The sequence below is a fragment of the Alosa alosa genome, chromosome 4 (genome assembly GCF_017589495.1).
Source record: "Alosa alosa isolate M-15738 ecotype Scorff River chromosome 4, AALO_Geno_1.1, whole genome shotgun sequence".
Lineage (NCBI taxonomy): Eukaryota > Metazoa > Chordata > Actinopteri > Clupeiformes > Clupeidae > Alosa > Alosa alosa.
In genome coordinates, this window is record NC_063192.1 from 20,522,127 (window position 1) to 20,594,215 (window position 72,089).

At 42.2% G+C, this 72,089-nt stretch overlaps 3 protein-coding genes across 3 annotated transcripts in view; 2 read left to right on the forward strand and 1 right to left on the reverse strand.

Moving 5' to 3' along the window:
• taf11 (TAF11 RNA polymerase II, TATA box binding protein (TBP)-associated factor) overlaps positions 1–233 on the forward strand; it is a 2,138-nt gene extending 1,905 nt beyond the window's left edge. The window contains exon 6 of the mRNA XM_048240377.1: positions 1–233. This exon is cut by the window's left edge and continues 178 nt beyond it. The gene's annotated coding sequence lies outside the window, so the exon portion shown is untranslated.
• A 1,310-nt stretch (positions 234–1,543) lies between these two features.
• Positions 1,544–35,614, reverse strand: uhrf1bp1 (UHRF1 binding protein 1). The gene is made up of 21 exons (XM_048240381.1): positions 35,415–35,614; positions 29,491–29,653; positions 25,870–25,908; positions 25,467–25,558; positions 24,877–25,066; positions 24,173–24,313; positions 22,513–22,683; positions 21,894–22,080; positions 21,554–21,646; positions 20,506–20,682; positions 19,989–20,160; positions 18,741–18,877; positions 17,994–18,187; positions 16,294–17,726; positions 14,647–14,828; positions 10,441–10,586; positions 9,613–9,763; positions 8,823–9,106; positions 7,841–7,949; positions 7,095–7,192; positions 1,544–6,026 (listed from the first exon to the last, which is right to left on the reverse strand). Exons 1-21 carry the CDS (start codon positions 35,456–35,458, stop codon positions 5,916–5,918), a joined length of 4,314 nt encoding a protein of 1,437 aa, XP_048096338.1. The 5' UTR covers positions 35,459–35,614; the 3' UTR covers positions 1,544–5,915.
• Positions 35,615–36,828: 1,214 nt separating this feature from the next.
• On the forward strand, positions 36,829–48,310 carry ilrun (inflammation and lipid regulator with UBA-like and NBR1-like domains). The gene is made up of 6 exons (XM_048240382.1): positions 36,829–37,135; positions 38,673–38,827; positions 38,955–39,152; positions 41,247–41,460; positions 41,519–41,633; positions 46,201–48,310. The coding sequence occupies exons 1-6, from the start codon at positions 36,978–36,980 to the stop codon at positions 46,234–46,236; spliced, it is 876 nt and encodes a 291-aa protein (XP_048096339.1). The 5' UTR covers positions 36,829–36,977; the 3' UTR covers positions 46,237–48,310.
• The last annotated feature ends 23,779 nt before the right edge of the window (positions 48,311–72,089 follow it).

Here is a 72,089-nt window from a genome sequence, read left to right on the forward strand (position 1 = left end):
GTTAAGGAAGATGAGTGACGTGATCTTCAGGCTAGGAACTATAATGAGGTTGGAGATGGGGAACGTTTTCAGTGCTGCCTCCGCAATGTTTTTGTAGATAGATGTGTAACAACAATGCTCATCTAAAGCATTATCACATTCTTATATACAGACCTTTTTTGTTGTATCTACTTTTTTTTTTATTATTAAAGAATTTAATAACAGGGTCACATTAAAGAATTTAATAACATCTATCAAACGTATCAGTCATTACAATCCTGATCATAAAATCTTGTTAATAATAAATGTGTACCGGTAGTTTAATCATTTTGGTAAGGGACATTGGTTCTACAGTATATTGTAAATTCAAGTGAGTAATCATTCACCTGTAAGTAAGTCCCTTAAAGGCACACTATGCAGGTTTTTAAGCTTAATATGCAAGTTTTTTTTTAGCTTAATTTACCTTCATTTAACAGCTTCAGAATCATTGGAATGGTTATATGACTTTTTTCGGGTTGAATGGTGGCCGTCTCGCTTCCCCCTAACGCAGGGGTGGGCAAACTGCGGCCCGCGGGCCGGATCCGGCCCGCCAAGCACTTTCATCCGGCCCGCCGAGCATTTCATTTGGTTATCAGGCTGCTCGCTATTTTTTTTCCCCTGCGATAGTTGGTTAGCTTTACTGCAAACTGCTTTTCACTCTCCTTAGAGAACGTTTACAATGTCAAAACATCATGTTAAATAGAGATAACATCATGTTAAACTAAGTTAACTCTTAGTTATCTCCTTTGCAGCAGATCTAACGTGAACATTATGCGATCCATTTAATTGGGAACGCGTCTGCACTCCAATGAGGGAGAGAGCCGCAGGTTCTGGCTTGTCATTGTTGATAAGTGATATGTCCTTCTTATAAAAAACTTTTAAAAGGAAATCATGAAGGTAACAGTACTTCCCACTACTGACCATTTAAGGCCGTAGGTACAGCACTAGCCATAGCGGAACAGGCAGAAGATCATTGAGAAATAAACGTGAATTAAAGCGACTGTCTTAAAGCAACAGTGCACAATTTATACATTTGTTAAACAGCATAAAATTAGCAGTATTTTTAAGCAATTCACATTTTAAAACAAATACTTTTCATACTAAATTATAGGCTATAAAAAATGTATTTTTTGTGTTGTGCAGCCCGCCGGGCAATTTTCAAAACCCAATGTGGCCCTTGAGCCAAAAAGTTTGCCCGCCCCTGCCCTAGCGCCTGTGAGCGAAAAAAATCACCCTTGCAACTGTGGGCCGGCGGGCCGACGGCCTCAGTGTCAGGAAGTATAACTAGTGTAACAAATTGCTTTACTGCATTCAAATACACATACACGCCAGGCACCGGCTAGAAAAAGGTAGTGATGGAGTTTCTCAGACATTCGTCATGACAGAGCCAGCGAAAAAGAAGCAAAAACCGAGAAAACAGTAAGGAAAATGGCAATAATGCATAGTTTACCTTTAATGCATATATGCCGCCATGGTCATTTGTGATGCAAGGATAAAGGAAGGAGACCACTAGACCCAGTTTTGTGTGAGGATAAGTAGTTAAACTTTTTTTAATTAATTTAGCTTTGTCATATCTTTCACACAAAGCGATGGTTCACAGAACCAATCTGACATACAGTATAAGGTGTGATGATGGTACAAAGTCTTAAACCTCAGAGAACAATGGAGATTTACACACACACACATACATACATACATACATACATACATACATACATACATACATACACACACACACAAAACACTCTAGGGGGAAGGAGTTCCATTATAAACATGGCTCACCTGCATGCAATTATAATGAAGAAACACATTAAGGAGATCTCAAGTTCTCAACCCCAAGTAGTGCAGTCTAAAAGGAAGTATCATAGCAACTAGTGAACACAGTGTGACAGTGGAGTAAAATGGACAATGAGTTGTCTCCATACTAAAGGATCAAGACCCTCTTTGAATTGCGGTCAACAACTGATATGCTCTACTTTTTTTTTTTTTCTTTCCTACATAACACATTTCTGTTTACACAAGGGGGTCCAGTCCAGAAAATCTTAATTTCACACACAACATTCTTTCCAGTTGTAATATTGGGTGTCAATATAACTGAAACCCATAAAGTTAACACCATCATTATCATAATACAAGAGAATCATTAAAAAATGGAAGTATAATGATTTTGGAAACATTTTTTTGTGTGGAACAAAGAATACCCCTAACATATAATTGAGGCACAACTGAGTTATGGGTAATTTTTGTCTATAGGAGATAAGTCAGATGAAACATGGCTGTTTGCCGGCTCAGGCTGTAAATTGTGTTGTGGAAAAAGTCCATGGCAACGAGATGCACCTGTGAGAAGATTAAATGTTCCGTGCTATCACCTCCAGTATACATGCTTAATGGCCTACTGAACTATGTATTTGACAACCTTGACTACTTACTACTATACTACTCTATAATACTGCTGCGTGTACTCATTCAAAAACCTCTGGCCTGTGAAGGCAAAGGACGAAAGCCATTCTTGCTAAAATACAGAGTTTGAAATGTGAACGGGCAGGGTACCACAGACCCTCTCTATCTTTGATTTCCAATGGAAAGGGGGAATCTATATTCCACACTAGGGATGTTAACAACCAAGGCCACTAGATGAACATGTTCACAATGGAAATTCAGAAGCAAATGATTCATAGGCAAATACAGACACAACAAAAAATTAACACTGTTAGATCTGTACCTGTGTGTTATAAAAAATAAAATTAAAATAAACAGGAGACAAAAGAAGAACTTGCAAACAAAATCTGGACAGGACTGGACTGGAATTAGTCTAGTCCACATCGCAGTATCTGGAGCAGAGAGGTTCATTCTCTGAGGATAAACCATGTCCATGTCCAAATCTGACCCATTCCATTCAACACCCTCCAACAGAGGAGCCACTGCTGCTTAGAAAGGAAATGACTACTTCAACAATCATTTACCAGTCCACTGACCAATGCCCAGCACACACCACTGAAGCAACATCTCTGAAATCCCGTCACCAACAATGACCCTTCCTTGAAAGACGTTTACAAACCTGTCTGCCTGGCTGGGAGAGAAGGTGTCTACTCTATGTAATTATCAGTGCTGTGACTACAGAAAAACACTGTCAAAATGCTGCCCCAGAGTGCTGCTTACTTCAGAGCACTGAATCTAATGGCTGAAATAAGAGACAACAAATTTCTGCTTCAGCACACACTCACATCCACTGTGACCTTGATCTGCACGACTGAAACACAAATCATGCAGAATGAGAAGACAAATAATAATTTAAAAAAAAACAGCTCTAGTCTGGATGGCAACAGCCATTTCTAATCATCGTTGCCCTAATGTGTTAAACTCCCAACTTAATTTATGAAAAGAGGTCAGCACAAATCCAAAAAGTGAATGAAACTAGCATGCTAGAGAGATCGGAATTCCCTAAACAAATGAGCACAAATAACTCGAGAAAAATACAGTTAACTTAGAGATAGTGTTTTTTAAACAACAATCTAGGAAATTACACTGTCAACTCACTGACACAAAACCAGAAAAAAAACTAAATAAAACACTGGATCTTCATGGCATGCATGTTTTGTGTCTTTTTCCATATACATCTGTTATGTATATAATTGTTACATATTGCTCTTTATACAATACCTACAGTTTGCTGATAGCAGTAGTCAGGCATGATGCTGGAAGGGCTACAGTACTTGAATAACCACCATGCACTGATGCCACCTCACCCTTCCCTCCCCACCCATCCTTCCTCCACTGGGGCTTGGTTGTTGCCCTGGGAGGGTTGAAAGGCACTGGTACGGATCAATGTAAAGCAGTGTGCCCAATGAAAAGGCATCCACACAGAGGTGAACTGTGGGTAAGCAAGCAAGGGACTTGGGCATTTGGCAAGGGACTTGTGTAGAACTGTAAACTTTGCATTAAACCTGTAAGCCATATATGCATAAGGCCTCCACCTATAGTTACCCACGATCAATCTGTTTTAGTTGTTTAAAAATGGTGCGCTCGTCTTGTTTACATTGAACCATATTAATACCTTCACAACACTGAGACTTTGCAGAACCCTTGTTGACCTTGGGAAGACTCCTGTATAAGGAGGAAATATTTCTCTCAGGAAATCACTAGCTCGCAATAAATTTGAGTTGAAAAAATATGCATGTCCAACATTTGTCCAATCAGGGAAACACATTGTGCGAAATTAACCCAAAAAAGTATTGACTAATTTGTTTATCATCTGCCTCAGGTATCTATATTACACAAGTTTTTTTTTTTGTAGAACATTTCATATGCAACATGACCAAACATTCTAAACAAGGAATTTTACAGAAATTGAAATCCAAAATATATAAAAGTAAAAATATTTGGCATTGAGTATGTTCAGAGTGCTTTTGCTGTATCCAATATGGCACCCATATTTTACAGAGGGCTATTATTTTTCTTTGTCCTTGAGACTAGGCATTTCATGTGCAAAGAAGCACACAGAAAACAGACAATCTATACAGCCAGCAACTGGCAAGAACATTTTGATAGATGTCTGTCTTGCTACATCTGACAACTATAAATTAATATTTTTAAATGTACAAGAAGAAAGGAAGATGTTACTAGCTTGTCTAGACAGCAGTTCATAAATCAAACCAAATCACTTTAGCAGAATGACGCACAAACTGAGGAACTCTGCTATGTGGGGGCTAACGTGATCAGAGACTCCAAAAACTAGGAGCATGTTTCAGAGTTACCCTTCATCCTTCATCCACTGAAACAAGACACTATGCAAGGCATTGCGATCTATGTTGACACTAACTTGACCTTTACCAAACACTACATTTAATCTATGGACAAAAAACTAAATGACTAGCTTCCCCTACTAACTATAGAAATTAACAAGGCAAGTAGTCATTAGTTACCCGTGTACATCTTAAACGCATATTTATCTCTCTGTGTGCTTGACTGTAACAGATTGTTTTCAAGTACTTTTTGCAGTGACTTGAATGAGCTCAAATCGGTTAAGAATACTGAAGGCTTGGAGTAAAGCTTTTCTAAATCTACAAATAACACTGTAAACTAATACAACAGTAATGTGATGTACCCGTCACTCAAAACAGGATAGAGGTCTGCTTCAAAGTGCTTATTATTTTTCTTGACTCCTTATCTCCTTAATACCATAGTGGTCCTTCCTACATAGAATTGCATTGATGCATCTAAATAGCAGCCTATGATAACATATATATACACAACTAATATACCAAGGCAAGTAAATTCTATGGATATACCCACTACATCCAGCTATTCTGTACCCACTATATGACCTACGGGAGATGTTAGCAGGCCCACACTAGGCCAAATTTGTAATACTAATGGAATTAGTCCGGCACACCGGACACTAGTGAAGATTACACACACAGGCGCACACACTGAAACACAAATTACAGGAAAGTGGGAAGGGAACATAACGAGTTCTTCGGCAGTGAAACAGTGCATGTGCAATTGATTTCAACCATATTCTAAAATGACTAGGAAATTAAGAGAACATGTCTTGTCTGTCCACCATGTACCGTGAGAAGACACCGCCAACATAAGGTCATCAAGGTTAAGATGAAAAATGGTTAGATGTCAACACATTCTTCACACAAGCTCCCAGAATCTTTCCATACAAAACAAAAACACAACCCTAACAGAATTATAAGCCACAGTCATCCCCATGCTCTATTTGCTGATAAAATATACATATTTTTAAATTTAGTTTGTTTTTCTTGTCTGTCATTGTCTTCTCTTTTCCCCTAACACCCATTAGAAAGAGTTTGTTCTGTGGCACTTCAGCGGATTCTCAATAACTTCAGCAGTTGTATATCACCCCCTGCTGGCCTGTTCTGTGAGGGAGCTCAGAGGGTGAACGTAGGGTCATACTTCTGGACTTCCAGCAGGAGGCGCTCTCGGTCCAGCAGAGCTTGAGCGAGGGCAACCTGGGCCTCAGAGAGCTCTGACTCATGGGGCTGCATCAGCACAAGAAAAATATATTATACGGTGTGACATGGAAAACATAAGGTACATACAAACAACAGTAATATTTCCATATGATATTAAATGTAACTTAATCTGAAACATTATTAATTTATACAAGAAGAAGACTTTAAAACAACTTGCAAATTAAAGAAAAGAAATTGAAAGTCTAACACTGAGACTGCTATATATTATTGTGACCTAGCAACACTATACCACATATTCTCTTTTGTCCCAGTGACTTTGAACTTAAACCACCAGAGAGAGAGAGAGAGAGAGAGAGAGAGAGAGAGAGAAAAATATGCACACACACACCTACACATTACATCAGTTGGTACATCTTTAATGTTACAGGTTGAGGCTAACAGGCTATGCTATGCTATATGCTAACAGGGTGAGGCAGTACTAGGGTGAGGTGTGGCGAAAGAGGCAGGTTACACTAGCTTTGGCCAGAGTTCAATAAACACTCCAAGGTAATTAAGTTCCTCAGAGAGACAGTCCAACCACAGAGGTGCAATCTACTCCATTCTTAACTACACCACAGTTTGCTGAGGGATTATTATTACATCTCGAACAGCAAGGACCTCTCATGTTGTAGTAGGACTTCTGCTGGCTACTAATGCAAGTAGAGGAGGTAATTAAAGCAGTCTACAAACTAGTTCAACCATGCTGTTTGGTTCACTTAGTAACCTAATGACCAGAAAAAAGGGGGTATCTTACCACAGCAGTCAATGGAAAGTGATATTCCTAATATCTATTCAATGGGTAAATTAGCCATGACGGGTCAGTAAGTTTGGTCTACATAATTTCCTAAAGGAGTCTGTGACCGCCTGAGTTAATCCTCACTGAATCAGGAGTCAGGACACCACACTGTCATGGTGGATAAGCCCTGCTCCCCATGTCTAATGTCTCTTTAGCTCAACAGACTGCTATCGGTACTTGGAGACTTTCTCCCCATGTATCTGTGTGTGTGTGTGTGTGTGTGTATCCCTTGTTATGCTGTGGGCTGCCAGGGTGAAGTGTTCTAGAATGTGAATTCATAGCAACAGCTCACGGGATACCTTGTTGTGTTCTGTGGCATCACTGCAGTGTCGCTGTCCATTCTCCCGACACGCTGCCGTGGAAACAGTCCCCTCGGCCTCAGACTGGTTATCACCCGCTGGGGAAGAGCAGATATACTAATCATGTCAAGTCATTACCATTACCATCCCTGTTTTACTTCAATTTATCTTTTTTATATCTTTTTACTTGAGCTTATGTTCTCATCTTTTATGTATTTTATCTTATGTCATCCCTCCTTCAATCCTTGTAACTCTAAGCTCCGTTTCCAGGTTTGTATGCCCAGTACATTACCTCTCTGCCTTACTTGTGAAGTCAACTTTGGGTCAACTGTTGTTTAAGTGCTATATAAATAAAGTGACTTGACTTGACAAGAGAGGACAGCTGCAGATTCATAATGTGCTGCAACACAATTTTCCAAAGTAACACAGAAATCAATAACAATCTTGAGTGCAACATGGTTGTCCCTGTGCAGTAAATGATGTTCTAGGGGGGCTGGCACAACTGGCTACAGCATCCATACCATGTTCGGGTCCAAGTGTCCACAGAAACCCAGGTTTGAGTCCGACCTGTGGCCATTTCCAGATCCCACCCCATCTCTCTCTCCCACTTACTTCCTATCAAACTTCAATGTCCTATCCAAATAAAGCATAAAAGCCCAAAAAATAAACTTTAAAAAAAAATGTTCTAGATGTTTCTGTAGGTCTGGCGTTTGTTCTGGTTGTGTTCCGGATCCCACCCCACTCACGTCTCAGGCTGAAGACGCCGTCGTCCGAGCGCTCCAGGACCACTCCATCCAAACTGAAGACCACAGGCACAGGCTGGGGGGCCGTGGGGTATACCCGGGGACCGTTATCCTGAGAGGAGAGAGGATGGAGAGGATAGTGGGGGAGGAAGATGAAAGGATGGAGACAACAATTATATGCCAACCATACCAAGCTTTTTATATGCCAACCATACCAAGCTTTTTATTTGCCAACCATACCAAGCCTTTTATATGCCAACCATACTAAGCCTTTTTATATACCAACCATACCAAGACTTTTCAGTGTTACTTGAGTAGTTTCCCTGTTTATGAGACACATGATCCATGACATATTGTCTTATTTGGAATATACAATAATGAATCAGATCCATGAAGCCTGCTGTCTGTACCATCATCCACACATAGTTAATGTGGTGGCATTAAGAGTGGCATTAACCCACATGACCCCCGCACCCCCTCCTTTACTACAGCAGAAATTAACTTTATACAGAATCATAATACAGAATCACCACTGGCATCCTCCTCTATCCGGTTGTTAAATCGTGATGCAATGACATCAACAATTCTTTTTCCAGATCCAGTTACTGGGCCCGGCTCATTTTTTTCCATAGACAGTAAAAGAAACTTTTTTTTTTTCGCTATTTAGAATAGCCTACAATAAAATTGTCATTTTCCTGCTCACTCACTGCCTCAACCTAATAAAATCCTATTTTTCACAGAGGCCTGGATGTTACCCTTGATTATATCATCTGGCTGCACAGCTACACTAATTACTCTGTTAGAGTCAAGCAATTTTTTACCCTCACTAAAATGGGAGAAGATTGTGACAAGGTTTACAGGTTGTTAAAACAGGCTGGCTACACTAGTAAACTTTTTTGGACGAAAGAGCTGTTGGCCCCGGAAACGATATGTGACATAGGACTTTGGAGCGTTTGTGTTACACTAACAACCAAATTGGCTCTACCTTGAGCTTGAGGACGGTATCTCGGAGTCGGATCTTCATGGGCTGCACGTCAGCGGCCAGCTCGTCTTCCAGGAAGGGCCCGAGGCCCCCGAGAGAGGAGGCCAGCAGCTCGGCCCGGCAGCCCACCACCTGCAGCTCCAGGAAGCCCGCGCTCTCCGACAGGGGGCTGTGGCGAGCGGCGGCGGGCCCCATCTCCATGCGCAGTGCCACTACTGGAGGGGAGGAGGAACTGCGGGTGGGACGGTGGGCAGGGGACAGGGGCCTTATAGGAGATGACACACCACCTGAGGGAGAGAGGAGGGGAAAAGACAGCTTAGACCGCTTACGACAGCTTTTGACAGCTTAACATCTGTGGAGGATGTAAACAGTGTGTGCCGACTAATAGACGATTAATCAATAATGGGGTTCATTGTAGATTAGTGGTTTGAACGGTGGGACAAGAAGTCCATTGCTTAGAGAGGGATGAGAAGGGAAACCCACAATGGTTATATAAGCACTAACGACCCATAGAAAGTCCTACACCCTCTCTGACAAAATGGGAAATGTAATTCATGACATGGATATAACAAAATTATATTAAAAACAAGAAATATCCACTAACAATAGATTTCCTTAGGTCTTGAATTCTGGGCCTTCAGAGATTAAAAATTGTGGTTCATTATAAATAATTAATAAATAAATAAAACTCAACCCAGATGAGGCAGATGAGGAAAAGTACAGTAAGAGTGACATTTATGATTGTCATTTGCATCACTGAGGGCATTCAGGTCATTCTGCTGGCTTGGCTCACCCTGAGTCATGCCCGACAGGAGCACTGAGACCCTCTGGTTGCCCAGTGTCCTGGGCGTCATCTCCTGGGCCTCCAAGGCCACCACCACGTCCTCCCCCTTCAGCTCCGACACGCTGCCCACCCCGCTCAGGCACAGCAGCAGCACGGAGGCCTGGAACCAACCACAGCACAGGGACTCAATAATGTTACACAGCGCTGCTCACACAGGGGCACACACACACACAGCAGTCACAGGGGCCCTCACACACGGTGGCTTAAGAATTCAGTCGTGTGCCATAAGGCTTAACGCCTACATGTATAAAACACCACTTTAAGCAGTCAAAGAATGTGTATCAGCCATAGAGTAAGACAACTCAAGAGCATAATCTGCACCAGAGCACAATTTCATATTCAAAGTAAAGTTGCACATGTGATTGCTTTGGAATGACATGTGCCACTGCATTTGATTTTCAGTTGTGCTGTTATGACCTGACACCGGTAAGAATCCTGTCAATATGCTAAACAAATGCATATAGTCTAGTAACATACAGTAATGGCAGCATTGTGTATAAATCACAGGACAGTGTTTTATGCCAACAATACTAAAAATAAAACAGTGTATTGACAGCACCTGTGTATTAACCACAGTTTATGAAGGATTCAGAATTAGATTGCGATTTATTAAAAAAGAACAATGCCCCTGTGTATTAACCTCATAAGAATTTTTTTTTAGCAAAATCAATGTATAAACCTCGGTTAATAGTCAGAAAATTACAGTGTAGGGGTCAGGCAAACATGTTTATATGAGCGGGTCAGTGTCTGTCCTCTAGGTGGATGCGTGGAGCTCACCATGTCCTGACTGATGTCCTCTATGCTCTGAGACAGAGAGCTGCTGAGGTCAGCGGAGGAGCCGGCCTCCGTGCCTGGTGCAGGGCTGCCCCGACTGAGCAGCACACCCACTATGCTCTCAGGCCGCATGGACTCCACACCGGACTCTACAAAAAACACCAAACGCACAAGGATGAGTCTGATGCCTACGACCAGGCTCGCCCAACGCACAAGGATGAGTCTGATGTCCACGACCAGGCTCGCCCAACGCACAAGGATGAGTCTGATGCCCACGACCAGGTTCGCCCAACGCACAATGATGAGTCTAATGCCCACGACCAGGCTCGCCCAACGCACAAGGATGAGTCTGATGCCCACGACCAGGCTCGCCCAACGCACAAGGATGAGTCTGATGCCCACGACCAGGCTCGCCCAATGCACAAGGATGAGTCTGATGCCCACGACCTGTCTGATTCCAAGTAGGTGATGTAGTGGCACACCTAGATAAGATATTCCAGAAAAGGTAGTAACGTTACCACTTCCGTTGGGTTTTAACTTACCCAGATCTGCCACTTAACCACCTACTTGGAATACCAACCAGGCTCAACACACAAGGATTAGGTCAGGCTGGAGCCTGACGGAGTGAATCTGTGTCCATGGCAACGCTAAACATGTACCTGTCAAGCATCATTCACACCTGTGAACACTCAAACCATTGCGGAAGAAGAGGGAGCTCTGTGTAGCTATTTTGGCTGAGCGGCTACATTTCAACACTCTACCTGTAACACACTTAAACGTCCCACATACTGGCCACTCCCGACCGGTAGCGACAATGTGACGTCACGGGAGCGCCATAAACCATTTATACTCGCGCGTGGTGGTCGCGACACTAGTTGCAATATTCTCCTGAATTGGCATTGGCCTCAATGGCAGTAAAAACGACCCTTTGTGATGATACTTCCGACTTCGGTTGCTGCTATTCACAACTACCATCATTACCATCTAGTTTCCAACAGATAGATAGATAGATAGATAGATAGATAGATACCGTATTTTCCGGACTATAAGTCGCTCCTGAGTATAAGTCGCATTAGTCAAAAAATGCGTCATGAACAGGAAAAAAACATACATAAGTCGCACTGGACTATAAGTCGCATTTATTTAGAAATGTATTTCACAAAATCCAAAAATAGAGACTATGTAACTGGACTATTGAGGCCAAAAAGATTAATGTTAATGAAGACGAAGAAGGAGTGAAGGCAGCCAAGAAGAGGGCCGGATAGGCCTAATTGTAAAGCAAAAGATTCACTGAAAGAAAATGCCATGTGGTACACCAAAATTTAGCTAAAATGTGGAGAATAAAATGCAATCAAGCATTTTGGGCGATGTGGAGTCACAAGCTGGCAGCAGATTAAATGCTCACGAGAGAGAAAAAGATGGTTTTAAAAAGACGTGACCGAAGCAAGCCAGGCATAGATCTATAGGTCCGGTTAATTGTAAAGCAATTTACAAAAGATTCACTGAAACGAAAAATGCTGATATGGTACATGAAAATTTAGCTAAAAATGTGGAGAATGCAATGCAATCAAGCATTTTGGGCAATGTGGAGTCACAAGCTGGCAGCAGATTAAATGCTTAGGAGAGAGAAAAAGATGCGTTTTAAAAAGACTGCACAGACCGGTTTTAATAGGACGTGCAGACCAAAGCTGCAGCAAGCAGGTGATACTTAGAAATTTATTTCACAAAATCCAAGACCAAGAACAGACAGATGTAACTGGACATCATAGAAGGCTGCTGACTGAGTGCCCGCGCTAATTGTGAAGCAATTTACAAAAGATTCACTGAACAAAAATGCTGATGTGGTACATGAAAATTTAGCTAAAAATGTGGAGAATGCAATGCAATCAAGCATTTTGGACGATATATTGGCACAAACTGGTAGCAGAACAATTGCTCGGCTGGCCACCTCCGAGAGAGCGCGAGAAAAAAAGATGCACATTTAAAACCAGGGCCTAAATTTCAGCGCAGGATTGCGGGTATTACGCATAAGTTATTAAGTCTTGAGCATAATAATAAAAGTCCCACAACTCTATCATAATGAGAGAAATTCCCACATTAATCTTTATAATGGAGCGGCCTGAATGCGGGACTATTGACTGGACAGACCAACTCTGACTTCAATTGAACCCGATGCAGACACACACACGCGCGCATGGACCACTTTGCGGGTGTCTCTCTCTCTTCCTCTCTCATCGCTGAAGTCAAATTATAGCCTAGGAGGTGCTTCTACATCAATCGCGATCGACAGGAAAGGAAACCAAACCTTTAGCGATCAGGAACCGTCAGGAATTTTGTAAACACAGAAGCATGACAGCCTATAACACGAGAAACATGGATGTGTTCTCTATTTGAGGAACGCTATAATCGACATGGATGTGAACAGACAGATACAGACACGAGCGCTTAGTAGGCCTACTTTCACTTTCTAGTGTATATATTCAGTACGGAAAGATAATTAGTAGCAAAACAGCGATCAAATATTAGCCTACATGGCAGTGAGTTTTGTTTTCAAATGTTTTCATGCATGTCTAGATAAACGGGTGAGGAATGTTTAGGAGACAGACTATCGTAAATCTTCAAATTATCGCTGGGGTCTTTTTATTAGGCTGTGCAAAGCACAGCACCTTCATTTGGGGCATGGCTTACTGTTTGATTATATTGCTAAATATCGGGACTGATGACCACTGAAATCTGCGGGGTATTTGATGGTTCACTATTAAGTTTCATGTAAGGGTGTTGGGATTTCCATCCGCTTATTGCGAGATAAGGCACCCGCCATTTATTCATGGAACGTGTGTTTGTGCTGAAATGGAAACCTTATTCAGCCTAAATTTACCGTAGTTATTTTTTAATCATGCATGATTTACTTTTTTATAAAATTCGTAGGCTGATTCCTGGCAGCAACAATTGTGTTTAAATGTAGGTTACTGCTTCAGCCTCTGGCAAGCTCAGAACGGGGCGGCATGCAACTGATAGCTTGAGAGCAACGTGTTGGAGACGTGTAAGACAATGACTTTTCATTGGCAACAATATTAAACCAACCAACAATATAAAATATTAAGAGCTCTTTTATGAGTTAAATTGAAACAAAATTATTACTGGCCTTTATTTGTCCGAATCTGAGGCCCAAACAGAATCCTGGCCATAATTTGAGGATTGTGTGTTTCAGGCATAGTGCAACCACTAATCTCTGACTGAAAGTGCACAGAACTTGTGCATTTGAGAGCGCTCTCTCGCGGCTAGACAGTAATGTTTCATGTAGGGTTCATGTCAGTTAATATGAATTAACATTTAAAAACATGTTCAATTATATAATTTTTTCATATATAAGTCGCCCCTGACTATAAGTCGCAGGGCCAGCCAAACTATGAAAAAAAAGTGTGATTTATAGTCCGGAAAATACGGTAGATGGATAGATACTTCATTCATCCCGAGGGAAATTTTTAGCAAGTAAGCTAGCTGGCTGGTGCTGAGAAATGAGTTTGTGTAATTTCCTGAGGTGGAAAGAGATTTTTTTCAGGTCTTAGATATCCTTTGGTTGAAAATATATATCTATGTTACCTTTTGCTGGATTATTGGCATGTCCCTGGGTCCTAGGTCTTTCATCTTAATTCCCTCTGGTAGCTTCATTAACTTATCCAGCAGACTATTTAAAAAAAAAACGAACTCTCGCCGGTAACCTAGCCAGGTTAATTTCCCTCTCTCTTCAAACTGACTATTCAAACATGTTTATTTAAGATGTGGGCTAGGCTATTTGAAATGCCTGAATGTGGTTGATGTCTCTATAGAGGCACGCATGCTCCCTGATCTTGGCTTCAAGCTCATCCTGCTTGTCGCGCGCACCTGAAAAAAAAACTCCGGTGCACGACCTGCTGCGCAAGGCTTTTGACGTCACATTGTCGCGCTACCGGTCGGGTGCGGCGAGTATGTAGAACACTTTAAGCTGCGTTTACACATGCACTGAACTCCTGAGATGTCTGTGATGTTACCCCAGGGGGCTATACTGTGAGCACAAAAGTCTGAGTTATTTGCCCCAGGCATCACACACCCAGCCTGACCCAACCAGCCCCTGATACTAAGCCTGGATGTTGCCCAAGTGAGCACATGTGTGACCACTATAACCTGTTCTGGCCCCTTGTAGGTGTCGCCCAGCTCACTCAGGCGTACCTGAGTCCATGAGGATGGCAAAGTTCTCACTGGTGTCACTGCACACAGACAGCCGGTCGTCGGGCAGGCTTCCGTCCAGTATGGCACTGTCAAACGAGTGCTGCGATGGAGACTGCTTCATCGTCTGTAGCCGCAGACTGCCCAGCAGAGATGGACTGGACTCCTCGGGCCGAGACAGTTCCCTGTGGAGAACAAGAAAAACATGGTCACTCCAAGGACAAAGAAGGGGATTTCATTCATGATGTTGGCCCTCAGAGTATAAATATGCTGGTAATTAATAAAGATGTATTTTTTTCTAAATTTTGTATAAATTCTCTCTTTATCTAGTTTTATATAACTATTATACCGGAGATATTAATAGTATTCATTTATTATGTTGCTGAATACACAGCATTGTTCCCATTCTGATTCAATTTCCATTTTCTAAATCTCTGTTCTGCCGAATGGAAACATCAAGTAGCTTCACCGCAATACACTGGTATAACTGGTATAACCTAGTTTCATGAGATCTCTGTGGCCCAGACATCTGGAGGAATGTTTTGAGCTGTGAAACATTATTAGGGCCACAGTGTTTTGCTGTGTGCGGATGATTAAATGCTGTGGAAATCCTGGGTGCAGAGCCGAACAAAAACCTTCATTGTAACATTATTATCTGGCTTAGCTGGAAGCCAGTGGCCCACTCAGGACACACACACACACACACACACACACACACACACACACACACACACACACACGCGGCGTACCACTCAGATCATAGCACACAACGCAGGACGGAGCAGGCAGCTTTAGAGAGCGAGAGGGAGAGATCTGACTGACTCAAGAGAGCTGACTCAAGCCCACAGGACACACTCTCCCTGCCCTTGAGCGCACAAACACACACACACACACACACACACACAGCTAATTAGTGCTAATTCCCCATTTGGTGCAGACCTTACAAATACTTTTCAGATTGGGTCAACTGTAATCTAGACCAGGTACAGGTCACTGTGACGATGCTTATAGTGTGTGGCACGTGCTGTATTTAAGATTGACAAATACACAAAATAATGAAACAGCTATAGCTGCACTGGTTTGTTGTTAAAATGTATCTATTTTCACATTCTGATTGTTTACTTTTGTCAAGTGAGAACAAATGAGACCTTTTCCAAATTGGTCATAAGCTCAAATGTCACACTAGAGTATGTGGGAAGTATGTTTACTTCTGCAGCTTTGGCTTTCTAGAACACTAGTTGAATTAAAGCTGCAGTTGGCAAGATTTTTTTGATCATATTCACTGAAACCGACACTATGCTCTGACAGAGCAACATAAATCAGCCGGTTTTAGAAAAAAACCTGCACTTCTACCTCCACCTAGAGCCTGTTATTTGTTTTGCAAAAATCCACAGCTCTCGGTTCTTCTGGTCCAATCAGAGCAGGGCTGTGTGAGATCTGACTGTCAATCACAGTCTGGTGCAGTCTGGTGCGCACTGACGAGCACAAACTCGATGAGAAGTCCCCTCAATCTGTCAGACTTGCCAACTGCAGCTTTAACACATGGCTGTGTGTATGCAGTATAATGTTGCACCTCCATTGTGTGGAATCTACTGTAAAGAAATAACCTGACATTTGTCATGCATTTAACCATAAGGGGATATACTGTACTTGGCTGGTGAGTTGAAGAGCATCTTGGTCATGCCTGAACTTCGGCCCAGCATACTGAAGGCGTCCTTCGTGATGGAGAAGGCCCCTTTGGTCAGGTCCAGAGAGGCACTCAAAGCGTCCTTGGTCACGTCCTTGGTGGCGTTGAGGGCGCTAGACAGCTCCCCCTCCAAGCTGAAGGCGGAAGCGTCTCTCGGCATGTTGCCGGCGGCACCGGGGGACAACGGCGGTGACAGCGCAGTTTGCCCGGTCGCCGTGTTGAGCGACCCCTCCCCCTTCTCGCCCTCCCCGTCGAGGGCTTCCTCCAGCGCCTCGCACGCCTCCTCCACGGAGCCCTCCTGCTCCTCGTCCTGCTCCCCCGCGCCGCCGGCCGGCGCCGTGCTGCCGTTGCCCCCGATGCCGCTGTCCTCCAGCGGCCCGGGCTCCGAGCCACGGTGGGTGGGCGAGACGTCCGAGTCGCTCATGCTGGGGCTCTCTGTCTCCCCCGGCGAGCGCGCCTCCTCCTCCTCGGGCTGGTGGGCCGACATGGGCAGCAGGAGGCCCAGCTCCACGCCGTCCGTCAGGAAGGCCACACAGACACTGGGGGGCTTCCGCTGACCCTTCACCTCCTCCTTCTCCTTCTCGTCCTCCTCCTCTTCCTCCTCCTCCTCCTCCGATGACAGGCGTCCGCCCCGTTGCCGCCTCTCTGCCGGCCCCGAGTCGCCCGCGCTCCGGCTCAGCTCGGCACCAAGCTGCGCCAGAGTGTCCTTCATGCGCAGCAGCGCCACGTACTGGAAGTGGTTGAGCCACACCTTCAGGGGCGTCACTGACTGGGCCAGTATGTGGACGGAGGCAGACGGAGGGTCTCCCCCGACCTGCTCCGGGGCTTCCCCAGTGGGAGCGGAGCGGGGCGCGTCCTCCCCGACTCCGTTCTGCTGGCCGGAGGTCTGGCCGAGGTGGTTGCTGTGTGGGCTGGTGAGATCAGAGTGAGCTAGCTCGGTGGTGGGGGAAAGGCGGACTCCGTTCTTGAAGGCGTCTGGGCGGCACATCCACACGGCCATGGCGAACGGCTCCACGAAGGGCTGGGTTTTGCCCTTGGGGCTGCGGCGGGCCCCCTCGAAGCTAAGTGTCGCCCGCGACAGGCTGAACGACCAGATGTCCTGAGATCGCGGAGGCCTCCTGTCCAGCAGGGGCCAGGGCGCTTGCTCCTGGGAGAGCTGCAGGAAGGCGTGAGGCAGCGGGTGGAAGCTAGACCGGTCACAGGGGAATGCAGACGGAGGCGCCGCCCGCTGGAAGAACGGGAGAGACGAGAAAGACTGGTATGTGCTGGCCAGGTCGGCACGGGAGCCGTGGGGAGCATGCCGCGTGTTGCTGAGGACCATCTGGGGGACGGAGATGCTGAGAGACTGAGGTCGGTCTGGATGGTCCAGGATGGAAGATTCTAGAGGGATAATGAGCTGATAACAGGAGCAAACACAGGACTGAGTCAGTCAAGCTTAACCATATACATCAACAAATATTTTAACATTTCTTTACCATGGAGTGCTTACACACAAGCACACTTCAGTACATCCGGGTCTTGTTTAATCTCCCATGATGTAAAAGTAGCGAAAAGGAGTAAATCTCCTAAATGGATGTGTTTTTTTTTTTCATTAAAAGAATATTCATATTGTATAAACTCTTTAGACTTGGAGCTGTCTTTTTCACAGTAAAGCTGTGGTCACCTTCAGCTGTGAAACATCCATACGTAGATCCACATGTTCATCGCTCTTGCTGCTGTCCTGGAGGTGGTAGAAGGCCTTGACCTGGTCCAGGGTGCGGAGCAGGCCTCGGGCAAACGTGTTCATCCACAACACGCTTGGCGGGTCCACGCACAGCTGCAGGCCGTTCACCTGACCGTACAGGTTGGAGTAGGGAACTGCCCCCCCAGGGGAGAGAGACAGAGAGAGAGAGAACTGTTAGGACCTGGGTTGGGTTGGACTGGGCTGTAGTCAGCCGTAGAATGACTGATGAGTTAAGTGTGAACTGTAAGCTGTTAAGGTAACGGATGATGGATGGTGGATGTAGAGAAAAGGTGTTTTTCCTATAGTCACATTTTTCATGAATATATAATTTAAAAAGGTGCTATCAGTCAGTTCTGGCTGGTGTGAAAACTCAGCGGCTTCATCAATGCTCCAAAGTCTCCAAATCATTCAAAAACATAAGGCTGGGAGGACAGTTTCTATGCAATGGGTTTTGCTGGGGAATGTTCAAACCCATTCGTTCTTTCTTTGCAAGCAGTGTGTAAGAATCACATGTAAATCAGCAACTCTCTTTGCTGAACTATTCAATAAGCCATTATTTACCACTATTAATCAATTCAGATTTCAAAATGTTAAAAGGTTTGTTTCAGTTTCAAGTCTACAAGAACAACTGATAGATGTTTGAGTCAAAATGAAACCGTGTAAAGAAGGGCATAAAGGGCAGCATACTAGGCAGATCGGTGTTGTTGGGGAAGTAGTACTCGGTGAACTGCAGGTGGATGGCCGGGACGTTGTCGGCCAGGTGAAGAGCCTTGCGGTTGCACGAGAGGAGGGACTGAGTCTTTTTGCTATGGACACCTGAAAAAAAGGGAAGACACCTGAAAAGGGAAGGAGTCAAGATTTTCATTCGAATGTTTTAACAGACGGCTCAAGATTTTCTTCATTCGGAATGTTTTAATCGGAATGACAAAAACACACTGTCCATGTAAACGTGCACAATGAAGGAGTTCTGAGCACTGAACCCCACACACACACACACACACACACACACACCTCTCTCAGCACTTTTGGCTTGGGGAAAAACTCCCATGCTGGGCATATGCCACATCTGTAGCTGAGAAGAAACCATAAAAGAACAGAAACTGCTGAAAGCTCAACTTAGGTGATACAGTTCTTTTTTTACTGTCAGTGTAAAACACAGAGCACGTGGCAGGGTGACACAAGGACTGATTCAGTTCCTCTCTCGTTTTTTTTACTTCTCACTCACTTTCTCCATCCATCATGTGCCAGCGAGGGGTTTGTACTGTACATTTGAAAAAAAAAAAAAACTGAGATGGCAGAGTTCAATGACCGAACCCTCAGCCAACACAAAATGAACGTTTTCTTTGTTCTCACTGGTGAACTACTTTCTGAGGAAGTCTACCACTCCTTCCAAGTAAAAATGTCCCATGACTTCTGAATAGTACAGGTAATGCTCAAACATTGGCTTCATTCAATTATGCCTCATTTCATTACCAAAAGGAGTATTTTAAGTGTGAGACTATTCTGTTACAATTGTATGTGTCATTTTCAACGGCCAATTTTATTTTGGTGAAAGATTCACTAGCAGAAGCCTAAAACATATACCCTAAAAGGAGGACCAGGGTAGAGATGTGGTCCAGAGGTCACTAAACTTTTGTTCTGTCAAAATGGTCTTCCATCATTCCAACAGCATAACACAGCCACAACACCTCATACACATGATAGCTGTGTTATATGACCACATTAGAAATACTAATAAAGTTTTTGATGTGATCAGTCGGTGTCACAATGAGTACCTATCATGGTAACATAACACTAGTCATTGGACATCAATACTCATGATGCACAATAACAGGATTTGATATCTGTACGGAAATGTTTATGACTGTCGCACAGATAACACATACTCCAGAGAGTTATGGTTGTTAACTCTATCAATGGGATGCTGGTTATCCTCTAACCTGATGGATGTCGAGGTCGTCCACCCGGACCACCACACAGCTGGAACGTAGCCTTTTCAGAGGGGTCCCCGAGGAAAGGGGGACAGATGCAGGGGTGGGGGCCGTGGAGCTCCGACGGGAGGTCTGCTCCCGGTCAGGGGGGCTGGATTTAGGGACCGGCTCTCCGTCTGATAGAGATAGAGAGATAGAGAGATAGAGAGATAGAGAGATAGAGAGATAGAGAGAGGAAAGAAAGAAAGATTAATGACACATACAGACCCGAAAACAAAACCCAGCTTTCACAGAAAAGCACTGAAACATTGAAACATGTACTGAGTTTTTCAGTGTCATTGCTGATGTTTTTAGCCAGATGTGAGAAGAGAAAAGAACCTGATGCTCATCTGTGGTTAAAAGAAGCACACAGGGGATCCTAAACACCTTTTGATGTCTGCTGGGAGTAAATGTTTCAGAACAACACAACTCTCACTTCCTCAATGGCACAAGGGTTTTTATGATTTTATCTCACGTCTTACCCTGGGCCTTTTTGGCGGGGGATTCCCTGGCAGGTGCGGGCGCCGAGGGATCCGAGTGGGGGCCAGGGATGCCCGAGGCCTCGACGCGGCTCTGGAACTCCTGCAGCAGCTTGGCCGCCCACTGGGCCCTCGCCTCCATGGCGCTACAGTGGCGCTCCCAATGGCGACAGCCGTCACCTGGCAGGAGCAATACACCACAGTTCAGTTCAGTTCGGTTCAATTCAAAGCTCAATTCAGCCCAAGGCCCGACACTCATTCAATTACATTTACAAAGATCCCATAGCAGCTGGAATGGTCTCTGCTAGCGGCGCCGTTTCCATAGAGACATTGTTATGAATGATGGTCTGACCATTCTAGCACAAGGCTTACTTCTGAGTAATACCTCATATGGGAGCCCAAATAATTGCTTTTCTGACAATGTTCAGTTCAATCTTACACTCTATGCTTCCAGTCTGTTTCATGGTAAGAAGTTACTGCTTGATGTCAGCCCCAGAACATAAAGAACGCTGTGCCTTTCCTAGCCAGTCTCTGCTGAGAGGCTGCTGGAGATTCAGTATTGCATAAGCATTAAGCTCAAGCAGTGTGAAGACATTGCCAGTGACAGCCGAGGACAATTCATGGGAGAACGCTGCACGCATTCAGCGTTCTCCCATGCGAGAATTCAGCGAGAACACATTCACGAAGGCCTTCCACCACAACTTAACTGGGAAAGAAAAGGCTTCTATCCATGGCTCCACAGAGCTATACCTATCTAATTTAAACACATTTACAGTAGATTTAACAATTAAGCAATCACAGGATAGTTTAAATTACATTACATTCAGCCCCTCTGCTCCTAAACCATCTCTCAGTGTAGCAGCACGTTTCTAAGTCTTTGCGCTTCCTAGTTACTGAACCCTTTGACCTGATGACTGGAGATCCCACTGACTGTAGAAACAGTCTCTACACTCTATTGTGGTCATTGGGAGATACCGTGAGTGGAGGGAGGGGTGTGGGAGATACTGTGGTCATTGGAAGGTGCTGTGAGCGGAGGACGGAGTGAGGTCACCTGGTCGGTGGATGGGGTAGTAATCCAGGCCCAGCTTGCGGAAGGTCAACTGCATGGCTCCCTGAGAGCCCCTGGGTGGAGGTTCATCGGAGTCTGTAGGGAGAGGTCAAGAGGTCAAAAGGTCACCACATGCAGCATCATCCAGATCAAGCACCTCTGGTTCAGGAAGATTACACACTTCTACAGTGCAGTCATGTCTAACAAACTATATGAGGAATCACATTCACCATATAATGACACAAATGTTTACAATCCAACATCGTAAACGCATGCATATGCAGCAAAAAGACCCATGTGACATGGGACAGGCAGGTGGCAGAAAGAGGCTTTTATTGCACACCTGAGTCCACTGAGGAGCTGTCGTTGCAGATGTGGAGGTCCAGGCGAGAGATGAACGTGTGGTAGGAGGACTCCTTCACGTCATGGAGGTCAAAGTACTGACCCAGCGTGTTGGGGGTCCGTGATGGTGTGGAGGTGGGAGGCGGGTCGGTCCACAGCGTGTGAATGCCTGGAGATGGAGGGGCAGTCTGGAGGGGAAGCGGAGGATCACTTCATTAGATTATATTACAACAGATTTAATTAGAGTCTCATGGCCACACTCAGCAACGTACTGTACAGAGGAGTCGATTTCTGTGCACAGTATGCAAAACTGGAATAGATACCATAATAAACGCAAACAACATGACAGAATGGACACTTACAGCATACAGCTGTCAAACGGATACAATGAAAAGTCGAAATATTCCCTCAAGAATGTTTTACTGAACAAAAATCTACACCAGACAGTAAAGTAAGCTGATTTGATTAAAGTCTTTACATATTATGTACATCATAAATGCTACAATAATGAATAATAAGCACTTTACAAGACTCTGCATGAGGCATCCTGAATCAGGAGTCTCAGGAACCTCACGCAGGAGAATCAGGCAGTAAGAGAGTGAGCAGGATGACCAGGCTACCTGCAGGGAGTCAGCAGCCATACTCTTCCGCTGCTGGGCAGACTTCTCCATGGCCTCACTCAGGGACTTGGCGTAGTGGATGATGGCCTTGAGCTGAGAGTCCGTCAGCACCCACAGCAGGTCATCCAGGATGAAGAACAGCTTAGAGGCCAGAACATTGCAGTCCTTCACCTGGGACACAGATATGATACAGGCCAGGTGAGAACTACTGTTCATTGGTGTTGACTTAATTTATCAGTTGACCTATTGACTCGTTAAAATGTAAGCAAAGAGTACATATCCACAATGACTCACTTAAAGGAACACGCCACCCAATGTCAGTAGTAATATATGTTCTTACCTTAACTTTCACGAGTTGAGACATACCTCTCCCATGTCGGTGCGTGCACTCAAATGCTCTGGTGCGCGGCGCGAATGTGTTAGCATGTTGCTATGCTAGCGGGCTCAGACGTAGACATAGAGGGGGGAAGATAGCAGTAATCAAAAACATCCACGTTTTCGCTACTTAAATACAGTTGCACGAGTAGTTGATAAAAATGTGTAAGGTCACACAACATGAAACGTGGTGATTTTCCAAGCGAATAAACAGGAGAACTACAATGTGTGGCGCAATAGCACATGGGAGTACTTCTACCTAGCGTAGTAATATAAATTAACACCTAATTGTAGATCCTATCCACCACAGAGTTCATGCTGGGTCGACCCCTCAGCCTCCCCCTCCCCTCCGAGGCACACACACAGTCATCCGTAAATAGAAACAACCTGCCCTGCTGGCGTTAGTTTCAGCTGACTTAGCAAAGTAGCAGGTAGTGGTGAACAATCATGGTTATAAAATGCATTGTGAAGGGTTGTGATAACAAGCAGAAGTATTATAGTGATTTCATGGTGGATAGGATCTACAATTAGGTGTTAATTAATATTACTACGCTAGGTCGAAGTACTCCCAAGTGCTATTGCGCCACACGTTGTAGTTCTCCTGTTTATTCGCTTGGAAAATCGCCATGTTTCATGTTGTGTGACCTTACACATTTTTATCAACTACTCGTGCAACTGTATTTAAGTAGGGAAAACGTAGATGTTTTTGATTACTGCCATCTTCCTCCCTCTATGGCTACGTCTGAGCCCGCTAGCATAGCAACATGCTAACACATTCGTGCCGCGCACCAGAGCGTTTGAGTGCACGTACCGACACGGGAGAGGTATGACTCAACTTGTGAAAGTTAAGGTAAGAACATATATCGCTACTGTCATTGGGTGGCGTGTTCCTTTAAGTCAACATAATAATGTTTTGGCCCCAGCTGTGGTGCAACTGGCTGGGGCACCTGTACCGTACGCTGGCGACCCGGGTTCGATTCCCACCCCGTGGTCCTTTCCGGATCCCACCCAGACTCTCTCTCCCACTCACTTCCTGTCACTCTCCACTATTCTGTCGCATTTAAAAAGGCATAAAAAAAAAGCCCAACATAATAATGTTTCAGGACTGTCTATGTACATCTCCACTGTATCATGAAGGGATCAGACTACACGATTCATGCCCAAATTTGTCACAAATCCGCAATACGAATAATGAGACACCATCGAAAAAGACAAATAAAATCAGTCTGTAACTAGCCTGTAAACCTTGTAATCAACATTATGTAGTAGCAGGTGGGATAGTTACCCTTCGCTTGAGCGCAATGCGGATTCGTCCCTGATTAGTGATAAGACGTAAGGGTGTGCTGCCCAAGTCCTGCTCCTCGCTCTCCATGGCATCTGCCTCGATTCGCAGACTCTGCCAGTTGATTTCCTTAAACGTCAGCACCTGTGGGGAAACAGGCGAGACAACACATGCTTAGAGCAAAGCACACAGATGCAAACAAACAGATGGTGCTGATGGTAAGTAACAGGTCACTAAAAGGTCATGAACTAATCCACCCTTCCTGTGTTGAGAAACACAGCATCTTTAATAGAAAACATAAACATTGACAGAGCTTGGGGTGGAGGGTGGGGGTGTGGTATAGGGGAGGGGGGGTTGAGTGTAGTAGTAGTAGTAGTAGTAGTAGTAGTAGTAGTAGTAGTAGGGGTGGGGGGTGGCACGTCTGTGTCTTTAACTCAAGCACATTTCCTGATAATCAGATTACGGCCTCCCATTGAGTACAGATGGAAAACCCTGCACCCAGGCAGACTTCAGTAAAAAGATTAAAAAAAATAAAATAAAAAAAACAGGCCCGATTAGGTAATCTAATGTTAGCATTGGAAGTGGAGCTAAAATTAAAAAAGAGAACTGGAGGATGAGTGTTTTTTCCCCCCAGCTATGCAGCTGCAACCAAGTATGACAGTAGCGAAAGCAGAACCACAGCCGGCCGTCGACTGCCATGACGTTACCTCTCCTCTCTTGGGGTCGGTGATGCGCGTGTAGCGGAGGTCGCTGCGTTGCCACTTGGGGTTCAGGCTGTTGCCCTGCAGCTGCCACAGCTCAAAGGAGGCGTGGAAAGCCCTCGCCTGAACCTTTATGGTGATGGAGTTGATGATGATCGACATGCCCTCTACCACCTTCTCGGCAAAACCATACTCGCTGTCAGGGAAGACAAGCAAGAGTATATATAAGGACACAGAAATAGAAATAGAATCAGAATAGGCTATAGCATGTTAAGAAGCTGTTAGCATTTATGTATTTATGGTGTGACCCGAATTATATTCACTGCTAACACCAATTAAGACACTCTGAATCCACATCTCTATGTTGCATAATTAGCTTTGCGATGAGAGAGAGGTATATGCTCTACCAAATAATATACTGCTGTATACCAATAAAATGGAGAGAATACAATGAACCCCTGTGTGCACTTGGACCCGAAAGCATCTCAATTCCCCCAGAATGGCTCTTACCTTTGACCTTCAGTAATGGCTATGGGGGACGGATGACTCTTACCTTTGACCTTCAGTAATGGCTATGGGGGACGGATGACTCTTACCTTTGACCTTCAGTAATGGCTATGGGGGACGGACCATTGGGGGCCCGGGGTTCCTCACAGGTCCGCATCTCCACCTCCACCTTGTCCAGGAACTGCAAAAGGAGATAGACAGAGGTCAGGTGTGTGTGTGTGTGTGTGTGTGTGTGTGTGTGTGTGTGTGTGTGCGTGAGGGGGTTATACGCTACAGCAACACTGACATCTAGATGTCAACGCCCTGCTCCGCAAGGTATGTGTGTATGTTTGTGTGGGTGGGGGGACAGCAACACTGACATCTTACATGCCAAAGCCCTGCTCAGCAAGTTTCACTGGGTAGGTAGGGGAAAATGTTTGTCATGGCCAGGCAAAGACATCTGCTAAAGGTAGTACAGTCGGCTATACAGTGACTGTCTGTCTGTCTCCTTACCAGGCAGATAGGGCTGGTCTTCAGCTTGGTCCATTGTATCTAGACGAAACAAAAGATGAAACATCAATTTAAAAAATAATAGTTCATCCACAGTAGTCGTCAAACTTAAAGTATTATCAAACCTGTTTACATAATCCACTCAAGACACACTGCAAATGCATAAGGTTCGAAGACTAGCCTAGATATAATTACCAAGCGCTTCCCCACAGGAACTGCTATCATACCATTGATTTTTGGTGGTGCTCTGCTCTACCAGTTCAGCTATGGGCCTACAGATGACAATTTACTCCAGGCTTTAGACAGAGTAAAACTCATAGCCTCCTTTCTTCTCTCCGTACTGTCCAATTATTTAGCAGTAAATCTCCAGTCCGGCTGCTGTGAATGGCGCCTCACAATGGGACTAAAATTACCGAGCATGAGCCTCCTGCATTAAAGTTAATGGGCAATGTGAGCTGTGAAAGTTATGAGGCAAGCCCAGGCCCTCCAGCCCTGCTGATTATCATCACAACTAGTTTTCTGGTTTCTATTTCTGTATGTGTGGTTGTTTTTGTGTGTGTTAGTGTAGCATAAGCAATCGTGACTGCATTGGTCTTTATCTCCAATTTCAACGCCAAGGGGCTTTGCTCCAGTGACTGCCCTGCTGTACTGTCCCTATCTATCTCCATCTCGATCTCTCCACCGCCATCGCTAAACAACACTTATCTATACAGAGGCAGGCGCGGTGGCAGCAGCAGCCGCAGGTCTGGATATTACATGATATCTGATTCAATGGTACTTAAGAGTACATGACTACCAAGTGTGGGTTTTCTCTCTCTGACCGTCACAGATGACACCAGTGACAGTGAGTGTACAGACCAGACGTCGTCACCACAGCGATGTGGCGTGACAACATTCTGCGCACATCTGAGCACCAAGTCAGCTCAGTTGATCTCATGCAGTCCAGACACACTTCCGAGCGGTGAGGTTTTTTTTAATGAAACTGGAAGCTATGCTGCCAACATTCGCCCCTGGGACATTTTACATTAGCCAAAGCGACTAACAACATGGTAAACAGTTTAAGTTTTAAAGCAATTCTCAACAATTTTAGTACAGTAAGAATAAGTGCATCAGTGAGTGCTGTTCAAGACGGCTGGTAAGTGCTAGGATCAGCAAGACAGAAAAGTTTGGATTGGCCTGAGCGTACCGGTGGTAAAGCTAGACGTGGTTCGTCTGAGGAGCGCAGCGGTCTAGAGGTAGCATATGTCTTTTGAGGGCATTCAAGTAGGCGGGAGCAGAACCAGAGACTACTTTGTAGGCAAGCGTTAGAGCCTTGAATTTGATGCATGGTGCCATAGGTAACCAGTGTAGCTGGATGAGCAGCGGGGTAACATGTGCCCTTTTGGGTTAGTTGTAGACCAGGCACGCCGCCGCGTTCTGGATCATCTAAAGGGGTTTCACTGGGGCATCTAAGTGGATGTTCATATCGCCGAGAACGAGAAGCGGACAGTCATGCTCAGGGATGGAGGACAGCAGAGTGTCAAGTTCGTCCATAAAGTCAGAGCAAGGAGTTCCAACGAAAGGTGGTTGGCATAGCCAGCTATGAAGTAGGGGTGGGCGATATGGACAAAAAATAACATCGATATTTTTTGTGATTTTGACGATAACGATAATTAGTCAATATCCTTTAAAAAATTGTTTTTGTTTAAGTCTGAGTTACTTTACAGCTCATTATTTATAAATAGCATCATTACAATAATAACCAATAACCTAACCTGTGACTTTTTAACCAAATCAACCAATGCATTGTCACTCTGACACATTTCCAATTCTGCTCCCACTTGTGTGTGTGGCAATGACATGGTCTAGCCAGCTACATTAGAGAAGATTCAGTTTCCCAAGAGAAAGTCTGAAGCTGAAGTTCCTTTCAAACCTTTACATAGGATTCAATGTAAAACTAAGAGCAGACCAACAGAGTAGCCTACATCTCAGTTATTTCCTTCTATGTTTTGTTTTAGAGCAATCACGTAGGCTAGCATTCCAAGTTACAGAATAGAAACTAATGTGAACTAATGATAATGTAAACTTATGGCTAATGTAAATGAGAAATCCCATAGAGATGCTAACGGTTAGCATAATCGGTAAACGTAGATATTTAGAGCGAACTTCAGTCCATTTACAAAAGAGTTACATGAGAATAGTTATTTGTTTACAACTGACTATTAAAATACTCAAAGGCTAATGTTTTCTCTATATATATATATATAATACCATGTAGGAAAAAACGTGACTGTCTCATCAATGCTACTTGAACAGAAGTAGCTGCATAAAATCCCAAGTAGGCCACTCTTGCTGCACAAAATAAACATTAGGCTGCGTGGGACAACGTTGTGACCCACTAGTGATCACGTAACACTTGCTCTGCTGCACTTCTCCCGCATAGCCTACCTCCTGGGAATGTATTCAGTGCGTGATTGAGTGTTTTTTCCCCATAAGTAATTTAAATACTCGATAATGTCAATTTGCACATCGTTAAAACAACAATCACGATATTATCGCAGACGATATATATCGCCCACCCCTACTATGAAGTCCGTTTTGTTGACTGCGGATTGACAGTTCCACAAGCCCATGGAGAAGGAGGTTTCTGTAGGCGGACCGTTTAAGCATAAGACAATATTTGGCATATTGTCAAATGTTAGACACTCAGGGTTCCCACTCTAAGTGAAATGTAAAATTTCATCACTTTTCCCTGACTTTCCCTGACAAAAAAAAAACTAAATATTTAGAGCGAGAGATGAATAAATGGGTATTGAATGAACAAAGTTGGGCTAACCACAACTACAGTGCTCAATCAAGCAGTAAAGCTAATAACCAGATATACACCAATTCTGAATTCAAAATTCCCTGATGTTCCATGACTGGAATAGACTTTCCAAAATTCCATGATATTCCAGAAATTCCATGACCCATGGGAACCCTAGACACTAGCACTCTGATGATGAGAGCGAGGGCTGTGTCTGATCAGTCACCTTTTACCATTATTTGTGTTGTGGACTAGCATATGCATGCATATGTATTATGGGCCTTTAACTTCTAATGTGGTTGTGTCATTCTTGTGAAAAGCAAATCAGACAGCAGCACACAGTCAAACAGCCTTCATCAAAGGCGTCCAGAGCATAGAATTACAAATGCACGGGGGGCTGTGTGTTCTTTGTGTTGAATACAGATGCCTAATTAGACACAACTGCTCGATGAGGGGTACAGTTTTATTAAACTAATCCCATGGAGTCCAACTGAGGCTATACTCTCAATTATAATGCCTTACAAGAATGCAGCAAGGATTCCCCCAAGTACAAGTGAAAGATATTAGTCTGGAAGGGCCTCAATGTTCCAGAATGAAGCCGGCCCCTGGATAACTAAAGGCACATTATGAGGAAACTGCACTGTGTGCATCCAAAGGGGTTCCAGAAAACAAGGAGTAGACTGTATCTATATTATACTTCAGTCTGAGAGGTTCAGTATACTCTTCTCCAGAAAACATTTTGGTGTATTCTCTGGTATTTTTCCAAACGTCAGTCAGTCCCCCACTCAGAAACGCCTACCCAAATGGCTCACACACTCACACATGTGTGGGGTACCTACCCGAATGGCGGCCTTGTTGCAGTAGACGCGTGTCACAGCCAGCCACGTGGGGAGGTCCAGCATGTTCTGCAGCACCTCCTCATCCAGCTCTAGGTTGGACAGTTGCCCTTCCCCCTTCAGCGTGCTCAGGTTGATCTTGTCCGGTGACAGGTTCTTGGTGAACCTGAAAGGAAGCATGAACAGACAAACTGAGGCAAGTCTTATATATATGGGCTAGAAATAACTCAATGTCATTAATCTGCTTTTATTAATTCATACACACAGTCAAGTGTTAGTGTTGCAGCATTGATGTAAGGATGGGCCTGCTTCGTGTAGTCTAATTGATGATTATGCTTTTGTCAAGATTGAGAATAGATGGCAGTTTTCCGTAACGTGGGTGAGTTATTAATACCACACTGTAACGACGTCTTGTTTTCTGAACATGGGCAGGGCAGGTTCTCATTGATAAAGCAGCTGTGGAATGTGGTAATTCAGAATGAATGATTCTGGAATGCTGCCAAGCCTTAACCTCAATGCTTTTCTGAATTACAAGCAGCCATGTTGCTTTGACAGGCTGGGGTTACGGTTGTACATTAGTGATGACATTATGGAGATATGGAAACCTCAGAGTCCCAAATAAAAAAAATATTGATGAATAATGTGTTTCTGAGGAGTTTCCTCCGCCAAATCCAATATTTTCTTGTAGCACGATGACATCTTAAAGACTGTTATCCCACTTATGCGCCAGCTTGCCACACATGTATTTTAAGCACGTGCACAGCCCACAAAGGAAACATTTGTTTCCATTTTAAAAAAGCAAACCTTGGTTTAGTTACTTTGTAGCTACTTTTTAACCGTTTCCAACATTATTCACAGAATAGATTGTTGGCTTAGTTAGGCTTCCATATTCCATTGTTGTAAAGTTCAAGTACTTTAGCTTGCCAGTTGCATATTGACAATGTAACCGCAGATTACATTAAAATTGTTATCAGGCCTCTCCTTAGGATCCATTTATCAACCCGAGGTAACTTAAATCAACATCTAAATTGCACAGCTCAAGTTATGAGCAAACACAGTAACTATGTGAAAGATCCACTCCTCACAAGAGGAAAAAAAAGTCCACAAGGACAAACCCATAGCCCAGAACCCTCACAACACAGCACTGTTTTTGCTGTGGAGAGTGGGGGAAGGATGAGTGGGCCACCGGCTACTGGGACACATGTCAGAGCTCCCTCTCTTTGTGTAATGGTCAACATGTGGCTATAATGACGTCATGGATGAGGGGATGGGAATCATGGGGACACACAAACTCACACACACACACACACTACACATATGCAAACCCTCACAGAAATACTGAGACCCTCACACACACACACACACACACACACACACACACACACACACACACACATCCCATCACAATGACAGTGAGTGGCTGGCTGTAGGGTAGTAATGAGATTAGGCGTGCATCTGCAAGTGCCTTGGGGCTGCTCCTAGTGTAATCACCCACTCGTGGGAGCAGCACTCGCCCTCTCAGAAAGCCTGACTGCCCCGAGACGCAACACAGACCTCCTGGATGACCAACAAAAATAGCCCTCTTCATAGGCATGAACTCTCCTCTATCCCTAAATAAGGCTCTGAATATAAAAAGGGAAACGAGGAAAGAAGGGTAAAATGAAAGAAAAATGGAGCATGCACAAAAGGAGACAGAATGTGTGTGTGTGTGTGTGTCTGCTTCAAATGGCATCCTCGGGTAATATCTGGAGATGAAGCAGAGCAGGATGCATTTTAAATGGGATGTTCTCTCTAGTGTGAGGATGGAGAGAAAAGGGTAGAGTGAGAGAGAGAGAAAGAGAGGAAGAGAAAGATCAAAGAAAAGCATCTCACTACACACAATCCTTATAATTCATTCAGCTCAGCCATTGAGGCGAGTCTATTTCTGGAAAGGTGGCACCTGATTCTACAGAAACCTCATAAAGGACAGATGACAATCAGCAGCTGATAAAAAATAAGTAAAAGAAGAGTAGCAAATTAGAAATAAATAAAAGTATTGTCTGATATGCATACACATAAATCTAATTTAAATTACCTCATAACAAACTCCAAACACTTAACGACACCCAATTTGGCTTGGGACTGCATGCTGTGTCCTGGTATAAAACAATCAGCCCATCACTCAGCTGGCACTGAATAACTGCTCCCAGCTGCTCAGCTACACCTTCTTTACAAACGCACTCCCTTTCAGGTAGAACAACACCACCCATAAGGCAGCCTGTCCCACTCCCACACGATAAACGATTACAGCTGAATGTTGGAAAATGAACGTTCTAAAGAATATCTGGGTTCATTGAATTCAACATAGAATTTTAGACCCTTGAATTGTTGCGGAACAGAGTCTTATGTTAGAATGTTCAAAAACCCACACCTTTGATCGCTCACAGGAAAGCTGTAGTTGGAATTTCACCTTCACATTTTCAACCAGCCACTGGCATTAGCATACTAGTCCTCTAAAAAATGAGAGTTGGAATGTTCACTCACATATGAACAGTAAAAATGGACACTAATTAATGCTTTTCCTGGCCTGCATTATAAGAACACAGGGTAACTGGCAAAACACTGGCTAATCTGCTCAAAGGTCCATCATTAGCTTGCCAAATTAAGTTACATGTTACTCTTCAAAATGCTGGATGAGATGGTTACGATGGGGCAATCAACTGGCAGAGTAGGGAATGACGCCATGCATCAGTGCACAGTAGACTAGGCCATCCCGTCCTATGACCATTATGAGTCCCTCCCTCAGATGAGAACTTTGCTCCGTTAACATGTAATAGGCTATTGCAGCCAGAATACTAAAGATTCTCCCTTTTTTCTAATTATGCACATAGATTGAGCAGGATTGAGTTTCGAAACCAGTTGAATCACCACATGGCACGACGGATGGTGCCACAGCCTTAACACTGCCTGGCCCGCGACTCTGATTGTCATTCTGCCCCGAGAGACAGAGATGGAAGGAGCGTGACAAAGTCAAAGGGAGAGCTGAGGACAGAACGCAAGTGAGAGAGGGAAGGACAGTAAGAAAGAAAAAGAGAGAGAGAGAGAGAGAGAGAGGGAGAGAGAGAGAGAGAGAGATAGATAGATAGATAGATAGAGAAATTTAAAAAAGACCAAGAAAAGGAACGTGGTGACAAAAAGCAAGAGCAATGATCTGATGCACGGCTGTAAAAGCTTGTCTTTATTTGCTCTTCTATTCTCCCCACAGGGGAGGACTCACCCATAATTCACAGCTAACCAGTTTTTGGAGCGGCTCTCAGTGGATCATGTGGTGTGCAGTGAGTGCCACTGGAACAGCACCAGAGAGACCTGAGGGACAGGAGGCGAACCCAACACTGGAACACTGGACACAGAGCTCTGAGAGGAGAGTGTTCTGTTCCCGCCTCCTGATGTGGCACTCATCATTCTAACAGTGGCACTAATCACATGAGGGAAGTGAGAGTGTATGGTGGGGGGACACAATTGGTTGGAGGGATTTGGGGCAAACACAGAAGTCTCCGGTCTGCTGATGAAACACAGTGCTTGCCTCTGTGAATCAGCAACCCCCTTCTCTTATCCACTCCACCACTATCAATCCACCAACCCCCCTTGACAGTCATCAGAGAATGATGACTAGCACTATCAACACACGCCACAAAGCAGCAAAATACAACATACTAAAGGTTTAAAGGGCAGAAACCTACTGCTTTGTTATACCTACATAAATCAGAAATCCCCTTGCTGCTTCTCAAAAATGTCTGTGAGAGCTATTCCAATCCATTGAGATGAATGACAAAACACTCAGTCAGTGCCTCTTCATAAAATGGAGATGGACTATTGCTCCACAAAACAAAGCATGTAGCTACCAAGCCCTAATTTAACATACTCACAAAACATCAGTCAGCATAAGCTCAGGCACTATTTAATTAGCTCTCTTGCAGGACTAAAGTAAATATTTTGTCCATCATAATCATCTCTGGGCAAGAGCACCCAAACGATCTCGCTCAACTGATTAAAGTTTAAAGAGGCACAAATTGGGCAATGACAGACAGTGAAACCCCCTGGGTGCAGACACACCACAGCAGATCAGTACACCCAGGTTTGTCTGGCCAAAACAACATACTGACACAATTTTGATCCCCACAGGCCTTCAAAGCAGCCCTGTGATGACTGCCCTAAATGAATTCCTGGCAGGGCACTCAGCTTCGACTTGGAATGTGCTCCGCAACAAGCATGTACTTTGACAGAGGCAGCAGGCACGGCATTAGGCAACACATTTGAGTTAAGGAAGATGACTGAGTTTAAGATTAGTCGCTACCATAAAAACAAGGGCCTTACTGTGCAGAAAAGGCGAGACATTCACCTGAGCTTAATTTCACTGCTTAATATAATGTTGTACTTCTCTTTGGGTCACTTAATTAATGAAAAGCTGCCAATGATCTAGTCAAAACTGTGACGTGGCAGCACAAAACATGGGAAACATGGAGACATAACCATGACATAAAACAAAAAGAAATGACTACCATCACTTTGTGGGACTTCTGTGCCTATTCTAACAATTTCAAAAACCATCATTTTTTTTCAAACTGTGGTAAACCAACACCAAGGGCAGACAACATCTCTGTCACTATTGCACTACTGCACACAATAAATAGGCTACTTCTGATAAATTATGATATAAAAATGTGTTGGTTATGTTGAGAAGACAGGCATGGTTTACCTCTCTTAGAAAAGGAAACGGACCAACTTGAGGTACCTCAGAGTCTACTACTGAATATGAACCATGATAGGCCTGACATGAACTACAAGTGCAGTGGAGATAATTGAAACATTGTTAGTCAGCTAACATTAGCTTCCAATCCAAATGGCCTATCGTAACTTTAACTCTGCAAGCATGCATGCTATATGACAATAAATAAATTAAATAAATAACGACAATATGCCTTTATCACGGCAGCTGAAGTAGGAAGTGAACAGCCCTGTTCCTGTGTGAGCACAGGTGTTTCTAATTAAGTGTCAGATTCGGCCACAGTTACTTCAACCAGAGGCCTCGTTAATGTTTTTAGGAACACCTGTGGTTTGCCTGCCAACAGGAAATTGAACAGCCCTGCTTCAGCTGCCCGTGGGCTGCCGCGATAAAGGCCTATACAGTGTTTCCCACAGAATTGAATTCTATTTGTGGTGGCAGGTTTGCAGAATTAACTGTTTTTCACAAATTAGCGCAGCGTGGTTATGATGCAGGTTTAAGCACGATTTAGCCAGTGGACTTTTATGACAACAATTGCAGGATTGTTAATGTTTTCTTTAAACATGCATGTAGGTTTGTTGAGAGACGAGGCTGTGCAAAGGTGCACATATCTCTACAATGAACGAATTCGATCCAATTTAAAGTACAACATGCAAAATCATTGTGTGGTGGTCAATGTTGATATTGTGGTGTGGTGGGCCGCCACAAATAAGTCAATGTATGGGAAACACTGCAATACCAAGCTGCACTCTGCCTTGGGAACTACATGACATTTGCCAATGTGAGTGATGACTAGCTTGTGCTGGTCATCAAATGTTACGACTCTGCTTTCGTGCAACCACCAACTTAATTTTTAATGATGCTCGGTAACGTTAACGTTAGCAAATTCGGGGTCCTACGAGCCAGACAGCAAGCTAGGCATCATCTAGACTAGCAAACAAGCTTCAAGTAACGTTAATCACAAACGTAGGCGTCATGATACAATAGCAGAATGTGTTTTCTTATGGACATGTCCTATTTTTGATTTGGTCGTCACTGCAGTGTGAGGTTCAACTACAATTCAGACCTAAAACTACGTAATGTTAACATCTTAAAATCACTCACACTAAAAATCAGCACAAAAACATAAGACAGTAACGTTTACATGAATCTCTTGTTTGCTCACCTCGACAAATGCTTCAAGATTTGCTTTTTAATAATCCCAGCCATTTCCGTTTGTGTTATCGACTGGTCGGAAAGATCTTGTTTGTTTTCAACGTTTAACTACGATTACTATTTTTGACATATCGGTCTATTTAGCATCTTCGGCATTCCCTCCGTCGGACACTTCCACACCGGTCATTTCATCTTCTCGGTCTTCCAACATCCCACAAGACACTGCGAGAAACACGCAACGGGCGTCTGAATGTAAACTGCAGAGCCTCCTCCCTCGCCGTCTCGGGCAAACTCTGCATTATAGCACCATCTGTTGCTTTTTTAAAGAAACACAGTACTGTAAAAATGGAAACCCATAGAATTAGGTTATTTCTAATATCTTGCTTCTACTATTTTACCAGTGTCTAACAAGCTTTAATATTTGTAAATATTTCAAATTTGTTGTAATATATCAATATTGTATATCATTTTAATATGTCATATACCTTTGGCATGATATTATTCCCATTAACAATGATGAGTGTCTGTTATTTCGACCAGCCATAAACGCTAGGTCAAATTCAAGACTCTTCCTCAGTGGTTTCTCGTTGATGGAATGAGTTAGCCTATTTTACGCTCTCCGTTCCTGTGATAGGTTTGGGTCTTTCAAGAGGGGTCTATAGATATATCTGTTCAGCATACACTTAGGGCCTAATTAAGTGGTTCTCATGAGTTATGGTTTGTATATTATGGTATTTGTTTATTTTCATTAGGCTATTAATCATTGACATTTTGGCATTTTGTCGCCATTGTAGACATTATAAAATAATCTCTTTTTTTGTCATTAATAAGCAAGCAATTCATTTCTAAACATGGTCACAAGAGAACACTCCATATATGCATACCAGAGTTATCAAATAAAGTCAATTAAACTCTGACATTAACTTTGCATATATCATATAATGTGGCAATATATTATCTCATATATATTCATCATATATGTAATGTCTCATATAATGTAATATATTATCACTCACATAGGCCTAATGGAGGAGTTTGGATGTCCCTGATATTGAATAAAGAACTAGCTAGGGCTGGTTAACAGGCTGCTTCTTATTTTAAATATCAAAACAGAATTTGTTAAAACATTTGAAAAAACTTAACATTTTATCCGTATTTCCCTATTTTTAACCTTTATTTTAGGATTAAATAGGCCAACACTTGGTCAATCTAAAACACTGTGTGTCTGTATGAACAATGAGGACAAGAACACTTCACAAGTGCAAACAGTTGAATCTGTGCATAAATCTGGACTTTCTACGCTCTATTGTTATGTTATGTTATGTATTGTTATTTTGAACTTTTTGGTGATTGTTCTGGATTTGGGGGTAAAGGGGGCGTGTACCAGGAAGAACGGCGTTCGTCAAAGCAAGAACGAGAATTCCTGATCCATCTGTACAGTCTGTGAACGCACCATAGTCGGCCACTGTAATGTCATGCGCACTCCCGTTGTTTTTGGATTTGTTGTTATGACTGGTTGAGGCCTCGGACTAAATTAAAAGAGGAACCCTGTCGCTGTACCCGGGCACCCGCGATGGAGGGCATGGACATAGATTTAGACCCGGAGCTCATGCAGAAATTTAGCTGCATGGGCACCACTGACAAAGATATCTTAATCACCGAATTCCAAAGACTGCTGGGCTTTCAACTTAACCCTGCTGGCTGCGCCTTCTTCTTGGATATGACTAACTGGTGAGCTCGGGGATGCGAGGCCTCCAGTGTTTTCTCCAATGTTAGCTAATGCTAGCGGTTGGCCTGTATAACCTCCATCATCCCCGTCGTCATTGTACCGGATAATTTAAGACAGTGCTCCTGTGTTACTAAAATAGTTGTTGCTAGTACCATTATTTTAAGAGGAAAGGTGAAAGTCTGGTTGTTACTTTGTAGTGCACGACATTAGCTAACAGGTTAGCCCGTGACCTCCTGTTGAAAGCTTGTTTTTAGATAGCTAATGTTAGCTAAGTTCAAAATATTGGTGGCCAATGTTAACTAGCTAGGAAATAAAGCTGGCAGACTTCTTTTGAAGAGCAGTTAAGGTGGTTTTGTAGGATACATTAAGACTGCTAACCACGCACTGCAGAGTTCTGTCACAGAAGAACTCTCTCTGTGGGACATAATGCCATAACTTACATGATCATTTTAGCTGGACATTTTAATAGCGACCAAGAGCTGATTGCTATCGCTAGCTTAATAGCAGACATGTCAACGACCAAGTTAGCTTGCTGGCTAGCTCATTCGCTTCAGGAACTGAAGGGTAGGGTTTCCCCGACGTAACGTCAGCTGTCGAACGTTAACGTTAGCTAGCTAACTTGTTTTAGAGAGTTTTAATTAAGACAGCCACTTTCAACACCGTGTCTTAATTACACTATTTGTTTGCGCAGTTTCCATATTGAAATATGTAGAAGCTAGATGTTTACAGAAATTGCAGGTTCACGATTTTGTTCTGCTAGACAGGTAGATTGATTCTAACGTAGTCGGTTGATGGCACGATTCCAAAGCCCCAAACATGAGCCGCAGTTACATTACGTAACATCATGCAGCTGCAAATCCTGAAATGTTCGAAATCGACTGAACAGTTAATGACTGGCTCCGTAGTACTAGTGTCCCGATTGTTTAATATTAACATCCAACCATAGGCCCCAGTTTTTAGTAGCTATACATTAGAATTTCTCTAGCTTTAGATAACGTTCTAGTCTAGTGGCTAGATCGATAGGAAAGTAACGAATGTGATCTTGTTATGAGTTATATTATCATCAAATGTAAAGGTAACGTGTGTTGAAGATCGTATGCTGTTTGCAAAATAGAATGTAAGTTATTGGTGCAAAGGGACCTAATAAATGTTAAGGGTTCGTGCACAAAATATTGTCAGAATAGATACGCTACTCCTACAACGTAAGTTGTTGTTGGAATGGACTTGCATGCGGCATTAGGCGAACTCACAGTCACGTGACGCTTAGTCAAGGAATGCGACTACTAAAATTAGCACTGCTCTTTCGAAACCACAAGTATACTTTCAACATTCGGTAACCTGCATTTCCTTAAAGATATAAATTCATTTTCGAGACATTGTTTTCTATGACTATAGAGACAAGACAGCCAAAATGGAAGCAAGCAGGCCTGTGTTTATGGGGGATATCTATAATGTCCCCTTAAATTGTCTGTTATTGTCTGTGTGTGGTTTTGTGGTTGAATCACCAGCCATTAAATGTGTGTATTTTGTTCTGTAAAGGAATCTTCAAGCAGCCATTGGAGCCTACTATGATTTCGAGAGTCCCAACATCACCGCACCATCCATGTCCTTCGTGGAGGACGTCACTATTGGGGAGGGCGAGTCAGTACCACCAGACACACCTTTCACGAAAACCTGGAGAATACAAAACACAGGTACTGTATGACTGTAAATATATTCAAAAATAACTCAAACATACTGTATGTAAAAATCATTGGAACCAGTGGAACATGCCTAAAATTGCATCATACCAAAGTGTATTTATTTATGGTGATCTCACAGGCACAGAGACGTGGCCCCCAGGAGTTTGTCTAAAGTACGTCGGTGGAGATCAGTTTGGTCACGTGAACATCGTCATGGTGCGCTCGCTGGATCCGCAGGAGATCTCTGACGTGAGCGTACAGATGCGCAGCCCAGTGACCCCGGGCATGTACCAGGGCCAGTGGAGGATGTGCACCGCCACCGGACTATTCTACGGAGGTGAGGACCCCGTCAGGGACCACACATTTGTCCTTTCCATTAGGGGTGTAACCAGGGTAGGAATTTCACGGCGGCCACAACGGCCATGGCCCCTTGCATTGGCCGTGATGCCCCTTTGAAAATCAGAGGTTTGCAGGCCACTGTGGCCTTGGTGCCCCCTTCCTTCAATATTCTGGCTTGCGTCTGACTAATAGCGTATTTTATTAGCCTATGGTCTGTCAAAATAATCTTAGCATTCACAGCGCAAATTAATTGAGTCTTTTAAGCAGTGGAGAAAGTGACAGCGCACGGCAAGAAAGAAAGTGCGTCCAAATTCAACCATTCATCTCAGTTGAACTACTCAAAATTCTAGGTTCTGCGCCTATGTCCCTACTCATTCATCTCGGTGGAATGCTTCACGAACCCTTCGTTCAACACATGACAAACCATATATTAAAATAAACAGCAGATCTTACCGAACACAAAGGTGTAAAGCATTCTCCTGTACAGTTAGCCGTTCCAGAGTAATTCGGTTTTGAATCTGTAGCAAATTTCGACATGCATGTCTCCAAATTTGGGCTTTAAGTTTCACAATGTGTTTACATTTTTCTACATGATTTCATAACAGGCCAAATACAAAATAAATATTACAAATATTGCCTAGATATCGGTAAATATTAAAATCAGAGGATATACAGCTGACTAAGAGTTTGTGCTGACTAAGTAGCCTTAATGATCACAAAATGCTAAGCATTTTAATTTAATAAAACTTAAATTGTTCAATACATGATTTCATACAGGCCAAATATAAAATAAAATGTTAAATATAGCCTAGATATCTGTAAATATTAGATGATCAGATGATTTACAGTTCTATGTAATATGTCATGTTTCATGTTTTTGTAATGTTTCATAGTGATGCAGGTCTACTGTTGTGAATAGGCTAAATACAACTTTGATCATTTTTATAGCCTGCCACTGTATAGTTAACTTTGGCCTTGGTGCCCTGACATGTGGCCTTTGTGCCCCCCACCAAATATGCCCAACCGAAGGCCAAGTGGCCCTGCCCCTAAAATGGTGAAATTCCAAGACTGTACACAAAACACAAAAAAACGATTCAGTATGTACCTCAGTGTTGTCACAGCTAGGTTCATTTTCGGTACAGTAAGCCTATAAGTACTGCTAGCCTAACATTCACTGACAATATGGCTAATGCTTAACACAAATAAACACGAATAGTATTTTTAAAAGGGGTCAAATGTTTTTTTGGCATTAATTACCTAAACTGACATATGATCCTCCTCTTGTGTAGAAACAGGGTCTACACACCATTTGAAACAGGGTCCACACACAAATAAAAAAGCCTACTGTTGATTCCTGCTTAAAGACTGCATTTGGTACATTCGGTACACATCTGTATTGAACCTAACATCCTGTACCTAAACAGTGAACCTTTACACCCTTGTTTTCCATTATAGGAGCATCCATTTATACATTTAGCTGTTTGGGAAACGTAACCAGGCGAAATTAAATATACCAGTTGTCATGTTTTCCTCACATACTTATTTATGTATTTCCCCAGCAATGACGATGTTTGTTCCATGCATTTGACACATTAGACTGGTATATAGTATACATTTGAATTTTTTGAGTGTAATACACTTGTGTGTATTAAATGTAGCGAACACCACCAGTCTAGTAAGTAACTCAGGTAGCATGAACACACACACACAAGCATGAATGTGTAATAGAGAATGAGTAGCCTACAGTAGGCATTTTTACTAACGAAATTCATAGAATACATGTACATACGATATTAGTGGGGCTCCGGGGGAAATTGTTTGAAATTCTGGCTGCTAAACCTGCCAAACCTGTCTTTTTGGGGGGGGGGGTGCAGGTCCTAATCAGGGGGGGTCAGACCCCCCAAAACCCCTCATAATTCAAACTATGTTCTCAATTAAGTGTCTGAGGTGTAAGCCCTTGTTAAAGCGCACTCTGTCGGTCTCTCTCTCTCTCTCTCTCTCTCTCTCTCTCTCTCTCTCTCTCTCTCTCTCTCTCTGTGTCGGTCTCTCTCTCTCTCTGTCGGTCTCTCTCTCTCTCTCTCTCTCTGCACAGACGTCATCTGGGTAATCCTGAGCGTGGAGGTGGGGGGCCTCCTGGGCGTGACCCAGCAGTTGTCATCCTTCCAGCCTGAGTTCAATACGCAGCCTCACCGCCACCTGGAGGGAGACTTCAACCCCTTCGCCTCACCACAGAAGAACAAGGACGGTGGGGGGGGGCGGAGGAGACATCGCCGAGCAGCATCAACAGCACCACCACCACCACCAACAACAACAACAACAACAACAACAACACAGCGACGGCGGCCTAAAAGGTCCTGGCGCAGGCTGGGAGAGCGGCCCTGAGCACATTCAGCCTGAGCAAAATGGACTGTCACACAGCTCTGTGTCTCTAGCCACAAACAACCTGCAAAACAACCTGTCGGTAGTGACCTACAGCCAGGTGAGTGAGTGTCTGTCTGTTAGCGTGTGTGAGCGAGTGTGTGTGTGTGTGTGTGTGTGTGTGTGTAATAGGGGTGGGCGATATATATCGTCTGCGATAATATCGTGATTGTTGTTTTAACGATGTGCAAATTTACATTATCGAGTATTTAAATTACTTATGGGGAAAAAACACTCAAAATCACGCATTGAAACCCCATACACTCACTAAATCCAGGAGGTGTATGCAAGAGAAGCCCCGTTGCAGCAGAGCAAGTGTCACATGATCGCTAGTGGGTCCACGTTGTCACATGCAGGCCTACTGTTTATTTTGTGTAGCGAGATCCAGACGGAGCCTACTTGGGATTTTGTGCAGCTACTTCTGTTCACGTAGCATTAATGAGACTCCTACATGGTTTTATATGGAGAGAAAACATTTGCCTTTGAGTATTTTAATAGTCAGTTGTAAACAAAGAACTCTTCTCATGTAACCCTTTTGTAAATGGACTGAAGTTCGCTCTAAATATCTACGTGTATCGATTATGCTAACCGTTAGCATCTCTATGGGATTTGTCATATACATTAGTCATAAGCTAACGCATTAGTTTCTATTCTGTAACTTGGAATGCTAGCATGATTTCTCTTAAACAAAACATCGAAGGAAATAACTTAGATGTACTCTGTTGGTCTGCTTAGTTTTACAGTGAATCCTAAGTAAAGGTTTTTGAAAGGAACTTCAGCTTCAGACTTTCTCTTGGGAAACTGTTAGGCCTAGTCATCTTCTTTAATGTAGCTGGCTAGACCATGTCATTGCCACACACACAAGTGCGCAAAATTGGAAATGTGTCATAGAGTGACAATGCATTGGTTGATTTGGTTAAAAAGTCACAGGATAGGTTATTGGTTATTATTGCATTGATGCTATTAATAAATAATGAGCTGTAAAGTAATTCAGACTTCTACAATTTTTTTAAAGGATATTGACTAATTATCGCTATCGTCAAAATCACAAAAAATATCGAGATATTATTTTCCACCCCTAGTGTGTAAGCAAATGTGTGTGTGTGTGTGTGTGTGTATGTATGAATGAGTTTGAGTGTGAATGTGTGAGCGAGCAGGTGAGTGAAACGAGAGGGACTTGACAGTGTGGAACACAAAACACGTGGAGTAGCTTTGGGTGTGTCCCAGCATTGTGCTCAGCATTGTGTTTTTATACAAGCTTGTCAGTACGGAGTTCTTACAAGTAAAGGTTGGGTCAGAAGACTATCGCGAAACAATAACAATGAGGTATATTGTGACCTGAATAGATGTTATTCTCTGCCCCCTTCAGCAGTATTATGAATGTTACAAAGCATTTAAGCATTGTGGGCTGCTATGCATGCTAACCAAAATGCAATAACAGGAAGCATATGTAGTTGATTGATAGCAATTGCGACGAATGGTATGTTAAATTCCAAAGTTTGGAATTACACATTTGCGAATTTCAGTGAATGGACCAAATGCACGGAAGCCTCTTAAGCAATCTTTTTTATTTCTGGTGGGGCATCAGCTGTGTAACAGCATTTTCTGTTCTATTCTGCTCCCTACACGTTCTCCCCGACACTGAGTGTGTTTTTCCTTTGTTATGTGCTTAGATGATTAAGTTGGGGGATACAGTAGTACATGCAGACCTTGAGCAGTCAATATTAGAAGAACTCCTTTGCCACTCCTGCTGTTTGACTAGTCCCCAAGAGAGAATGAGTTAGATCACACTGGAGCTGACAGTCCCCTATCTAATCAGTAAACATTGATACTGCCGAAAAAGGAGACTTAAAATCAGGCGCTGATCAAATCACGGCACATCCAAGGAGTAACCAAAGAACGCGCAATTAAGATTCGACCTGTCCAACACAATGCAGCATGTAGATAACAGCAACACAACACAACACTTAGATAACTGTAGATTGATAACTGTATTTCTTGTTTTTGAAGTAAGTGCAGTGCATTCAAACACGACACTTTATAAGCCAGTATAAGACTTGAAAAATCAGTCTAATATGTTCAGTCTAATACTTGTCCAATACATTATAATCTATCAGAAGATCAGTCTTTTTCAGTGCAACACTATGAAAATAAACTTCAAGTTGGGCTGGAAGGTATAAAAGGTAGTAAAAATTAATTTGCCCTAAGATATGGAGTTTGACTATACTGGCATACAGAAGCCTTCATCATTATTGCTGCTGCAACATTAAAGTTAATGCTGTTCTTTGAAGTCAATGTGTGCTCAATGTGTAAGCATGCATCAATAAAATGCTAATATGTTCTTAAATATCTTGCTTCACAAGTAGCCAAGAACAAGATTGTTTTATGGATAGCTGTGATTCATGAAACAGAAATACAGACTAGAGAGTTGTGCAAAAAAGAATATACTTTGAAATTAAAGACTAAAATCTGTTTTACCTGTACAGAAGTATTGATATTGAAATGTAAAGGAAAACAAATATACTGTGATGGGATTGCACAATTGGGGATATTGAATTGAAATCTGCCTGACAGATATTGTGATTGCGATTTGATTTGCGGTATACTTTTTAAAAGGTTTTAAATAGGTTGGGCCACTTCTGATTGGTAAACTTGCCTAGTGCATGAGAAGTTCATCACTCCTGTTTGGTGAGCTTCACTGTCTGAAGGATGACATGAATATAAAAATCATATGTGACAAGATTAACCATTGGGAGCTGCACGATTAATTGCAGCCTTTATGATTAGCTATTTGCATTAGTTCAAATTGCATTTAGATTAAACATAGATTCATTGTGCTAGATGTGTGATATCATCGTTACTATCCATGCTCTAAGTTATACGCCGATATCAATTTTGGGCCATATCACCCAGCCCTGACCTTAATGATAACATCCTGAAACTTTTTTTTTTTTTTTCTCATTTGTAAAATACTAATTAATACATTTCATGGCTATTCCAATAAAATTACATCCAGCGAGGAAAAAGTTCACATAATTGTATGCAACTGTAAAAGAAGAGTATCAAACTAGTCAAACTAGTAACAGAATAACTGACCCATGCTGTAAGTGTGTTGTGTATTGTGTTTGACTGTTACTCTTTTCGCTTGTAACAGAAGGTGTTTCAGTATATTTCTTATTTCCCATAATTAGGCATGCAGCATTCACCTTTAGCCAAATCGATGTACAAATACAACACAATACATTGTATACAATACAATACAAATACATACAATATAATGCAAGCAAATGGCCGTGAAGTTAGAACCTCTTAGAACAATTTTCCAACAGTGGAGGAGATGGGGGTCAGACAAAGGTTCAGCAGTTAAGACTAGAGGTTGAAAATATGTCAAGCATGTAGGTAATCACAAAAGAGTTGGTTGTTAAGCTGTTATTTGGAGATCCACCAGTATGCGTGGAACTTGCTCAACCACATTAGGACCAGAGGACACATTGCTCTAAGCCAGAACTTCTTGTATCAACGAGTAAAATGGAATGCAATTTGTATATGGGAGTTCTGACCTTGCCAATTTAAAAAGTCATCTCGTCAAATACAGGAGTGAATTTTAACATGTGGGCTGTAGTGGAAAACAAAAGTGGCTGAATGTTATATATTATAATGTTATATTGGAAAACAAAAGTGGCTAAATGTTATATTGCTAATGCTCTATAAAATGTAGAAAACTTGTTTTTGTCCCCAAGTTACCATTAGCTCAATGTTGTATTATGTGCTGCCGGAAATGCCTAAGGAACGCACCTGTTTGTTAATGTAGTTGAAAGGATCTATGCAATGTATACAACTTCTGCGCACACACAGCCAGATAATAAGACTCATTATCAACTGCAATAATACTGTCACATGAGACGGCGTGCCTGACTTTGCATACATGTCAAAGGGCTGACCTCAGATACTTACCAAGTTGATTACACCCATTGGGTGGGGAGTCCACTTAGAATCCACTGATACACCCATGACCCATGTGCAGTATTAGCATGAAACTTTTCATACTAAGCAAGTAACTTTTCATACTGTCATACTTGACTCAAACTCCACCCATTGCCTGTTCTAGAAATGTCTAATGTTACAATGAGAGCAATTCCAGATGGAACTGAGGCAACACAGTTTGTGAGGGAGCCAACAGTAGAGGGGGCACTTAAACCATGAGCAGAGCATTCCTAATTTAAAAGTTATCTTTTTTTTTTGTTTGCTGTTTGTGGGGATAGTTTTTTTTAATAGTTATTTTAATAGAATTTGTCATGTAAAAAAAGAGAAATTAAAATGGCTACATAAGAACCAAAAAGGTTAACAGGTTAAAAGACAACATTAAAAATGAAGAATGCCCTCCTTATGGTCTAAGTGCCCCCTCTACTGTTAGTGTCCCCACAAACTGCCTTTTAAAATCCATCTACAATTGCTCCCATTATGACATTGTACATTTCTAGAACAGGCATTGTGGAGGTTGAGTGAAATGCCTTTCGTGTGTGTGTGTGTGTGTGTGTGTCCCTACTATCTTTTTTTATTCTTCCAAATGTACCCAGTGTCTTTCAGAAGTGTAGAGCCTGAACTTGTTCTTTCTCTCTTCCTTTCAGGATAGTCATGGACCCTACCCCTTTGGACAGTCTTAAATGTGGATGTGGTCATGGCCAAGATGCAGTGGAACAGTGGCCTTGATCTTACACTATCCAACAAGGGAGGGGCATCTAACAGAGAGGGGGCTGTGAGGGGGGGTTAGAGGTGGAGGGTTGGAGGAGTGAGTATCCCAGAGTTCCTACTGACACTTTTACAAACATGCTCCTCCTCCCGGCCACCAAGCAACACGAAAATTATGAAGACAAGGCTGTTCTGTCCCCACCATACAATTCAGCCAACATTCAACACCCAGAGTATGCATGTGTGAATGCTAATTTAAAGACGAGTGCTATGGATCTTTTTAAAAAACGTGAGAGAGAAAAAAAAAAACAGTTTTTTCGTTATTTGTTTTTGGTCTTTATTTTTTTAGATGTCATCACAGAGTTCAGTAGAGTCCATAGTATCGAAAGTGGGGCAGTGTGTGTGTATGTGTGCGTAGTGCGTACAGATGTGTGCATATGTGTGCAAATGTGTATTGTGTGCACGCCTGTGTGTGTGTGTGTGTGTGTGCGTGTGCAACCTGAAAGAGATGCTAGGGAGGAAAAAGCCATTGGGGTAAAAATTGCTTATCGAGTGACTAGGCCTAATTCTCAAGCTGACATATAACTAATAGAACTCTTTTATTTTGTACATTTCTATTGCAATGGAGAGTATTCAATATTTCTGAGACGGCAGATTACAACTCCAAGACATTCTGAAATCATATATCCACCCTTTGCCATCCCTTCACAAGCTTTGAATCTAACTTGCTAGTTGTGTGTTGTGTGTGAGGGAGGGAGTGAGGGAGAGAGAGAGTGAGAGAGTTGTTGACATTCTGTGTTTTTTTCGATAGAGGGAGGCATTTGGCAAAAGGATCAACTTTAACACCTGTTGGGTGTTGGCCCTAGGGGCAGTTTGGCAACCTTGCAGTGCTTCTTCCTAAGCTTGCAGTGTGACAGTGGTGGGAGGATGTTGAGGGCGGGGCCACTATTGGCGCAACACTGGCTTAATCCATCACCGTTCAACGTGTCCCTGAACATGGCATTTGTCAACAACACTTAGCTTATTGCATCGAGTTGAATGTATCTGTTGTGAATGTAAGGTGTTTGAAATTTTCACTGTCTGATTCGTTTATGGAAAGCCCAAAGGCTGAAGTCCAAAACGCTCAGATGTTCTTGGACGGCATTTAACTTGGATGTGCTCCTGATATCTATAATTGCAATTCCGTGCAAAAAAAAAAAAATATGTTCATGATTTCTGGAAATTCTGCTGTTGTGTAAGTATCACTAACTAAGTTTGCGAATCGAGATGCTGCAGGGTAGCATAAAATCTATTGATTATTAATTACAATGTTTCATACAAAGATTTGGCTGTAGATCCCAATCATTGATTCAGAATGTAATCATACAAGCCTAGTCTCTCATCTCTATGCACTGACCTATCAAGCCCTAGGCCTCAACACATAATGGCTTTTCATTAGGGAGTATATGCTTTTTATATATATATATATATATATATATATATATATATATATATATATATATATATATATTTATTATTTTTTAAAGGCCCTCAGTGTGTGTTTAGCTATGTGTAATTTGTCATTTTAAATTAGTTGGAAATGTCACTAGCCACACTCAGTGGTGCGAGGCTTTTTCAAAAGCAAAAGATTTCTTAGAATATTGAAATGAACCCAAGCCAACACCTTCAGGGCACAGGCAAGGCATGTCAGTTTTTTTCCGTTTTTGTTTTATTGTACTTTAACCACTTTGGGGGTTTTTTTGGCACGCATTTGCCTTCTTAACGTTCTTTCTCTGCATTATCTCACTCTTTTTGTTATTCTAATTAGTTCTCCATCATAGCCAGTCTGCTTGTTTGCTTGTCCTTTTTTTATGGGAGTGTTCAGCTTCGATATTCCCCACCTGACATTGAGTTTTGGGTTTCCTTCAGTCGGTTAAGCAATGAGTTTGCACAGGGTTGGAGTGTTGAATGGATGATGAGTTGGATGAGTAGGGTTTGAATGGGTCTGCATTGGAGTTACACCACCACGGCAAATCAGCAAGAAATAAAGAATCTGAACAAATGATCAAAGCCCCCTGTTGCTCTATCCTCTTTTGTGTCACATTCATTAAATAAGAAATGGTTGGTAAGGTATTTGTACAGTAGTGTTTATAAGGATGGTTCTCACTTTTATCGCTGTCAGTGTCTGCTGTAGTAACTCAAAAAGAATCCAGACCAACAAGGCCTCAAAATATTTCAAACAAGTACTGACAAGGTTGGTGTAAGGTGTGGGAAAGTGGAGGACTCTTCATGAGACAGAGGGCCCCTCATAGACTTTAATAGTCAACGTTAGTAATTAGTAATAATAATTAGTTAGTAATAATGAGTGAAAACTGAGCGAATTCTGATGTCAGCCAAAACGAGCTGCCTGTCGTCAAAGTATTTAAATTACACTTATCGTCGAATAAGATTTCTTAATGAAACTTTAAATTTTATGCTGCACATTTATGAGTGAACACTGTGATGCAGATGCAGTTGTGAGAAGATAATTATAGATATTTGTGTTTCTGAGAGTTGATCACTGTTCTAAGGGAGCTGAGCTGAGTGCCATGTCTTAGTGCAGTTCATTTTCATTTGAACTTCAAATGTCAAATAGAGCTCACACTCACACAGCGTTCACATATACCCCTTACAACAACAAGGCACCCAAATCACCCCCATGTTAGACATATCCTAATTATGTGTATGTTTTGACCTCCATTAACCTTGAAGCTTTGTCTCTTAATGTTTATACAATTAATTAAAGCATCCATAGAAGAGCAGATGAGACAGGACTGTGCACCATATTACTAGCCCAACTTCTGGACATGGTGAAGGGAGATGCTTATTTGAGAAGGCCAAACATTTGTCCAGGAGTGCCATTATGGTACCTGTGATAACAGCACAGACAGCTGACAGACTGTGAGCCTGCTGTCACTGAATGAAGTCAATCTTAAGTCAAACAGGAAAGTTATAAACGTCACCATGGACGTCAGTAGAGACTTTACAGTAGGTTGATTGTGTGCCTCTATAAGCGAATTAGCACACCAGGTAAACTTAAAAAAGAAATCAAGGTTGAGTTAGCGCTATGAATGAATGTCCTGCCACAGGTATGCACCATGACAAATAGCCCTACTGGTAATGATACACAAAGGTGACACAATAAGTAAAATCAAAACTACAAACAGTAATAAAAGTGTTGGAAGGTGGAGACCGTGAAGGGCAAACGCATTTCTGCTGGTGAAAGATTAAACCCATGTGAAATGGGTGCAAATCCCTGATAAACCTTAGGTGGGGTGTTGACTTTTCAGTGAATTGCAAAATAAGAAATTAATCTGATAGAGTGAACCATTCTGCAGTGTTAGGGATAGGGAGACTTCAAAGGTCTACATTTCCTCTTGTATGTCAACATAGGTCTATACATGTATTTTGTCCCATGATTTATTTTCTGACCACTTAAAATAACAAGGAGTCTTTCATAAAATAATCTAACCATCAGTCAGTCGGCTTTTTTTTTAAAGCACAATATTTCAAGATTCTTGTATGCAATATTTCCCCATGGCCTATCATGCCACACCCAGTTGTTTAAAGTCTTGATTAAAATAGTGGAACATCACTTGTCATGTCAAGATTAAACATGTCAGTGTCATTATAGCCAGGAGCCAGGACTTTTAAAAGTGTGAGATGTATGCGGGTCAATTTTTTTGTTGTGCGTCATAGCCGGTTTGTAGCTTCCTAAATCACAAAGTCCTGCGATGCAGAGACGTCACATATGCAGAGGTGAACATTGTTTGCAGAAGGCTTTTTTTGCAGTAGCTTATTATACTTATTCGGATCACACACATATTATCATGGAATCAAATTGCTGTACTGAAATTGTACTGAAGAAATATATTTATAAAAGAGTGGAACATCACTTGCCACGTCAAGATTAAACATATCAAGTCAAGTCAATGTATCAGTGTCATTATAGCCAGGACTTGAAAGTGTGAGATGTATGCAGATCAAATTGCTTGTTGTGTGTCATAGCCAATTTGTAGCCTGCTACATACATGTAAATCACAAAGTCCCGTGGTGCAGAGACGTCACATCGTCCGCAGAAAGCTTTTTTTTTACAGTTGCTTATTTATTCGGATCACACACATATTATCATGGACTCAAACAGCTGTACTGAAACTGTACTGAAAAAAATATTTTTTTAAATTGTTAAACTGCAGCCCCATTTTTATTTTTTTTGCCCGACATTGCACATACTGTAATCTAATAGAGGGACTGTATTGAAGCCTGGAACCAGGTCTTGTGAAGCTGTAACCCAAAGTAGATCACTATAGAAAAATAATAAAATATGAATTTTTCACAAATTTATTTGCATGCATTTTGCTCAGTGTCATATTTGGAAAACTTGTATGCATAGTAGCAGAAGAATGTGAAATAATGCTTCTTTGTTTCTATGACATTACTACCATGCAATCTAGATATGTGCAAGAAACTCCAGAGGGTTAGCTTTCATTTGACACCAAGATTTTGCTTCTACTCAAAGGAGTTCTTTTTTCTAGTAAGAGTTTTATTGTCAGTAAATTATATGGTTGGGTAAAAAGGTCCTCTTGGATTTTCCATGCAAGAAGTTGCTTCGTGACATGATTGCATAAGTTCTGAGGGTTCCCCGGCCATATTGCCAGGGATGGATTACTGCACGGGCCTACCGGGCCCAGGCCCAGGAGCCCAAGGGATCAGGGGGCCCTTGGGCCCAAGCCTTTGCATGGAATCATTGCTTCAATATCAGCAAATCAGGATGTAGGCTATGAATCTGATTGAATTAAAGTATTTGCCATCCCCACAATGCACCAGAATACAGGAAATCAAACAAATTAAAAAAAATTCTGGGGGAGGACCCCCAAACCCCCCTTCCCACATATGCGACAATTAGTGGGGGTCCCTTAATGTATCTTGGCCCAGGGGCCCGAAAATTCATAATCCGTCCATGCATATTGAACGCTTTTTGGGCACTTATCGGGCATCTATTGTGGCAGAAATGCGCGTGCGCAAGGCTTCATGACACCAACCTTGCTCCAGCGGCGAGATCACAACACATGATTGGCACAATGTCTTCACAACACACCACATGATTAGCTCCATGTATTCATATGTCAACGTTTTGCCGCGGAAGGGGTGGGATATGTGTAGACAATTGCCGTTACAACTAACCCCATGCATTTCTATAGAGGATTTTTTGAGTGCTGTGTGTCCTCATTAGAAAGTCTCTGCATAAAAGGACTTTGACTGAGTTACCCATTTGGGGACTCATTGTTACTTTTGTTGTCACGTTGTAATTCATTTGTAGTCCTTAAGGATTTTCATGTCCAATTATATTAATATGAACTTGGGAATTTGCTGTTTTTGTCACTTGAAAGCTGCATATCCTTCTTTCACAAGCGTCTTACACCATACCTTTAAGACAATACAGTTGTTTATTTAAGATTAGTGAGCATATGCTTTAACCTTTAACAAATTCCGATGGCAAAGCACATGAATACTCACAGTGAAAAACAATGTAATCACGGGGGAATCATGGGGGAAGTTTCTGATATTCCCAGGTGGCATCTCAGTTGTCCCTTTTTATGACTCACTTCCTGGACTCGTCTCACATCTCTGAAAGACTTAACTTCCTCTCTCTTTGGAGATGAAATCTACGATGTATATGTCCTATATAGGTTGGTGTCAAAGTGACAACAAGAAACATATTTTATTAGGAAACAAAATGAACGTCATGGAAATACAATACAGGAAAGAATACATGAACATCCAAAACACAATGAACAAACTATAGCCTAAACCAAGGATATTAAGATGGGCAATGGTTTGTGTTTGCACAGTCTCCTGCCTTAAGAACTGTGCAGTCAAAAATCTCTCTCATATCTGGGCAGCTACATTTAAGCTATAGGCTACAGTATATAGGCCTAGGCCTAAGTTTGCCTACATAAGTACTAATCAAAGTGTGGTAGGAGGAGAAAGTGGTGGAGGAGGTAGATGAGGGTGGAGAGGATGGAGGAAGAGGAGAGAAAAGCATCAGAAGTGCCAGGAGAATAATATTGTATAACTGCGCAGCTGCAGTCCCATCTTCTGTGTTTTGTAGTCTGCATCTGCATATATTGGCATTAGAATTGCCTCTTCTACTTGATTTGGCAATTTGACACATGTGCCCGTGAGCATATTCATGGTCCAGTGCATGTAGCTACAGATAATCTGACACTTCAAACGCCGACACATTGTGTTGTAAACCTTTTGCGGTCCCCAACCACCGGGCCGCGGCCCGGACATTCCTAACCGGGCCGTAGCCTTTTAAAAAAAAAAAAAAAAAAAAAAATGCAAACCAAATAAACTCAATTTAATTCACAATAATGTCACGTTTTTACATGGCATAGGCCTATATGCAGTTGTTTGATTGCACGCATGTTTGCATTTCGCAAGGTCTATTTTCTTACGTCTGTCTGTCCCGCCTTCAACACTATATATTCCCTTCAGCGCTGCGTCAGCTCACTTCACTTGATCAGTTCTTCGCGAACGGTACTGTCACACGAAGTTAGCTAAACTGCTAGAATGAGCAACAAAAAACAACAATCTTTAGAGCATTTCTTTGGAAGGGGTAGTGGGGAAAAAAGACCCACTGATGATGGTAGTGAGCCAGATACCTCAAAGAAAAAGAAGGGGTCATTCAATAGGAAATATGACAAGTCATATTTAAAATATGGTTTCGCAGAGACCGGTGACTCGCATGCACCAAGTCCTTTATGTGTGGTATGTGGCGATAAGTTGTCAAACGAAGCAATGAAACCATCAAGGCTAATTCGACATCTAGACTCCAAGCATCCTACACTGAAAGACAAACCCCTTGAGTTCTTTGAGCGTAAGAAACGCGAGCAAAAACTAGTGCTTAAAGCAACCACATCGGTGAACGTGGCTGCGCTAAAAGCCTCATACTTAGTGGCTAGTCGGATTGCTAAAGCTAAGAAGCCGTTTCCTATTGGGGAAGAGTTAATTCTGCCTGCTGCTAAAGACATGTGCAATGAACTCCATGGGGAGGCTGCAGCTAAAAAAATAGCTCAGGTACCGCTTTCTGCAAGCACTGTCCATAGACGAATTGATGATATATCAGAGGATATTGAGGCACAGTTGTTAGAGAGGGTGAATGGGTCACCGTGGTACGCTATCTAAGTTGATGAGTCAACTGATGTTGAAAATAAGGCAATGCTGCTGGTGTTTGTCCGGTACATATTTGAGGAGGATGTTCAGGAGGATTTGTTGTGTGTGCTGTCACTTCCAACGAACACCACAGCTGCAGAACTGTTCCGGGCTTTGGATGGTTAGGCCTATGTGTCTGGAAAATTAGACTGGTCTTTTTGTTTTGGCGTATGCACTGATGGGGCTGCAGCCATGACCGGACGGCTGTCCGGTTTCACTGCAAGGGTTAGAGAGGTTGCCCCTGACTGCGAGCCCACACACTGTATCATTCATAGGGAAATGCTGGCTAGCCGAAAACTGTCGCCCGAGTTGAATGGGGTATTAACTGATGTAGTTAAAATGATCAACAACATTAAAGCACACGCACTCAACTCTCGCTTATTTGAGCAACTCTGTGAAGAAATGGATGCAGAGCACAAACGTCTTCTCCTGCACACAGAGGTCAGATGGCTGTCAAGGGGCAGGTCACTGGCCAGAGTGTTTGAGTTGCGAGAGCCGCTACAGAGATTTCTTACAGAAAAAAAGTCACCGTTAGCTGCACATTTTAGTGATGAGGACTGGATGTCAAAACTCGCTTACCTGTGTGACATATTCGGGTTGCTTAATGACCTCAACCTGTCACTCCAGGGGAGAATGACGACTGTCTTTAAACTGGCAGATAAAGTCGCCGCATTTAAAGCCAAGCTTGATTTGTGGGGACGACGAGTGGACCGGGGTGTATTGTTCCAAACAGTAGTGGGGGTTTTGGGAGAGACTGAGGCAGGGCCCTTTCTCTCGCAGCTGGTGCGCGATCACCTTGTTGCGCTTTCAAATGAGTTTGAGCGTTACTTCCCATCCTCCAAAGATCCACGGCAAACCAATGAGTGGGTCCGCAACCCATTTGTCAATCTCCCGAATAGGCTAGTCCTAACATGTCAGCGCAGGAGGAAGAGCAGTTGATCGAAATTGCAAATGACGGTGGTCTTAAAAGTGTGTTTGAGCAAACCTCTCTGGCGGGTTTTTGGATTAAAACCAAAGCAGAATATCCAGAGATAGCCGTAAAAGCGCTGAAACGTTGCTACCATTTCCCACCACGTACCTATGCGAGGCCGGGTTTTCGGCAATGACTGCAACTAAGACCAAATTGCGCAATCGACTGGACATTTCGAACACACTGAGGGTGTCACTGTCTTCCATCACCCCCAGATGGAACCTTCTTGTTGCAGGGAAACAAGCACAGGGCTCCCACTAATTATTCGTTATGCACGTTTAGTTCCCATGTTTTGTTCCCATATTTTGTTAAGCATATGTTCACACTTGATAGATGTGGCTTCAAGTTGTTCAATTTTCATAGATCATAGTTCATATTGTTCAATTTTCACTTCAAGTTCACGTTTTTCACATTGTTAAGAGTTTGTTACCTTCACTGTTCATACATAACTGGAGCTCGTTCTTTTCAAGTATGCATGCACAACATATGGAACATGGAACCCCCAAACGCCCCCCGCCCCCGCCGGTCCGTGAAAGAAAATTGGGAATTAAACCGGTCCATGGTACAAAAAAGGTTGGGGACCCCTGTTTTAAACAACAAAGTGGAGCATCACAAAAATTTCAGTTTTAACTGGAGTTAAACAGACCGATCTGCTACCGTGTATCAGAGACTGAACCATGGGCTGAACACATCTGCAACAGAAGGGGGCGGTTACGTTAACTCCAGAGGCAGTCAGCCGTCCAGCCAGGTTCTCTAAACGACATTTTTATGTTACATACTCTAAACGACATTTTTTGTCACAAATGACACATTTTTTAAAAAATGTTCCCTTTATTAATTTAGGACAGCAAAGAGTTACAGGTGAGAGAGATGGGTTGGATTGGGAAATTAGTGTGGGTTGTGTGTGTCCAAAAAACCCAGGTCAGCATTTGGACTCAAATGTTGTAGGGTAGGCTATGCACCATGTAGCCACTTGTTCCACAGCTCCCTTAAGCATCCGGCATTAGGCAGAAATTGCATTACTAACTATCACATGTCATCACGGGCCAATATCTGATGTGCCGGTTTTGAGAAAGTTTCTTATGACACATCATCATGACAGTTTGAATCCAAATTAAAAAAAACCGCAAGGAAGGGAGGGGTCAACTACCAGCACTGAAGTATACACAGAGCAAATACCGCACAGGGACACTCAAAGTAAATGTTTGCTGTTCGTGTTGCACAAGTCAATTTGGCGTCTCGGTGAACTGTTTCCCTGTATCAGAATTCAAACTGTATTGTTGCTAAATTTTCAGCCTTGTCAAATTCTTGGATGAACTTCTCGGATGATGATAACTCTCTGGACCTTTAAGAAGTCCTAGAAATGGTTAAAACAGAGAGAGGTAACAGGATTGTCACTGTTATGACAGTCTGTAACCAGATCTCTATCTGTGTCTCTGATTGTCACTGTTATGACAGTCTGTAACCAGATCTCTATCTGGTGTCTCTAACTTGGTAAAACAGGTTTAACTGAAAAAAAAAAATCTAAGGACAATCTTTATGTATAGTATATTATTCTCATAACAGAGTTCAGATAACAGAGAATTCATCCTGCAAAGATGACACCATTATGTTCCAGTGACTATAAAATCCCGTGGCTATCCTTGAAATTTAATCTGGTGCAATGTATAATTTGTCAACATTTTTACATCTACATAAATCATGCAAACAGTGTCTTGATAGCCTTGATATTGTCTTGATATTCTATGCATCATGTTGAAGCTAAAACACAGAGGAGGTGTTGTTCATTGTCTCCCATATGTTTGACACAAATTATATTATCTCCAAAGTGGTATTATACTCCTTTGTAAACATGAATTCATTTCTACATGGCTCTCAATGATCTTTCAGTTCAATTATGCCAGTGATAGGGCCATATTCAATCCAGTATCTTTACATCTACTTATTCAGATGTCTGGGATTTCAACATAGATTTAATGTAAGGAGGTTAACATCAGGAGCCAGTCACAAGGGACAACAGTGTGTTAGAGTAGATTTTTACAAAATTGCTTAAGACAATGTCATAGTTCAATGATAGTATTCAGTGCTTGTCACAGCAGGAGGGGAATTAGTACGAGATAAGTACCGGAAATGATTGAATCATATAAATGGAAGTGGAATTGTGAATTCTGTTTTCTTTTAGCTCTGTTCACACCCAATTCTATGTAGTAATCCTATTCATCAAAATTATATTTTCCGGAGTCTTACCAGTTCTATCATAGCTGACATGGAGTACCTTCCAGAATGATTGGCACCTTTGGTAAAGTTGACTAAAAAAGGTAAAAAAGAATCTTTTGACGATTTATTGTAATCTCACAATTTATTGTAAATCACCAAATGATTAATTTTTATACCTGTTTTTAGTCAACTATACCAAAGGTGCCATTTATTCTGGAGGGTACTGTATGTGATTTTGCATTCATAAAATTACTTTGGTGGAGTTTCTCTATTGTATTCAACAACAGCTACTTTATCAAATTCCCAAGACTGACTTGAATTTCTTATGTCATATTGTCAGTAGCTTGGGCTAATTATGCTTCCTGTCAAAAAAAGATGAGTAGGCCTAATGGAATTCTACGGATCACATAATTAAATCCTACTCCTTTCTTTGTCCTTGTGCATTTTTGGGTCTTTTTGCCTTTATTCAGATAGAATAGAGAAGAATGATAGGAAGATATTAATGAGGTAGGATTGGGAAATGACCACTGGTCGGATTTGAACCTGGTTCCCCTTGGGCGGTTGGACCCAATAGGCTCTTTGCACATATGGCTCGTTTGTTTCCGGTGGAGCCAGGTGTGTTTGAATCTGCCACTACTGCTAATGTAATTAGTGTCTACACGGACATGGTTGGATGTTGCATCTAGTTAATCAGCATGTTACGATAAAGAAGGATTGGTAACACTTTACTTGAAGGTATCTACATAAGAGTGACATGACATCACACGCGTGAGCGTGTCAGCTGCGTGGGCTGTGAGTTTTTATTTCGGCTAACATGTTAAAGGTTGGTGCAGCGATAGCGGGGATACGTCACTTCTGTTGATGTTCAACAAAACAGAGAGCTAGCTCGCTAGTCCCTCCCCCTCCATCCTATGCAATTAAAACTCTCCTAAACGCGCATCTCGTCGGTTATTGGTTGAAACACTTTATTTTGCCTTTAAGTGGGTTGCCAACCCTTGTTGGTAGTAATTGTTTTTTGTGTACAGATCTCGGAGCCTAGGCTGCCTACAGAGACACGTTTTTTTTGACGGCCTGCTTATGGGACAGACAGCTAGCGGATCGTTAGGAAAGATTATATGAATGTGATCTTTTATGTTTGGGCCTTTTTTGGGCCTGAAATCGCTGATACAACATTTAATGACAGAAGCGTAATGTCATAATTAAACATGTATGACTTGTTTCTAATGTTTATGACACGTTCATGACAGTGTCATGTCACTCTTATGTAAATACCTTCAAGTAAAGTGTAACCGAAGGATTTATGCGAGCAAAAATACCTTACTACTGAGCAAACAAGATAAAGTATCTCACAAAAGTGAGTACACCCCTCACATTTCTACAAATATTTTATTATATATTTTAATGGGACAATACTGAAGAAGTGATACTTTGATAAAAGTAAATTAGTGAGTGTACAGCTTGTATAACAGTATACATTTGCTGTCCCCTCAAAATAACTCAACACACAGCCATTAATGTCTAAACCGCTGGCAACAAAAGTGAGTACACCCCTAAGTGAAAACGTCCAGATTGTGCCCAAAGTGTCAATATTTTGTGAGGCCACCATTATTTTCCAGCACTGTCTTAACCCTTTTGGGCATGGAGTTCTCCAGATCTTCACAGGTTGCCACTGGAATCCTCTTCCTCTCGTGGATGTTGCGCTCCTCCACCTTCCATTTGAGGATGCTCCACAGATGCTCAATAGGTCTGGAGACATGCTTGGCCAGTCCATCACCTGCCCTGCATCCCAGTTTCCGAGGGGAGGGGATCATGCTCTGTTTCAGTATGTCCCAGTACATGTTGGCCTTCATGGTTCCCTCAATGAACTGTAGCTCCCCAGTGCCGGCAGCACTCATGGAGTCCCAGACCATAACACTCCCACCACCATGCTTGACTGTAGGCAAGACACACTTGTCTTTGTACTCCTCACCTGGTTGCCGCCACACACGCTTGACACCATCTAAACCAAGTAAGTTTATCTTGGTCTCATCAGACCACAGGACATGGTTCCAGTAATCCATGTCTGCTTGTCTTCAGCAAACTGTTTGCGGGCTTCTTCATCTTTAGAAGAGGCTTCCCTCTGGGACGACAGCCAATTAAATCAATTTGATGCAGTGTGCGGCATATGGTCTGAGCACTGACAGGCTGACCCCCCACCCCTTCAACTGGCAGCACTCATACCTCCATTTTCAAAGACAACCTCTGGATATGACGCTGAGCACGTGCACTAAACTTCTTTGGTTGACCATGGCTAGGCCTGTTCTGAGTGGAACCCGTCCTATTAAACCGCTGGATGGTCTTGGCCACCGTGCTCCAGCTCAGTTTCAGGATGTTGGCAATCTTCTTATGCCATCTTTATGTAGAGCAACATGGACTGGCCAAGCATGTCTCCAGACCTAAACCCTATTGAGCATCTGTAGAGCATCCTCAAACGGAAGGTGGAGGAGTGCAAGTCCTAAAGCTTTGCTTCAAGCCCCTTGGGGATTAATAAAGTGTCTATCTTTCTATCTATCTATCTATCTATATAGTGTCTGACATTGTCCTCTTGGGCCACATTTCAATACAGGATTTTCATTTAGGTAAGAGGAAGGAGAGTATGTCTACAGCGTTAGTGTATATACTTAAACAAATTCAGCTGTCAAAGGAAGGAGTGGTTAAGTGGCATCTCTGACCGTTCTGCGGTCCTAGGCGACACTCTATCATGCCAAGAAAAAAAAACCTAGATGACACCCTACTAGAAATGGGGAAATACTTAAAATCACTATCATAAACATAAATAAAAGTAAATCTATCTCAAAAGACATGTATCCAGCTGGATATCTGTTAGGTAGGTTAAATAAAACCAAAATGCATTTTTGAGGATGGGTGTGGGGAGGCACTCAAGGCAGCCTTGAAGCGCCTTGAAGCCCTGGACTGATTTGTACAACTCAGGAGTAGAGACGTGACATGGCTTTTAAAACACAAGCGTGTCCTTGCGTCTTTGTAATTGAATGGGGTACAGCACCTAAGATGGAAAACTCATATCAAACAAATTCTCAGGAATATGGATTTTGCTGTTGTGTGGTGTGTCTCCTTAGATCACCCTTATGTTCCCCATTCCATTGACAACACAAATTGCTTTGAGGATGAAGAAAGTGAATGGTGAATGTCTCAAAGCCATATTTCCTCTTTTTTTCTTGAACTGCTGACAGTTTTACCTTTTGGCAGGTGTAATGTAATGAGACCTTTTTTTTTATTTTTACCTGACAAGACAAGTTTATATAGAGTGTACTGAGTGTATCCTGCAGTGAACCAAGATATATGTATACAGTAGTGTCATCTTCAACATTGATTTAAAGTTTGATATATTTGCAATTTATGCACATACACACACACACACACACACACACACACACACACACACACACACACACACACCCCCTGTCCGTTATTCTTTTACTTTTTTATGTACAGACAGTTCAACCATTAGGCTACTCATGTTCAGCCATTTATAATGTCCAAAAGACAAAGATCGGAGATAGCCTAGATAAAAACACCTGTTCCTCATGTAGCTCAGACTGCCTGTGTGTTTTTTGTAAAGGGTGATATTACGTGTGTAGAATCTACAGTATCTCCTGCCGTCGGTGGTGGCTGAGGAGGTAGAGGAACCGTCCACTACCGGAAGGTGACCTTTTCGGGCCCAACTCCTCCTGACCCTGTCGAAGTGTCCTTGAGCAAGACACTGAACTCCAGTGTCACTCCAGGTTGGTCCCTTTAAAGGAGTACCGTCACACCGGTGTGACGGGAATGTTGAGAAATTAACATTCTAAAGAATATCTGGGTTCATTGAATTCAACATAGAATTTTAGAACCTTCAATTGTTGCGGAACTTAGAATGTTCAAAAACCTACACCTTTAAGGGTTAATGGCAGCTTTGGTCGCCATAGGTGTATGAGTCTGTGGGTCAACACTGTGGGTGAGGCATACTCTGTAAAGCCATTTGAGATAGAAAAGTGCTATGACGGTCCTTCATGTCCTGCGCTTACATCACAGCAGCTTTCTTGAATGGAATTCAACAGGTGCAATCACAGCCTTCAGAATTTTGGTCATGGCATTTTACATACATTTATTCACTTTTAATCCAAAGTCATATGTTTAATACATATGTCAATTATATTACAATTGAAGACAAGCGACTTTAACGCGCCCGCAAAGCATTCCGGGAAGGCAGCGCTGCATTTGAAAATATGTCGCGCATCAAAAAGCTGGGCTAAGCCCATCTTTATGCAAATGAATCCGTTGAACGCCTTGGCTGCCTCCAAATGAAAGGGCGGAGGTTGTAGGTCCTTTGTTCTACCACAACGGTGCCTGTGAAACTTTGTTCGCTTTTACAAGACAAATAATGTTTTAAGATCTCTTCCACGACCACCTAGTAGTCCATAAAACAAACGAAACTAGGATTTGGGTGAATATATTGTATATATTGTATATATGTTTCTGGTGAGGATTTGAGATTGCATTGAGTAGTTTAAATAAAACAAGATTTCCAAATGGCTTGCATAGTTTGTTTAGGCTATTAATGTGTTGTATACTGTTAAGTACATGCCTAAAATTGTGGTCCATTTGTGGAAAACACTTAAGATAATGTTAAAACGAACAGAGTATGAGCTGGTAACTGACATTTTAAACAAAACGCCCACACACGACTGAACGTGGGGAGGCAGCGCGACATCTATGCGACACGACAAAATGAAGTGTCGTGCAAGTGGATCGGTACCGTAAGACTCCCGTGATATTTTAAGGTCATGTGACAGGGTGTCACGGTGGTAAGTCCACCCGGGCTGACAGAAGTCGGACAGAATTTCTAACCAGTAAGCATTGTGTTCAACCCAGCATGCATCAACAACGGGCGTTGTTTTTTTTAAACTGTCCTAAAATTGTGAGAATTGTTCTAAAACTTACTGTTTACCATGTTGTTAGTCGCTTTGGTTAAAAAAGCGTCAGCCAAATGTAATGTAATGTAATGTAATGTAATGTAATGTAATGCATCACATCAAGTCAGATCTGCACATATTGTACATGCTCCCAAGTATGGCCTGGTACTCACAAAGGCGAATTTGGTATAAATATCTATATATATTCTGAAAGTACATGTTATAAGGATTTCATTTAACCCCCCTTTTACATATGCACAACTTATTGTTTTCACAGCCACACAATTTGAAGTTGAACAGTGTGCCAATGACAAGCCTATACTATATGACTCGGTACACACTTAGTATGGCCTGGTACTCACAAAGGCGAATTTGGTATAAACATCTATATATATTCTGAAAGTACATGTTATAAGGATTCCATTTCATCCACCTTTTACATATGCACAACTTATTGTTTTCACAGCCACACAATTTGAAGTTCAACAGTGTATGTCAATGGCAGACATAGTACAGTATATGACTCGGTACACACTTAGTATGGCCTGGTACCTACAAAGGCGAACTTGGTATAAATATCTATATATATATTCTGAAAGTACATGTTATAAGGATTTCATTTCACCCCACTTTTACATATGCACAACTTATTGTTTTCACAGCCACACAATTTGAAGTTCAACAGTGTGCCAATGACAGGCCTATAGTATATGACTCGGTACACACTTAGTATGGCTTGCTACTCACAAAGGCGAATTTGGTATAAACATCTATATTCTGAAAGTACATGTTATAAGGATTTAATTTCACCCCTCTTTTACATATGCACAACTTATTGTTTTCACAGCCACACAATTTGAAGTTCAACAGTGTGCCAATGACAGGCCTATAGCAGATGACTCGGTACACACTTGGTATGGCCTGGTACCTACAAAGGCGAACTTGGTATAAATATCTATATATATTCTGAAAGAACATGTTATTAGGATTTCATTTCACCCCCCTTTTTACATATGCACAACTTATTGTTTTCACAGCCACACAATTTGAAGTTCAACAGTGTATGTCAATGTGAGGCTTAGTATGTGACTCGGTACAGAGTTAGTATGGCTTGGTACCTACAAAGGCGAACTTGGTATAAATATCGATATATATTCTGAAAGAACATGTTATAAGGATTTCATTTCACACCACTTTTACATATGCACAACTTATTGTTTTCACAGCCACACAATTTGAAGTTCAACAGTGTGCCAATGACAGGCCTATAGTACTGTATATGACTCGGTACACACTTAGTATGGCCTGGTACTCACAAAGGCGAATTTGGTATAAACATCTATATATATTCTGAAAGTACATGTTATAAGGATTTCATTTCACCCCACTTTTACATATGCACAACTTATTGTTTTCACAGCCACACAATTTGAAGTTCAACAGTGTGCCAATGACAGGCCTATAGTATATGACTCGGTACACACTTAGTATGGCCTGGTACCTACAAAGGCGAACTTGGTATAAATATCTATATATATTCTGAAAGTACATGTTATTAGGATTCCATTTCACCCCACTTTTACATATGCACAACTTATTGTTTTCAAAGCCACACAATTTGAAGTTTAACAGTGTGTGTCAACAGGCTTAATGTGACTCGGTACAGAGTTAGTATGGCCTGGTACCTACAAAGGCGAACTTGGTATAAATATCTATATATATTCTGAAAGTACATGTTATAAGGATTCCATTTCACCGCCCTTTAAATATGCACAGCTTTATTTTTTTATCGGCCACACAGTTTAATTATATTGGTGTAGAAATATAGCATTCTGATGTGTATTTTCGATTTAAATGTCTTATTTAATTATTTTCTAACTTTACTTTCCCTTTGGTAACACAATACAGTTTTAAAATATAGCCGCAAGCGGCAATGGCGGGCCCGAGCACCTGCGGGCCGCAACCCGTGACATGTCGGAATCCAACAAAGCACCGACGTGGTTCATTTGTGAAATGTACATAGTTGATGCGTGTGCTATTTGTTTTTGTATTTTATTTTCTGCCACATGTACTTGCTTGGCCAGGTGGGGACGCAATGCAAGGCAGGCCCATTGGGTGTCATCATAATCATAATATATATTAACCTGAGAAATTTCAGATCATTCATTTTAAGCAAAGAACATTTCTGATACACTTTTTGGTTGGCCAGATGGTGGCGCTGTGTTAGGCATGGAAATTACACATGTGAATATCATCACAATAATGATATCCAACATTTTTGTAAACTTTCAGATCAATCACTTAAGGCATTGCCAATTTCTGGCACATTTTCCTGCTTGGCCAGGTGGTGGCGCTATGCCAGGCAGGCCCATTGGGTGTCTGGATATCATCATAATATCTATTAACCGAAGAAGTTTCAGACCATTCATTCAAAGCATAGAACATTTCTGGCACATTTCCTGCTTGGCCAGATAGTGGCGCTATGCTAGGCATGTGAATTACACATGTGAATATCAGCACCAGGGTGCGATTTGTAGGGGGGGATGGTGAGGATTTCCCCCCCTCTGGTTTTCCTATCCCTACCTCTGCTAAATTATTTTTATCGTCGGGGGGGACAACATTTATCCCCCTCTGCCCCTCATATTGATTAATGCTACTTCATATAAGTAAAAGCGCTGCAACGCGTGAGAACAGTCTAGTAGGCTAGCCTACATAATAATCTGACATCAGAAACGACCGTCACCGCCAGCACTGATGCTGCTGACACAGTGGCCGCGGATAACTTAATTTGGCCTTGATCGTGCAGGACATTTCAGAATGTCGAGTGTGTAATCCATCATAAAATGGCTAGGTTCAATGAAAAAGTTCGAGCTGACAAATGAAAGAAAAAAAGAAGGATTCAGTGAAGCATAATAATGTTTTAGAACCTTCAAAATTAGAAAACTGATGCAACTGAGATGGAGGACAACTGCACGTGAGTAGAACATAGGCCTATTGTCCAAGGAACCTACATTAAATGAGGAGATATTTGCTGAATGTCACAAAAGTGTTACAGAAATTGCTTGGCATCGCTATTTAATGGCTCTCTACCAAAAACACCTGTAGTTTATGGAGGACCTAACGAGAAAAGCACTCATTTGATAAATCAGCCAGTAGTAGACAAATAACTTTTAGAAATAATCTGTACTGCAAAAACGAATGTTGGTGGGTATTTAAACTATCTAGTGGGTGTTTTAACAGCTGCAAGAAATAGAAGCTTCATGGTCAGGAGAGAGAATGCACGTATAGCCTACGCAGCGTGTAGCGCAATGTGTAGGCTATTTGGTTACCAACTAACACTGTTAGCCAATTCACTAACTTAAGACTTCAGTGCCATCATATACAACAATTTTTACACAACAAATACAGAAAGGATGGAGGCAGCAAAAGTAGAGAAGTCATTTCAGATGGGGCAAGAACAAGGTGAATTTGTATGCTTGTCAAAACGTAGTCCTACCCTGCATTAGAGGAGCTGATCATCATACCAAGCACACTCACTGTTTAAAATTATTAATTCACGGTAAACTAAAACTAAAATGTTACAAAGGTGGCAAAATAATATAGGGTATTATTAGCCATTACATTACTAGGCTATGAATCGTTTGGTTCATTTTTTTTTTTTTTTTGGGGGGGGGGGGGTTACAAACTTATTCAAAATCATCCCCCCCTCTGGTTTTTACACAAATCGCACCCTGATCAGCACAATAGTATCCAATATTTTATAAAGTTTCAGATTAATCAGTTAAGGCATCGTCCATTTCTGGAACATTTCCTGCTTGGCCAGGTGGTGGCGCTATGCCAGGCAGGCCCATTGGGTGTTTGGATATCATCATAATCATAATATCTGTTAACCTGAGAAATTTCAGACCATTCATTCAATGCACTGTGACTTTATGACACATTTCCTGTTTATGTGGTGAGATATTAAAACCATAACATATTTCAACATATCAAAAATCCCTTCACAATTTAACATCAGCAACATCTTGGCATAATGTGCGGCAAATTTCACATGAATCTGACAAAAAAATTGATCATCGGACATCAGTGTAATCATCATTCTCTCTGTTGCCAGTTGGTGGCGTTATGTCAAACATACATTATGGGCATGTGAATATTATCATTAACATGGTATTCAATGATACCCACACTGTTTGTGTGGAAGGGTATTAAAATTAATAATTTCGCCATTTCGTCAAATTACAACATATCAAAAAAAAGCTTCACAATTTATAATCAGGAACATCTCGGCGTCATGTATACCAACTTTGACATGAATCGGATCAACCGTCTAGGAGGAGTACGTTAAAACTGATCATGTCCACAACGCTCAAAATCTCAATTACCTCACTTCCTGTGGGCGTGGCTAATGGCATGTTAATACAAAAGTTGTTTGTTTTTGGGAGTTACATACACCCACCAAATTTGATGTGTGTATCTAAAACTATATGCCAACCACAAGTCACAGTGACATAAGGGGGCGCTATGGAGTTCCTGGGCAACGCCTGGTGCCAAGCTTTAATCCCTGTCTATTCACTGTACCACTTAATGTGTGTGCCAAACGTCATGTGTTTTCACCCATGGGAAGCACCTCTTTTGGCATTACAATTCATCACATTTTAGTCCGCACAAAATCCCAAATAACTCACTTCCTGTTGGGCGTGGCTTGGGGAGATACACACACCTACCAAATTTGGTGTGTCTAGCTGAAAGTATGTGCCAACCACTGGATCAATCATCTAAGGGGGCGCTACTGAGTCCTGGGCACCGGGGGGGCCTTTATGCCTGTGTAGCCATTGTGATACCAGATGTGTGTTCCAAATTCCAAGACTTTTCATCCATATTAACCACCTCAAAAATAGCAAAAAGGTGAACAAATAATAATAATAATAATAATAATAATAATAATAATCCTTTCAAAAACAATAGGGCCTTGCGCCCTTCAGTGCTCGGGCCCTAATTAATAATTTTTAAACATATTCATTACTTTTTGATTGAACGTTCTCGTTCATTGAACACGCTCATTTTTTCGTGAACGTTGAACTGAACGCAACACATTTTTTAATAAAGAACTTGAACGTGAATAAGTTTACATTATGTGTCATGAACGGCAGACATCACTGTAAATGAACGTTGGAATTTGTTTTCCATTGAAAACTGAGTGACATCTGTTTTCTCTTTTGAAACGCAACGAGAGAAAGTTCCTCCCTCCTGTATTCTCGCTGGTGCCGCTTAAATCATGTATCACCAGACAGAAATGGTTTTGACATTGTGTGCGCAATGCATTGCGGGCAACGAGTGTCCCGCTGAGAATAGTTGAATAGCATACTGGCTTCCGCAACGTTACCCTTGATGAATTGCAGCAGAGCGGGTAGGCATAGCAACGCCCAGCGTGAGCGAGCAACGACAAGAGCTGGGAGGGCTGGATTTCATTGCACTAAGTATAGAACTGGTCTACCTTGTCTGTACTGCTGTAAGTTTCATCACCTGGTAAGAAACCCACAATTGCAGTGTCATGAGCAAATGTCTACAATGAGCAGCTTCAAAGAACGTATAGTGATTTCTAGCTCGTAGTGTGAAAAAAAGTATTTACCGTATTTTCCGGACTATAAGTCGCACCGGAGTATAAGTCGCACCAGTCAAAAAATGTGTCATGAAGAGGAAAAAAACATATATATAAATATATATATATATGTTGCACCTGAGTCGCAGGACCAGCCAAACTATGAAAAAAAAGTGTGACATATAGTTCGGAAAATACGGTATTTGAATATCTCATGTGAACTGAATGAACTAATGAACTGAACTTTGAACTAGTTCAGAATTAAAATTGTGAACTTTGAACGTGAACTGTTCACTTTGAGCATGTATGAACTGAACTTGAACTAGTTCAAAAGAGCTGTGAACTGGCACAACACTGATCATTATCATCTAGTTTCCAAGGTGTGTGCACAGGTAGATAGATAGATAGATAGATAGATAGATAGATAGATAGATAGATAAATAGATACTTTAGTCATCCCGAGGGAAATATAATTTAAACAGTTTAGTTAGCTGGCTAGCTAGTTAGCAGCTGGCTGAGTTTGTGTTATTTCCTGAAGTGGAAAGAGATTTTGTTCAGGCCTTAATAGATATCCTTTGTTTGAAAATAAATCGTTTTTTACAGTCTATGGCGCTTCCTGGGTTAGATCCTGGCGCGCCAGCAAGATCTACGTCATTTTGACGTCACGTTGTAGCGCTACCGGTCGGGTGGGTCGAGTATGTAGAAGCCTTTAGGCAAAGATGGAGCTCCGCCTTAACAATAGGCTTGTTCGACTTGAGGCAGATCTGACTTGGTCTGGCTTTCTACGTAAACATGACCTTCAGAGGCTAGCCGGGAGGAGCTACAACAGAGGGCAGCTCATCCCGGACAGACAGGCTAATGTCTGCCTGACATGACTCGCAGGAGACATCGCGGGAGATTTTAATAAACACAGCAGAACTTTCATTCTTACTCATTAAAATGAGCATGATGACTGACAAAATAAATTCTTATGATGTAGTTTAAATAAACCACTGTTGGCATACAGTTAACAGGCCTGCTTTGTAGCACATAAATTCAATATCAAGTGTTAAATGTGTGTCTATCTATTTAACCAACAGCAGAAAATAACAGAATATCCAAACGTTTTCAGTAGTCTAGCCTACCATTGTTGCAGAAATCACGTATAAGAAGTTATCCCTTTGATTTCTGTTTATTTTCGCATATTCCAACATAGGGAAGCAGCATGAGACTCCCGTCAAAATCGTCACGAGGACATTCCTCCCAAATGACCCTATCACGTCTTTGAACTGACGTCATGAGGGCGTGTTTCAGCTCGTGCAGCTCGTGGAAGGCAACTGCAAGATCTGTCTGCAGGCTAAGGGTGCATTCAGGGCACCTCGGAATGACAAGGACCGCCCCCATGGCTACTTTGTTTTTCCGATAGCAAGTGTTCATGTGCTTTGCCATCGAAAACTGTTGGACATGAAAGGCCACATGGACTACAAACGAACTACAATGTGACGACAAAAGTGATGACGAGCCCCTAACTGGGCAACTCTTTTAGCAAAATCTAGCCCCAGTTTCCGACCTCTAACTCACACATTAAGTGACGTGAATGACGCGGAATGATGATGTTTTCACTCGGAGAAAGATTTTTCCGAAGCCCATGAACGCTAGGTTCGACTCCCGCGATATTTTAAGGTCATGTGACATGGTGTCACAGTGGTAAGTCCCTCCCCGGCTGACAGAAGTCAGACCAAAGATTGTTAAGGCGGAGCAAGATACTTCATCGTAGTTCATGTCTATGGACGCAAAATGGGGATCGAATCCTGTCTGCATAAAGAGGCGTGTCGATGACGTATTGATGAGCGTACGTTGCAACCGGCCAACAGCAGCAGCATAAATAACCGGCGCACACCTGATATAAAGTCGATTTTCTCCAGACTGGAATGCTCAAAAATGCTAAAAATGTACCTGAAATGTTCAGAAGGGTTTGAGGATCATGAAAACGTGCCCGAAATTCACATTCCTAACTCTATAGAACAGGGGTGGGCAAACGTTTTGGCTCAAGGGCCACATTGGGTTTTGAAAATTGGCCAGCGGGCCGCACAAACCCCCCCTCACGACACACGCATAAAAAAATACATTTTTTATAGCCTATAATTTAGTATGAAAAGTATTTTAAAATACTGCTAATTTGTTTTAAAAATACTGCTAATTTTATGCTGTTTAACAATGTATAAATTGTGCACTGTCGCTTTAAGACAGTCGCTTTAATTCACGTTTATTTCTCAATGATCTTCTGCCTGTCTCGCTATGGCTAGTGCTGTACCTACGGGCTGGGCCCTCTCACAGTTTTTAAATGGTCAGTAGTGGGAACTACTGTTGCCTTCATGATTTCCTTTTAAAACTTTCTTATGAGAAGGAGATATCAATTGTCAACAATCACAAGCCAGCTGGAACCTGCGGCTCTCTCTGCCTCTCGTGAGTGCAGACGCGTTCCCAATTAAATTGATTGCATAATGTTCACGTTAGATCTGCTGCAAAGGAGATAACTAAGAGTTAACTTAGTTTAACATGATGTTATCTCTATTTAACATGATGTTTTGACATTGACATTGTAAACGTTATCTAAGGAGACTGAAAAGCAGTTTGCAGTAAAGCTAACCAACGTCGTCTCTATCGCAGGAAAAAAATAGCGAGCAGCCTGATAACTAAATGAAATGCTCGGCGGGCCGGATGAAAGTGCTTGGCGGGCTGCAGTTTGCCCACCCCTGCTATAGAACCAAGACCTTAACATATGTGGTAAAATTCTGAGCTATGCCCATAGACTTCAATGGAGCAGTCGCTGCCTTTGCTCTGCATAAAGGGGGATTATGACCCCCCCTCGTGCGATCTGGGTTCCCGGAAGTGGCTCCTGATGAAATATCTTGCTCCGCCTTAACAATCTTTGGTCGGACAGAATTTCTAACCAGTATGCATTGCGTCCATCCCAGTATGCATCACATCAAGTCAGATCTGCACAGATCTGCCTCAAGTCGAACACGCCTATTCTTTGCTTTAGGTGCCTTGCTCAAGGGCACTTCAGCCGGGCCTACTGCAGACATCCCAAGTCTCCCGGAAGTTACGGGAGTCTCCCGCATAGTGACTCCCTGACGCTCTCAATCGTTTCTATTCTTTCCTCTTAATTCCATGTGTTGCAACTCTCGCTGGTAACTTTGTTAACTTATCCAGCAAACTATTAAAAATTCACGACTGTAACAAAACACTGCAACTCTCGCTTGCGCACACGACAGGGGGTAGAGAGAGTAGTGGTGCGTGTGTGCCTGAGCGCATCCAAGACAGAGAGCATCTTGATTGGCCTCAGGGACATCGTTCTATTTTGTTGTCCTATATTCTCTGTTGAATTGCTCACGGAATACTTATCTCACATAAATTACAATAATGTTAGCGGCTGCTGTGATAAACGGTTCGCGACAAAATTAACGTTGGACCTATGAAATTTCATAATATTTCCATTCTGCACAATGCGCTCCATATCCACCCATTACTCTCGATGGTATAGGCTATCTCACGTCACTCAATACAGGGCAAACCATATATAAGAATAAACAGCAGACCTTACATGACACGACAATATGAAGCTTTCATCTGTAGCCTACAGTAGGCCTAAGCCGTTCCCGAGTTTTGAAATTGCCGTAGTATAGAGTCTTTATTGTCCTATAAGGATATTCTTTTTCACACACATCATTACAGCAAATTTCTACAACTTTGAGCTGAAATTCTAATGTTATAGCCAAAAATAATGAACTTGGTTTCCATATCAAGTTCTAACTGTGTTTTGGATAGATGTTTCTACCATGATGCTTCAGGTGACATGAATGTAACAATCATGAGACACAAAGTATTTTTCCTTGACATATAGGCTGACATAAGTAGGCTATGATCACATCATACTTTCGCAGATATGGGTATACTGTCTTGAAAACGATATAGCCAGAGACGGTTGATAAAGCGAGACGATTCACAGAATTATCTTGTGTTCTAAAGGATCTTTGATATAGCCTAGCATAATAACCCTTACAATGACCAAAGAGCTTAGTAAAATTATACTGAAAATAGCCTAGGCCTCAAAGGACTAATTTATATGATTAAAAAGGATCATAGCTTAGTCTAGGGAGCAATTGTTTAGGTTTGAATATTGTTTGATGATTGTTTGATTATTAACAGTAGGCCTAGTTTGTAGTAGGCCTAGCTAAGCACTACCCTAGTTCAACTTAAAAAGAGCACTGATTAAATGATCAAATGCTACAGGAGAGGAAGGGCGGGTGTGACATTTCCTAATCTGTAATCTGCTTTTATAATTCCATGGTATTCTGCAACTTTCACATCCAGTCAGCGATGGCTCAACTTCATCATCATACTTAGATAGGTAGCCTATACTGTCTTGAGAACTATTTTGCCTAGTATAACAGATGGCCCTTACAATGAGCTTACTGTAATAGTAAAATTACACTGAAATAGCCTAGGCCTCAAAGGGTAGCTACAATTTATTGAAGCCCTTTTAAGGTGTGATGAAATTTTACCTACAACCCTGGGCCCCCCCTGTCTTTCAATTCTAGTGACGTCCCTGATTGGCCTGTTTCGCTATATCAACCAGTCAGTTTTCAGTGTAGGCAGGCTTTCATCTCTTTTCTCCTGAACTTCAGGTCAGTGTACTGTATCAAGGAACAGGAACGTCATGGCAGAGTCAGTGCCCCCAAAAAAGGAAAAAGTAACACTCATTTCAAAGTGTAGAATACCCTTGTCTCATAAGAGTAAAAAATAATGATAGGCCTTGTCTTGCACACTGCACTGTTTGTAACAGGGACTTTAGCATTGCCCATGGCA

What these genes read in the sequence shown, in the direction of transcription:
- uhrf1bp1 (XM_048240381.1), bottom strand. Translation starts at nt 35,458, where the DNA reads ATGGCTGGGATTATTAAAAAGCAAATCTTGAAGCATTTGTCGAG. An exon ending in AGACCAGCCCTATCTGCCTG is followed by an intron (nt 25,559 to 25,869) that starts GTAAGGAGACAG and finishes CTCCTTTTGCAG; the next exon opens with TTCCTGGACAAGGTGGAGGT. An exon ending in TGGCTGCTGACTCCCTGCAG is followed by an intron (nt 22,081 to 22,512) that starts GTAGCCTGGTCA and finishes CTTCCCCTCCAG; the next exon opens with ACTGCCCCTCCATCTCCAGG.
- ilrun (XM_048240382.1), top strand. Translation starts at nt 36,978, where the DNA reads ATGGAGGGCATGGACATAGATTTAGACCCGGAGCTCATGCAGAAATTT. An exon ending in CACCGGACTATTCTACGGAG is followed by an intron (nt 39,153 to 41,246) that starts GTGAGGACCCCG and finishes CTCTCTGCACAG; the next exon opens with ACGTCATCTGGGTAATCCTG. An exon ending in CGGTAGTGACCTACAGCCAG is followed by an intron (nt 41,634 to 46,200) that starts GTGAGTGAGTGT and finishes TCTTCCTTTCAG; the next exon opens with GATAGTCATGGACCCTACCC.